The 55,000-nt window shown below is 43.1% G+C and overlaps 1 protein-coding gene across 1 annotated transcript; it reads right to left on the bottom strand.

The window, feature by feature from the left end:
- Positions 1-11,056: 11,056 nt before the first annotated feature.
- LOC137415006 (protein FAM200C-like) lies at positions 11,057-12,384 on the bottom strand. The gene has a single exon (XM_078766349.1). It carries the CDS (start codon positions 12,218-12,220, stop codon positions 11,111-11,113), a length of 1,110 nt encoding a protein of 369 aa, XP_078622475.1. The 5' UTR covers positions 12,221-12,384; the 3' UTR covers positions 11,057-11,110.
- Positions 12,385-55,000: the final 42,616 nt, after the last annotated feature.

Raw genomic sequence — 55,000 nt, 5'->3', positions numbered from 1 at the left:
GTGTGTGACAAGTCGTTTCGATTCTGGTTCAGGTCCACATCCAGCTATCAGTGGATACAAGGAGGACAGGGAGGGGGAGCAAGAGGATGGGGACAGGAGAGCAGGATGTAGCAAGGGGACAGAGAGGGGGAGAGCAGGAGGGAGTAGGAGGATTGTGAGAGGGGCAGGAACGGGGTGAGCGGGGATAAGGGTGAGGAGGGTGAGCGGGCATCAGAAGGAACAGTGAGTGGGAGGCAGGAGAGAGAGCGGGGAGCAGGCAGTGAGGGAGAGAGTAGCAGGAGGAGAGTGAGAGGGGAGAAAGAAGAGTGGTGAGTGGGGAACAGGAGGATGGGTGAGTGAGGAGCAGCAGCATGGCTGAGTTGGGAGCAGGAGGAGGTTTGAGTGGTGATATGAGGAGCGTGAGAGGGTAGCAGGAGGAGGGGTGAGCAGGGATCAAGAGGCGGGGTGAGCTGGGATCAGGAGGAGGGGTGAGCAATGGTCAGGAGGGTAGGGAGAGGGATCACAAGGAGGGGACAGGGGCATTATATTGCCAATAAGCTTGAAGAGCACTCACCAAAGAGCTTAAGCACTCAAGGTAGCATTTCACCGGAATGGTTGATAAGGAATGGCTGGCTTGACAAGCGATAGCAAGCTGATTGCATTGTTAACCTGATGTGAGTGAACACCATGGGGCTGCATATTGTAGGTCTCTCTCAAAATACCATCCGTCGCCAACAAATTCCAACTGTAGCTTTGCTGAATATGAAGATGGAAGGATTTTCTTTGTCTTCTTTTAAAGTTTTATGGCATTTTCAGAGCTGCGAAGCTCTATATATTCACTACACACACAAACATAACAACGGGGAAAGAAGGAGCCTTTATGTACTATATGGATTTCCTGCTCTCTTTTTTAAATCTCAGAACCGTCATGCAGAGTCGGGAATGTTTCTGTTTCAAATGGGCGAAAATGTTTGGCAGATCTGACCAGCCAATCCCCACTTCTTAAATACTTTCAAATAGACTAATTTTGGGCCCATCATATAGATGGCATTAAAAAAACAGATGGTTCAAATCTTTGGATTTCCTATACGTATTGCAGGTGTTACATATTTATGTGAATGTATGTGAATTACCATTCAGGTCTTTGCTTATCCATGCGTAGTAGATTAAGGGTTGTTGTGGTTGGAGGGTCAGGAGCCCTTCTGAAAAAGTGTCCGGAAACGGAAGTGACCGGAAACGGAAGACAAAAGACACGAGGAAGAAAAGGGATGAGTATTCTTCTTCCTCGCCCCGCTCCGACGAAAGGTGGGATCGACCTTGCGCTGCGTGGAAAAGCGGCGTTCCGAAGCCCGTCTGGCGAGAGGAGTTACCGGGACGTGTACCTACCCGGTGGAGACGTCAAGTTGACGTGGGGCCGTGCATCGACCCCGCGTCTGGCACCGTTCGCGGCACCGTCTAAACAGACGCGTACGGGTCGCACGTGGGGCCTAACATGCCTTGCAAGCGGCGTGGGGCTTTTGGCTTGATTTACCGTACCCGCTTCGCGTGGCCACGAGGGGCTGCAGCCGCGGTGCCTGGTACGATACCTGCCCGGTGGAAACACGTCCACCCGGGGTTCGTTCAACCGCCCGAGAGCGGCGACGCCGACCAGCATCTCGGTCAGGAGGGGCCCAGAGACATTGTGAGGGGCAGAGACCAAAAGGGGGTCGTGAGTACAGAAGTGGACACCCCTATATAAGATGGCCATCTTAAGCATATAGGGAATTGATTGTGGATTGGGGAATTGTTGATGGTTGTTTGTTGTTGATTGCTCGGGGAATATCCGTGATTGTATCATTGAAATCGTATGCTATCCTTACCCTGGAAATATATCATTGCACATCAGTTTCTCTTGGGTGGAATTCATAGGGATTGCGTTGCGAAAGAGCATATATATAATACTACTTGCTGGCGAAGGTCCTCGCACGGTCCGGGGGTCACCGAGACCAGGTAGTCACCGAGGGGACCACGTAACACAGGCCCCAGTAGAGTGAAAACCCTCCTCAAAGCATCATCCTCCCCGCTTCCTCTCCCTTCCAACTCTTACCTCCATCTCCTCCAACCTTCTTCCTCAATCTGCCCCCCACCTCCCTTCAAACAACACCTCACTGTGACTCATCCTGTCACCATCAAACCTTTGGTCCTCTTCATCCTTCCCTTTCTCCTAGCACTTCTGAAATCTCCGACCTCCTCCTCTTCCTCTTCCTCATCTATCCCTACCCCTCCCCTCCCCTGTCCTGTATCCGGTGCTCCCCCTTCCTTTTCCTTAAGAGTATGGACCTCAAACATCCGGGGCCTTCACTCAAACCTGACTGATCTCTCCATACAGGTTGCTTCTGACAAACTAGACTTGATCTGCTCAACAGAAACTTTCCTCCTTCAAGATGTCTCTAATTCCTTAATATCCAGATGTCTCTGCGCATGCGCAAGATTGGAGGTCTCGTATCTTCAAAGCTGTCCATGCGCGCTCGCTTTCGAAGTTAAGTAACTTTTCACAATTGTGTTTTTGTCGAAACTGTATCTTTCTCTCGGTGTATGTACCTATTGGGGTGTCTTTAATAGTATTCTTGGCGTTGGTTTTTCACACCTGTGTACAGAATCGTCGGTCTTTCGTATCGCGTATTCTGAGGCCTAAGTGTAGTACTAGGCTACCGTGTCCGACCTTGGCTTGAGGCTTTGTTTTTGTCTCGGCGGTTCTCCGATCGCGCTGCAATTACTTTCCGGTCTCTGTTTTTCACGGTCTTTTCATCCCATACTTCCTTGTTTTAAAATCTCCTCAAAAAAAAAAAAAATTTTTTTTCCTTCTGTTCTTATTCGTTTATTCGTTCTTATTTGTTCGCTCGTTCTTCGACCACGTTGTTTGTGATCACGTGATCACGTTGTTAAAAAATGTCTCATCTGACCCCTGAAGACCTGTATTCTGTCATATTCTATAACACCTTGGATCTGTTTTTAACACCTTGTATGTATGTAACACCTTGTCATATTCTATAACACCTTGTAGTTGCAAGGATCTGTTTTTGCACCTTTTTGTGTAAAGCGGTAATGTTTGCTGATTTCCAAGATGCTGGCAGAAGACCTTGAGCAAAAGAGAGGGTGAAAAGAACAGAGAGAGGGTGAGATAGAGCGGCAGAGCAGGATTTTAGGACCCGAGGGCTGATGCCGTCTGGTCCAGTTGCAGAATCAGAGTCGAGGTTTGACAGAAACTTCTCCACCTTGTCAGGAGAGAAGGACACAGAGTCCAGGAGCAGTTGGGTTCGACTGGGAAAGGTGGGAACAGAGAGAGATGGGTTTGGGACACAAGATTTTGAGGCAAACACAGAGTTGAGGCATTCGGCTTTGTCACGTGCGGTGTCAACTGTGTAGCCATTTGAGGTAAGGGAGGGGATGGAGGGGGAACAAACACCAGAAACGGATTTGACCAGATGCCACCACGATTTGGAGGAAGGAGACAGGTTTGGGAGTTCAATCTTGAGTGTGGAGAGATAGTGCTTCCTGGCACTCCTGAGGGTAGGCACACACTTGTTCCGAGCTTGGTGGAAGGAACTGAGATTGCCTTCAGTTGGATTTGCCTTCCAAGACGCAAAGGCAAGTTGTTTCAGGGCAACTGCCTCACCACAAGATTCAGTGTACCATGGACGGGAGGAAGGGTAAGACAACTGAAGACGAGATGGGATAAATCTGTCCATGAGAGAGAGCAGTTTGCTTTGGAAGAATTCCCAGGAAGAATTTATGTCAGAGGCAGTAGAGATGGGAGACCAGTCCAGATGATTGATGGCTGCTTGCAGACCGTGCGAGTCAGCCTGAGTGAAATGCCAGACTCGTCGGCGCTGAGGAAGCTCTCTGAGAATGGCCAGAGAGATGTCCACTTTAACAAGCACATGACCAGAAGAACCGATTGGAGCAGAAGAAGAGCAGCAGACATTTGCAGGGAAGTTAGTCATAACCAAGTCCAGAAGAGAAGATACTCCATTGACTGAGATCCGGGTCGGGAAATTGACAGATTGTGTCAGTCCCAATGAGTCGCAGAAGTCCTTTGCTGAGGTGCCATGGCTGGTGAGAGATGAACCCACACCCAGCCAGCTGGCATGATGACTGTTGAAGTCGCCAAATATGAGGAAGAGAGAGTTTGGATGAGTTGATAGAAGTTGGTCCATGTTGTCCAACAGTGAAATGTAAGTGGAGTCATCACTGTTTGGAGGACGGTACAGAACACATATGAACAAAAGGTGGGAGCGGAGAGGAAGCCATAGCTAGAGGTACTCCTGGGGGTGGGGTGGAGAGAGGGCAGTGCAAGGAGAGTGAGGAAGAGAATTTTTGATAAAGATAGCCACCCCACCACCAGGACGAGGCTCAGGCCTATCATACCGGAGGAGGGAGTAACCAGGAAGAGACACTGAAGCTTGTGGTGAGGCAGTTGCCATGAAACAACATGCTTTCACCTCATGGAAGGCTAATCCAACTGAAGGCAATCTCATTTCCTTTCACAAAGCATGGAAAAGTGTGTGTCTACCCTCAGGAGAGCCAGGAAACAATATCTCTCTGCTCTCAAGACTGAGCTCTCAAACCTGTCTCCCTCCTCCAAATCCTGGTGGCATCTGGTCAATTCTGTTTCTGGTGTTTGTGCCCCCTCCAGCCCCTCCCTTACCTCAAACGGCTACACAGTTGACACCACACATGAAAAAGCTGAATGCCTCAACTCTGTGTTTGACTCAAAATCCTGTGTCCCAAACCCATCTCTCTCTGTTCCCACCTTACCCAGTCGAACCCAGCTGCTCCTGGACTCTGTGACCTTCTCTCCTGACAAGGTGGAGAAGTGCCTGTCAAACCTCGACTCTGATTCTGCAACTGGACCAGACGGCATCAGCCCACGGGTCCGAAAATCCTGCTCTGGCACTCTTTCGCACCATCTCTCAATTCTCTTCACCCTTTCTTTTGCTCAAGGTCATCTGCCATCTGCTTGGAAATCAGTCAACATTACCGCTTTACAGAAAAAGGTGCAAAAACAGATCCTTGCAACTACAGACCAATCAGCCTGGTCCCAATTATCAGCAAAGGCATGGAATCCATCATTGCTTCGGATATCAAATCCTTCCTCTTCTCCAATGGCTTGATCTCTGATCATCAAGTTGGTTTCAGACCTGGACAAAATCACAGACCGGACAAACAAGTGGAACATGTCTTTCAATCCTGACAAATCTCACACTCTTACTATGTCTCTCAGAAAAGACCGTCTGGACAACCCTCCCATCTACTTTCTCAAAAATCCTCTCCAAGAAGTTCTGTCACTCAAGCTTTTGGGTCTCACTATCTGCCATGATCTTTCCTGAGAAAACCACATTTCCAAGCTGGCCTCCAAAGCTAGTCGCCGACTGGGCATCCTCCGTCGTGTGAAGTCCTTCCTTGGCACACCTGAGCTCCTTACCACAAACAAGGTTTTCATCTGCAGCTCGATGGAATACTGCTCTCTCTCTCCTCTGGGCAAGTGCTCCTGCCTCACACCTATCTCGGCTTCACGCTGTTGAAACCAGAATCATTGGAATCTCCCGCGATGATGCAGAGTCTGAGGTCCTTTCACTCACTCACCGCAGGCAGGTTGGTGGTCTTTCTCTTTTCTACCGACTCCTTTACGGCCTTGCTCCCCCAGCTCTGTCTGTGCTCTGTCCCCCAAATATTCCTTCAGGTCGCACAAGATCTGCCAGCAACCCTCTTCTGGTGAAACTGCCAAAATCAAGACTTTGCTCACCTCCACTCTTTCATCCCTCTTTTCTCCTGCCACTGGAACAAACTCCCTCACTCTCTTCAATCCCACTCCTCCCTCCAGGTCTTGAAAACAGCTGTTCATGACCATCTCTTATCTTCCCCCATCCAAAACCTTGATCTTTTCTACCCCTGTTAAAACACCCCAAATCCACCTCTTTAAATCTCCAACTTCTTTCCTGAAATTTCTAGCAGTGTCCATTTGTTTTTACCTCTCCCACCCCTCCCTTCCCCTGCCCCTCCCCCCAAGCCCTCTCCCTCCCACAGATCTCCCGATGTCCCTGTTCTCTTCTGTTGTACTTGTGTGCTTCCCTCTCTTTCCCCATCTTGTCAACCAAGCCCTTCATTATATGTTTTGTGTGTCAGTTTATGTTTTTTTTTGTGATTAATGTTAGCTCTTACACGAGCCTCGATCTTGTATCCAAAAAATAAAAATAAAAACCCTATCCTATTGATGTATCAATTAAGACGACAGAGCAGAAGGAGGGATGACACCTTTCTTAAGAAATAAGTACACTTAGTTATAAGAATCGCTTATTTATTAAATTGTTCAGATTTCACTCCATATTGCAGTAATTATTTAGTCCTCAAGATTCTATCCTCAAACCCAAACATAGATTTTGATTATATACTTTAATTCGTCCATGCGAGTAGCTCGTGTTTCCAAGGCAAGACATGTTTGAATAGGCTGTAACAAAATGGTGGACAAGCCCCTGTGAGGTGATATTGAGCTGACCTTTCATAAAGGTAAGCCATTATTTCTCTTCAAAAGGGGTGTTTTTATTTATCCAAACACACATTTTTCATTTGTGCACTCCTTCCGTGTACCCTTGGTATGCATGCAAAGTTTGGGACTGCAAGGTTGCATGGTTTTTGAGTTATGGAGGAGACATACACACACACAGACTTTACATATACTCCAGTTTTGCACAGTCTTTGTAGTCTAGTAGGAAGACTAGGTCCCCCTGCACCCCCCGGAGATATACTTCTAATCAGTGTTTCTAGATTGGAAAAAATGTGTAGAAAATGACTAGCTATGGCCCCAAGCTGAAAAAATGTCCCACATACCATTTTTATGCAAATTACTGCTGCCATTATCAAAAAAAGACTAGGTCCCCCTGCACCCCCCGGAGATATACTTCTAATCAGTGTTTCTAGATTGGAAAAAATGTGTAGAAAATGACTAGCTATGGCCCCAAGCTGAAAAAATGTCCCACATACCATTTTTATGCAAATTACTGCTGCCATTATCAAAAAAAGACTAGGTCCCCCTGCACCCCCCGGAGATATACTTCTAATCAGTGTTTCTAGATTGGAAAAAATGTGTAGAAAATGACTAGCTATGGCCCCAAGCTGAAAAAATGTCCCACATACCATTTTTATGCAAATTACTGCTGCCATTATCAAAAAAAGACTAGGTCCCCCTGCACCCCCCGGAGATATACTTCTAATCAGTGTTTCTAGATTGGAAAAAATGTGTAGAAAATGACTAGCTATGGCCCCAAGCTGAAAAAATGTCCCACATACCATTTTTATGCAAATTACTGCTGCCATTATCAAAAAAAGACTAGGTCCCCCTGCACCCCCCGGAGATATACTTCTAATCAGTGTTTCTAGATTGGAAAAAATGTGTAGAAAATGACTAGCTATGGCCCCAAGCTGAAAAAATGTCCCACATACCATTTTTATGCAAATTACTGCTGCCATTATCAAAAAAAGACTAGGTCCCCCTGCACCCCCCGGAGATATACTGAAACTGGCAGTGACTGGTGATTGAAATGCGGTGCCTTTTTGTGTTTCAGGTCGAGGTACGTGAACTCCCCACGATCTACAGCAACCAGGAAGAGACTGATACCAGGGTGGTTCTGTACCTCCATCATGCTGCTACCATCGGATACAAGAACGCTGTAGTCAGAACACCGGACACAGACATCCTCCTGATCCTGCTCCACCATGCCCACAACATCAAGCTGACGGTGTACCTGGATACAGGGTCAGGGAAGCATCGCCAACTTGTCAACGTCTCTGAGCTGGCAGAATCCCTGGGAGAGGACTACTGTGCCACTCTCCTGGGGTACTATGTGTTCAGCGGAGAAGACTGCACCAGTGCCTTCAAAGGGAAGGGAAAAGTCGGGCCCTTGAAAAAGCTGGAGAAGAATCCCAGGTTTCACAGGGCATTCGGTGAATTTCACAGGGTATTTAGAAAAATAAAACTTTGTGTTAACGTCTGTGTAGACGGACCTTAATATGAGTCTATTATTTCGTAAAACTGTGATTATTTTGTAAATAAAGCACTAATTAGCATACTAGTATACCATAGACACATGTAATCATGTTATGAATAGTTCTATCATGATCTATGCCCTTCAAAACATGGGTCTAGACACCTTCATTTTTCAATTATCTGCAATATTGGCTGAGATATGTCAAAAATCGTTTTTTTGATAATGGCAGCAGTAATTTGCATAAAAATGGTATGTGGGACATTTTTTCAGCTTGAGGCCATAGCTAGTCATTTTCTACACATTTTTTCCAATCTAGAAACACTGATTAGAAGTATATCTCCGGGGGGTGCAGGGGGACCTAGTCTTCCTACTAGACTATTGGTATTGTGTGTGTGTTTGAAAGAAAATGTGGGGGGAAGTCTTTGGAGGATTGTTTGGTGATGGGAATGTTGGATTGAAGAAAGGAAGGGTTTGGTATATGGAATAAGATATTTTTTGGTTTTGGTGTAGTGTGGCCTCGTTTTGCTACCTCGGAGACATGCTGAATGGAGAAGGTGGATCAGACTCGGCAACGGTTGCTCGAGTGAGATGTGCATGGAAGAAGTTTCGGGAACTGAGTGGCGTGCTGATGAGGAGGGGAGTGTCGTTGAAGCTGAAGGGAAAGGTGTGTGCTGCATGTGTGAGAAGTGTTATGATTTATGGGAGCGAGACATGGGTCATGAATATAGAGCAGCAACGAAGGTTTGAAAGGGTGGAAATAGTCAGGTTCACTATGTTTTTTCGTTCAAAATCATGGTAGATTAGCAAACCTATACATTTTTGGAAACGTTATTACATGGAAAATCTGAAAATCAATGTTTACATTTGCCAATTCCGACCAATTCGATTCGACCAATTCGACCAATCGACCAATTCCATTCGACCAATTCGACCATTCGACCATTCGACCAATCATTTCGATCGACCATTCGACCATTCGACCAATTCGATCGATTCGATTCATCGAATTCGATTCGATCGACCATTCGACCAATTCGATTTGCCAATCAATTTGACCGACCTTTGCTTGTGTGGAACGGACTGTGAAAACGATGCGGACTATATTGTCGGATACGACACACAGGACAGTGATGACGAACTCTAAATGGCATATTCTGTAATCGTGTATGTTTGATGCCATTGACTGCCTGTGTATATTTTGTCATTGACTGCCTGTGTAGATGTGAAGTTATACTGACTGCATGTGTATATATGATTTTGCTGACTGCCTGTGTATGTTTGGTGATATGAATTATTGTGACACATTTTGATGTTATTAACTGCCTGTACAAAATGATAACATGTATTTGATTATGCAACTTATCGCGAATATAAAGACAGTATTTTGCAATTCAAAACCTTTGATTCGTGTCTTACCATTCCCCATAGCACTAATTTGATACTTTCATTGGATTCCTTGTCCCTGAAAATATAGGTTTAGTATATTTTTAAAAGTTTTTAGGGTAATTAGAGGCAGAAATAGAACAAAATATGTATTTTACAGTGGCCATTTTGAAAATCCAAAATGGCCGCCATACAGGTATCTCTCCAAATGTAAACATTGATTTTTAGTTTCCTTATGCTATAACCTTTCCAAAAATGTATAGGTTTGCTAATCTACCATGATTTTGAACGAAATATAATTTATTGACATAGTGAACCTGACTAAAATGCGAATGGTTCGATGGATGTGCGGGGTATCGTTGAGAGAGAGGAAGACAAATGATAAATTGCGAAAGATGATGGGAATCGAGCCTGTGATTGATGCTGTGAAGCGGAACAGGTTGAGATGGTTTGGTCATGTGTTGAGGAAGGATGAAAGTGACTGGTTGAGAAGAGTGATGGAAATTAATGTCGAAGGAAGTAGAGGACTGGGAAGACCAAGAAAGACTTGGCTAAAGATGGTGGAAGAAGAAATGCGGGCAAGGGGGTTAACAAGGAGAGATGCAGAAAATAGGGCAAAATGGAGAAGATTGTCATGGGGACCGCAAGGGAAATTTTTGAATTCTAGGTGCTCTGTGGTGCATTCTGAGGGGTTTGTTCGTTGATATTGAAGCCAGCCAGGGCTGTCCCTGGGCCCTGGCTATTGACGTAGATTCTGTTGACAGCCAGGGCCCTAAGCATGGCAGCCAGGGCCGGGCCCTTGCGGGCCCTGGCTTATTTCAAACACTGGATCTGGTACCCCTGAACAGATAATGTTCTTTCAAAATAACAAAGGAGAGATTACAAACCTCGTTTTATTGCATCAAAACGCAAACAAGCTCAAGGCACGGATCGATGAAAGGAAAGGGTAACTACACAAAACACGTTTGTTGAAATGTCACGTCAAAGGACGCAAAATCAATGAAACAACAATTTAGTCACTAAAGAAGCAATGCCAAAAATCTCACTAAATTTTAGTGAGATGGTTGGCACTGCTTCTTAGCTATCAGATCCGGATTTCGTGGTCGCGTGCCAGAGAGAGCACAGCGCAGATCTCCTTCAACGTTCAGCTTGCTTCTGTATTTGGTCTTGACAGCGACCAGCGCGGAGAATGCAGCCTCGCAGAGATACGTGGATCCGAACATCGTCAGAATCCGAACAGCTTGAAGCGAGATCAGAGGATAAACAGGAAGATACTTGATCCAGAATGTCTCCAGGTCCAGAATTTCAAAGTCATCCTCAGCCGAGGAGTTGAACTTCAGCTCCAGAAACTCCTCCTGGACCTCGTCGGAAACATCAACTACGTCGCATTGGAATGGGTTTCTGATGAATTTCCAGGTCTTTCGCTTTTCGTCCAAGTCAGGAAAGTAGCGGATGAATTCCGCTTTGAGTTCAGTCAGATGATCGATGATTTGGTTCTTTAACTTTGAATCGAGAAGGCCGTCCGGAACGGCAGAGTCCAAGTTTGGGAAACAAGCTATGTTTCCGGCCTCCATTCGGCATTTCCAGAGGTCGAGTTTAGCCATGAAGGCTCGAATGGCGTCGTATTGCGTGATAATGTTTATGTGCTTCCCTTGCATTTTTTGGTTGATACCGTTGAGTGCTTCGAAGATGTCTACGAGGTAAGCTAGAGACAGTTGACATTCTCAGGACTGGAACATTTTGTAGAGATCCGCCTTCCGCTGCACGTCTAGGAATGTTGCGACTTCTTCCCTCAGCTCGTAGACTCGCCCCAACATGTTTCCCTTCGAAAGCCAACGCACGTTTGTGTGGAAAAGCAAGGCTTGATGATCGCAGTCCAAGTCCTTGCACAGCTGTTTGAACAGGCGACTGTTTAAGGCTCCACCTTTGATAAAGTTGACTACCTTGATAGCCAGGTTCAGGAAATCCCTCATTTCAGCGGGCAGGGTCTTAGATGCTAAGGACTCACGATGGATAACGCAGTGTGTACCAATAGCAGAGGGACTCTTTTGTTTCACCTTCGTAACGAAACCCGAACGCAAGCCAAGCATGGCCAGAGCTCCGTCTGTGCAAACACCTACCAACGCGTCCCATGAAAGTCGATTTTCTTCGAAGAACTTCGATACCACTTCAAAGACATCCGCTGCTGTCGTGTAAGTTTCCAGGGGATGACAAAATAGCATTTCCTCCTTCACGCTGTCGCCTAATATGAAACGAGCATACATGAGCAGCTGAGAACACTGAGCCACGTCTGTCGTTTCGTCGCATTGGATGGCAAAGACAGGCGAGGCCCTTATCTGGTCAGTCACTTGTTCTTTGATGTCCTGAGACATTTCATCGATCCGTCCCTTGATGGTATCGTTCGACAGGGAGATAGCCGAGAGTTTGTTCGCACTATCCTTCCCCAGGATGAGCTCTGCCGCTCGCAGTAGACTCGGTTTAATGAGAGTCTCTCCGATTGTATGGCTCTTCTTGTTCTTTGCTACTAGCAGGGCAATCTCGTAGGACGCTTCAACGATCTTTGACGTCTGTTGCCGAAATGTCCCACTGCTGTCCAACTTAGCTCGCTTCAAGGCTTCCCTTTTCGCCACAAAGAATGCCTGTGATTTGTCTGCTAGTTCAGGATGGGTTGTCCTCAAGTGGCGTTCCAAACGTGTTGGCCGCATGGCATCATTGCTCAGAGTCTTGTAACATATAACGCACTGAGGAACCTCTGCGTCACCCTTTTGAAGTGCCACAAATCCGAACTTGATGTACTCGTCTTGGTATTTCCTCTTTTTCGCACTCATTGCCATTGACTTCGATTCCAGTTAATAATCTGTCGGAAGAAAAAAAGAAGTGTTAGTTGAGACTGAAACAAACTAGGAATTATATAAGGCGCTATCTTTTCGGTTAATTAATTTTTTTCAGTAGGGGGATTATAATTTCCGTTTGGGGTTATTTAGACGTTTATACTGCCGTCCCGCGTCCCCTCTGAAAATTGCTCATGCCCCCCTTGGGAGGCACGCCCCACAGGTTAAGAACCGAGGCCATATCCTATCGATGCATGTAAAGATTGTACGAAGTGAAATGTAAATTTCTTCTAAGGAAACATTATTATTATAATTATTATTATTATTATTATTATTATTAATATTATTATTTACCACACTATGTGTGTTGCACTGTTTGTTTACATTTAGTATGTAGTTAGAGATGTATGAATCGTTAGGTTTCAGCATTTTTCTCGCCAGAGGCAAAGCGTTTCAACATCAGTGCTATTGGAAAGTTGCCACAGGGAAAAGAAAAGAAAAAACACGTTGAGGTCATGAAAGCTCACTCGTAAATGTGGAAGAGGAAGCATGGGGAGGGCGGAGTACCAATTTGCTTTCCAATGAGGTGCATGTTCATTTTGAAACTTGCTACCGGCATTTGCCAATGTTTCCCTGCTGTGACATTTTTCCTTCACGCATTTCATTGTACGACACTGTGTCGTCATTATCAAATGCAGGTTGGACTGGCCTACTTGGTGGGATTCAAGCAAGGATTCTGCCTGCTGGTAGCTTCATCTGCTCAGGCATGGCTAGGCCCCATTTGGGCAGGAACCTGGAATTTGACCATGGTGCCGATGTACCTGCATTCTCTTCATCCAAAGCCGTTGTGGGATCTTTATGGTCCACCAGCAAATGTTCTGCGGATGGGTCTCTGGATTAACGCTCCATCGGACGGAGGACGCACTACTCACTGATGAAGCACAAATCCGATGGTCTAGACTATAGAGTATAGAGTATCAAACCCAGACTAGACAGGCCAGAGGCAAGTGCGCTACCTCTGCACCTGTGTGACACAACATCGGATATTATGACCTTCAGTTACTCAACACACAATCTTGATATAAATTCAATTAGACTTCATACTTGTGTGTTGTCCAACCAGTGCTCTTCTCCATTAAAAATGGCTTCTTTGGCTTCAAGTGAGGATGCTGAATTCAGATTAAATCCAACACTTGCTATCCACTCATGGACGTTGCCCTTCTTGGAAAAAACTGATTCTTCTCAATAAAATTGTCAAATCTGTCTTCCTTCTGTCTTCTATCTTTTCTTCTGTCTTCTATCATGTTGCCCTTCTGTCTTCTACCGACTCCTCTCCGGCCTTGCTCCTCCAGCTCTCTCTGGGCTCTGTCCCCCAAATATTCCTACAGGTCGCACAAGATCTCCCTGCAACCCTCTTATGGTTAAACTGCCGAAATCTCGGCTCTCTACTCACCTTCACTCCTTCATTCCTCTTTTTCCACCTGTGGAACAAACTCCCTCACTCTCTTCAATCACAATCCTCCCTCCAGGTCTTTAAAACAGCAGTTCACCACCATCTCTTATCTTACCCCATCCAAAACCTTGATCTTTTCTACCCCTGCTAATTCACCCCGGATCCACTTTTTTGAAATACCGACTTCTTTCCTGGAAGTCCTAGCAGTGTCCACGTGTTTTTTTTTTTTTTTTTTTTTTACCTCTCCCACCCCCCTCTCCCTCCCCCTCTTCCCATGCCCCCTCCTCCCCCAAGTCCTCTCCCTCCCACAGATCTCCCGATGTCCATGCTCTCCATCTTGTTCTCCCGCTCCCTTTATCATATGTTTTATGTTGTGGCGGACACAAAAGCCCACTGGCGTGGTGACATAATTCCACGCACCAAGTGGGCGGTGGCCACGCCCGAGGGGTAGGCGTGGCCTCATGATATACCCCGGGCGACCAGCCCGGAGGAGCACAGTGTTACAGTGTAGTTTATACCTCTCCCTCCCCCCCCCCCCCCCTTCCCACGCCTCCGTCCCCCAAGCCCTCTCCCTTCCACACATCTCCCTGCTCTCAAATGTTGTGTTTGTGTCCTTCCCCCTCTCTCCCCATCTTGTCTGCCGCTCCCCTTGTTTTTTGTGTTTTGTGTGTCAGTTTGTCTTTTTTGTGATCAATGTTTAGCTCTTACACGAGCCTCGACCTTGTATACAAAAAAAAAAAAAATCACTCCAATTTTGTTGGAGACTTCGCTTAGGGTTTTTTAAAACCAGGTAGCATTCTTGAATTTTTCACTTTACCATAGGGGGATTTTTTTGTTAAAACCAGGCATCGTACAATAAAACGCAATGCCAAGTTTGGAATACACACAGCTGTGGCAGCACGCGACTCCCATGGTAAACTTTAGTGTTGATCTCGGAATTAGATAATCAGCATTTGTGCTCAAGCATTCGGTAGAGGAGGTACTTACAACATCGAGACATTCCTTGGCTAGAGAGTTCATTCCTTGTTTTAAAATCATTGGGTATAATGTTGAATGATGTGGTGATCACTTGGCTTTTGGATCCATTATGGGATCAGAAGTCCAGATGGTTTTAAGCTGGAAGCTTGAAGTTTTGCAATTAAGATGAGCCAGCTGTTAAACAAGCGTCTTCACAGTCCACCAATGCTGGTGTCTGCTCATTTGCTAGGTTGGTTACGCAACTCACTACGTGATAATGTAAGTTGACCTACGCCTGGTCGTGCTCTATATGAGCAGTTTGGATAGTGTGATGGTTTGAATGTTTGCCTCCTGATACAAACCTCACAGCTGTTGGGTATCTGTAATCCTAGATTCAAATCCCATATATACTGTTTTGATTGGTTTATCATTTCTTAATGTCTTTGTAATACTGTTAAAATGCACCGACATCTCCATATGTCCTTGTTCTGCATGTGATTTACATAATAGCTCCTCCATGAGCCATGGTCACTGTACATTTATTACCTTCGCCACCGAAGGTGGATGGAGGTTATGTTTTCACCCCTGTTTGTTTCTTTTTTTGGTCTGTTTGTGAACAAGATATCTCAAAAATTTGTAGACGGATTCGGACGGAATTTGGCAGAAAGGTAGTGTGTGTGACAAGGACGAAATGATTAGATTTTGGTGAAGATCCAGATTCGGATCCGGCTAGTAGAATTTTTAAAGTGATTCTTCACCATTGGGAGATAGGGCCAAAAACGATACATAGCAGTATATCTCAAAACGTTGTGGACGGATTTGGACGAAACTTGAGGGAGAGGTTGGGTGTGTGACAAGGCTGAACCGATTTGATTTTGGTGAAGATCTGAATATGGATTCGGATGTGAGAATTATTTAATTTCTGAAGTGATTCTTCACCATTGAGTGATTGGGCTAAAACCGATATATACACAAAGAATTAAGTTAAGCACCCCCCCCGTTTTTTTACAACCTCGCACATTACAAGTTTGTTGTCGTCAAAACAGTGTAATATACCCATGATATTGCTATATTTTCTGGAGAAGTGATATTATGGTCACATAAAAACATAACAACCATGCCGTTTTCAATATTTTATTCTGAATAATTTAAGGTGACATTTTTTGGGAATTTTAGGCATATTTTCACCTCAATTTAAGTATGGAGCTATAGGTCCATCACGGACAGTGTGGATGACGTTTATGTTTTCTAACGTACAGTCATTGTTCTGAGAAGACCTCTAGCGATCTTTGCGTCAATAACGTGTGTAGGACCCACGTGATCGGATCACTGACTCAACCCTACGTCTCATAGACCCTGTAAGCCGTCGTATGCGTTGCTGTGGCAGGTTGTTCCATTCCCGATGTAATGCACGTTCCAATTCATCCAGATTGGCTATTGGAGGGACCATCTTCGCAATTTGTCGTCCCAACATGTCCCAAACGTGCTCGAGGGGGTTCAGGTCAGGACTGTACGCAGGCCAGGGGATGGTTGTCACAGCACCTTGCTCCAGCAAGGCTCGGACGCGTCTCGCACGGTGAGGCCTGGCGTTGTCATCCATGAAGATGGGTCTGCTGGCGAGGGTGTGGTCATCGAAGTGCGGGATTACGGTGGTATTCAGGATTTCCTCGGCATATCGCTCTCCGTTGAGGTTACCTCGCACAGTTATCAGGTCCAATTTACAGTCATGGGAGAAGCATCCCCAGACCATAATCGAGCCACCACCAAAGGGTACCGTTGGTTGAATGTTTTTAGGTGCATACGCGGTGTTTTTGTGGCGCCACACCCGAACACGCCCATCTGTCACGTACAGCAAGAACCGGCTTTCATCCGACCAATGAACTCGCCTCCAAGACCGGATGTTCCATCCACGTCGCGCTAGGCACCATGCCAAACGCTCCCTCTGATGTCGTTCGAGTAGCCTTGGACGCTTGATCACTCGTCTTGACCTTAAACCGGCCGATTTCAGGCGGTTCCTCACGGTACGGTGACATAGCCTTCTGTTGGGCAGCCAGTTGTCCTTCAGGAAATGGCTCGAGGCGAAGGGATATCGTCGCACCAGTCTCAAAAGCGCTCTATCTTGGCGGACTGTTGTCACGCGAGGTCTTCCAGACCTTGGGCGGTCCTTCACCGCATCCGTTTCCTGGTGTTTCTGCACCAACCGACTGATCACCGAATGGTGGTAACCAAACGTTCGAGCTACAGCTTTTCTGGACATTCCGGACTCGATCATGCCTATTATCCGCCATCTTTCTCCGTCCGACAACCGTCTACGAGCCACCATTACGAGAAAATGACCATGTAACCCCCACACGAGCTCAGGCGTGACTTGCAATAACCCGTGATGATAGTGCATTTACAGAAAATCACGACCACGTGGATGATAACACGTGCTGCACGAGCGATGGGCGTCACAGATGCGTGCACTCATCTGCATTTCATCAATGGATAATTGCTAATGTCATACCAATCATTATTTGATCTCACATACCTTAGAATATATGCCAATGTATACATATACACAAAGAATATATATTAGGGGGTGCTTAACTTAATTATTTGTGTAGGGGTGCTTAACTTAATTCTTTGTGTATATAACACGGTATCTCAAAACAGTTATGGTGGTTTTGGACCAAATTTGGTGGACAGATTGGATGTGTGACAAGACCGAATCGATTCGATTTTGGTGAAGATCTGAATATGTATTCGGATACGAGAATTATTTAATTTTTGAAGTGATTCCTCACCATTGAGAGATTTGGCGAAAAGTTGTATATAATAAGATGATATTTTAAAAAGTTGGAGATGAGTTATGACTAAACTTGGTGGATGAGTTGGTTAGGTGACCAGAACAATCCGATTCGATTTTGGTTCAGGTCTGAATCCAGATTCGACCTATCAGTGGGATACAAAATGCAAACTGTTCCGCCTGGCGGAGGTTTGCACTCCACCGAGTGCCCTTATAGTTTCCTTTGTAACTATTTGTTCTCCATTAAAATTGATACTGGAAAGCTCAGACTATGTTTAAATACCTACCCTTTGACTGTTTCTGTGGCCAAGAATCACAGTCGATCTATTTTATTTTTTTCTGTGCTTCTTTGTTTTTTCACAAACTCCTCCTACAAGGAGGATGGCGGAGGTCTGGGCAGGTGGGCAATCACCTTTATCAATAAATATGCATGTGATTTTTGTAAACATGTGAGCATGTAAACATCAATACAAGTATTCAAACCATAACTTTGGTAATCCAATTCCCTTAGGCATACCCCGTCATCCTGCAAGAATCACAAAACATTTCGTTGGTCATTGACTCCTTCCATATTGTTCAATCTATTGCATTTGCATCACAAGTATCTTTTCAAAACAACACTTCACCATCACCAAGATACAACAATTTCACTTCACCATTTTCACGTTTTAAGGCATCTGCAACATCTGGCAAAAACGTTTGCCTCCAAACAAATGTTGATTCTTTGTTTGAAAGGAAGGGCTGATCACTTGTGTTTGAATTCAGGTATGAAACATTTTCTCCTAATGTCTTCATAGCACCTGCACTACTTCGTGTAGGGTCTTGCTGTTGTAATAACTGCACGGAGTCATAGACTGACCCTGCTCTCTATGTAGCATTCTTGCCACTTTTGCTGTAAACCATAATGATTCCTGAACAAGGCCTTCGCCCAGTTGTAGTCGACTTGCCTCTTCCCTCATTATGAGTGGGCAGCAAGTATTGGTGTGATGTTGATTGGCCAGTAAGATGTGGAACAGGGATGCCGGATGCATCCACAATGATGTTGGGACCATGGTGTTCAGGTCATCCATGGTCCATACCAGGAGCAACCAGCAGAATCGTGCACAGCTGTTGTGACAAGGGCACAGCCGTTTGTTTGCAGCTCCATGCTGGTTCCCCGGAAGTTGGTGAAGTAATAACATATGTCCCCGCATTTCACAGAGGTTGCAGGTAAAATGTCGTTGTCCTGCAACTTCTGATGTGATGAATGTTCGAAGCCTTCAAACAAGAGTAAGTGATCGCCTTTCTTTCATATGTTGCAGTGTGATCCAGGCAAATGGTCACATAAATTTCCTTGGTGAAGGTAAGCATCCATCTCCAAGTTACACGGGAGAATGTCTTCATCATTCTTTGAGAAAGAGGGTGTATGCCACGATTAACTTCATTTTTAGCCACAAATTTTCTTTTTCGAACTTCTTCCCAAATCCGTTAGCACCCCCTTCAAAATGTGATCTCGTCTTATCCTTATGCTCAGTCACATCTGAATCTGCTTTCCACACACACTGAATCAGATAGGGTACATCTTACCATGAAATCAGCATAATCATGTATATCTTCCGACAGTTTCACATTCAACAATTTGTTGTTTTTCCTTAAAACATTCAAAAAGTTATATTCATTTATAGGCGTCACACAAATAATATTCAATCAGGTATGTATTTTACTACTAAACTAAGAATAGCATCCACAATTACTTTCAGGTTAATATAGTTCAAAAATTAACTCATGCAGGTATTTTAGCACTACTCAAAGAAAATAAATTGTATATGATTACAATCATAAACAGGAATATCTAATTCCCAACAACTTTTCCCAAACCAACAAATTAAGCATAATGTATTATTACCATAATTCCTCTCCACCTTTCCTTTTCCCTTTTTTTTTTTTTTTTTTTTTACTAACAGTGTGTCACTCGTGGTGATATGAGTTCACTGAGCTTGTAATTGACACAACTCATAACATTGTCGTTATGCCATTATCTTAATTCTACTGTATTCATTTGCAACATCACTTGATTTAATCTTTTAATCTCAGTATTTATGTCGCCATAAAAGTCTTCCTCTTGTGGTTCCACATTTCTTTCCTCATTCGTCACTTCATGCATTATCATAGTGTTGTTGGTTACCTTATTCAAACACACCGTCACTAAGGCTTTCGAGCAAGCCACCACTAAAACAATTGCCAATATAACTACTAAACCCACAAACAAGTCTGCTACTCCTTGTATATGTTCATACCTATGACATAATTATATGTCGATGACATTCAACATTATATACCAAACTAACAAGCTTCCTAAAAGGTAAATAAAGAAAATCCCTTAATATGTAACATAAATCAGATTATTTGTCTTACCCTGATCCCCCTATCTCCCGGGGTTGAACTAAATCCCCTGATCATGAGTGTAGTTGTGATACATTATCACTCATGCTGTATTAATATCAGTAGGTAATTGTATGTCTTGTAAGCAAATAAATGTCACTATCCCAAGTAGGAATACATGTTGAAAATGCAACGTTTATCAATGCAAGGGGTGTTAAAATGTAATTCAAATGACTGTAAATCACGACTATCATTTATCTGCCACTGAATGTTCTGCTGGGCTGCTAGGTGCAGCCTCATTTTCTGTGGAACCGTCCTCCCTTGCCCCATGTGCTCGCTTGCAATGAGAGGCATGAATCCACCTTTCTACTTTGGGTCCATTTTTTTGTTTCATTCTTATCAATCTCCTATGGTTTATCAGTTCGTTCCAAAATACCGCAACCAAAGGTTTTAACCAAAGTTCTACCAAACTATTTCCAATGTGAACTCAAAATGCCAGTGAAACAATGATTCGAAGAATTAACTTCAAGGGGTCAATAAATTTATTCTATAACCAGATCTAATTTTTCCATCCAATAGTTTGCCTTGCCACATGTCATATTATTACACTTTAATAAACCTTCGAAAAATGTTTCCCATCTCAACAAATTTCCTTTTTTACAAACACCCATGTGTACAATAAGTATTTAACTACAATTTCCTCTCAGTTTGTTTGGCCTAACTGGCCGCAAAAATGGCTGCCAACATGCAGTACCGTTTTTTATCTACCAAGCGAGTGCTCGTCCACACAAGACCTCTACCAAAATTTTGTTAGTAAAAACAAATCTGGGATTTCTGATTACATGGATGCACCCTCTCAGGACATTTTCAGGCTGCAGTTAACAATCCACTACGATAAATTAATTCGTTTACCCTGTGTAAATTATGTATTCTGGGACGTCAGTGTAAGACCTCTCCCAAATTTGACTAATTTTGTACTCCCACATTTTTTTTTTATGAAGCTCATATCCATAAATAGCTGTTATTCTCATATAAATTCTATCAAAATGGAATCCCAAGATTACTCCCAATTTTTACTATTAATGAATAGCTGCTCATAACTCAGCAAATCAAATCTTTATTCTCCATCTCCCTTGACAAAAGTGATAATTTTCATAATCAAATTATATTTCTATTTTTATTTTATGAATTCTCTCGATATGCGATCCCATCCCCATGGAACTATCTATTTTCAGACAAGGCACACTGTCGGTGTCAACAATCTTGTAAGATTGATACACAAAAACAAAAACACTAACATTGACACACAAAATACCCACACACACATGCATTATGCGTATTTGTTTGCGTTGGAACCCTTATTTACAGATCAGGATGGGTGTCAACTTTATTTCAATTTCACAAAATTTGTCCTTCAATTTTATAAACGCTAATACACAAATGGACCAAAAAGTTTATTCTTAGAAAACCCCTATGATGTCACATTGAAATTACCCTTTCAGTTCCCACAATAATTTATCCAAATTTGACTACACACCCATTTGCCTGTCAGTCGACCACTGACCTATCGATCATGCGGAACAATAGTCCGAAATTCCCACCTGATCATCATGTGACTCTTGTCACTTGGTTTCAAAAAATTTGCAACCCAATTGTTCCAAACTTTGTAAATTTAAAATTGCTGTGCCCAAAATAGAAGATCCAATTTTTTTTTGGCATTTGATCAATTAATTATTAATTTGTTAACAAGCAAAAGAAAAAATGAATCATTCTTGCTCCGAAAACTTTTCAGACACAAGAATCATCGACAGTTAATTCATGTTTGTCCAGTAATCGAACCTGTTGAGGCCAATCATCATTTGGGATTTGCAGCAATGAAGGCCTAATCATTGTCTGAGGTACCGGTAAGCACTGGTACCCTTGATCTTGGTTTGCCCCATGAACTTGTCTTCCTGTTGACATACGGACATCTTCTTTTCCAATGTCCCATCTGTCCACACTTGAAACACCGGTTTCTGTCGTTGCCTGGTCTGTGCACCTGTGCACTTGTATTGCTGGGCTGCATCTCTACATCCCTGAGTTGCCACTGCAATCCTTCGTTATCTCCTGAAACACGAAAAAATTCTCTGTACCGTCCTTTTTGGGGAGACAAATGGGAATCAGATGGGACAACTGTCACTTTCATACCTAATTTCGAGGGCAGTTGTGCATTTGTCTCCTCCACTGTATCCTGTATCCTTTTTATTTTAAGTTCTAGATCCGTTATCCATTCTTGCTGTTCCCGTTGTCTGGATTCACCATCCCAAAGATGGAATGCAAGCCAGTCTACCATTAGATTCTGTCTCTCCCTGGCTTTCAATCTTTGTCCCAATCTTTCCAATCGACTTCGCTCAAATGTACCATCTCTTGGAAACTCCTCAGCATGTCCCTTTGTCCACAAATACCAATTCTCGACCTGCCTTATAGCTTCGGCACCATAACGGTCGTACATATGATATGTACAAGTACCTTTTTGTGGAATCTCTGGTTGTCCTTGTGTATTCTTGCAGGCTCCATTTCCCATTCTGCCTGTATGTGAATAACACTCAATATTCCCTCAATGTACCAGGTAGATTACTAGGATCTGTGCTTTGGAATACACCTGTACACACCTGTACTATATATACTATAAATAAATCTACTGGGGTCTGTTCCACCTTTTATCCAAGTGGCGTTGGATGTGTTGTAGCTTGTTCCAGGTTCCTCTAAAGCTTCACTCGTACCTCCAGGAAGGATCTCTCCACCTGTTCAAATGGTGACCTCCAGAGAATCTCTCTCACCTGTGGCTTTTGCACAACCCAATCTCACAGATCAGTAGATGAGCCAAAGGGTCAGTATGAAATGGGTGAATCCTCAGGTGTCCGCTCTGTTGAAGGGGAAATCACACAATGGTAACCGCACATATATATCTATATATAAACTCACCACCTTGCTCAATTTTCCAAGGTTGTCTTCACATTGATAATATCTCACAAAGATATCAAAGCTTCTTTCTTGAGACCGCATTTTCATCAATCAAACAATCAATATTTTCAATTGAATTTATTCAATTCAATTTATTCAGTTAAATTTATTCAATTCAATTTATTCAATTTAATCAATTCAATTATTCAATTTCAATTAATTTATCAATATTCATCAATAATTCAAATTAAACATTTTGGATGACTTCTTGCATAAGCCCTTTCCCCAATGATGTCAGGACAGGTCCATCTATTGACTGAGATCGAAGATCATCGGTCGTCACCTCTGGTTCATACCTCATGTCAATTGACGAATCACTGTTCTGTCCTAGGGTCATATCTGACATATTTTTTTTTCCCCATTTTGCCTGGTCTCCACAAATTTTCTTTGCAACCACTAAAGGCAACTCATCCTTCATTCGTGAGACAGCCAAAATGGATGGCAGATATTAAAGTTCTTTGGGAAAAATATCTCATCATTTTTCTTTTAATAGTACCCAAAATCTCTTCGCAATGTAAATTTCGTAAAACTCCTGAAATGGGACTGTAAAATTCCTTCAATCATTCTAAATTTTGAAACTCCATCGCTTGTAATACCCAATTTATCCCATAGGGCTTGAAAGTTCTTTTCCCAGTTCGTGCAATCATTCTGCATTTGAACCCTATGATATCATTCATAATAATCATCATGATTTTATAATCATGGTCATATCATAATCATATATTTGAAAAACGAACATTTCCTTTATCACCACAGCTATGTGGTATAATCAACAATATAATAAAACTGTACATAGCAAAAGGCTACCTCCTGACCACTTAGTATACCTATTGACAATAAGTCATAACAATATCGGATAATTATTAAACAATTAAAAAGAAAAATCGCTTCTACTGCTCCAGCCGCAGCATTCGTCATTTTGTCTGCTCATCCGCGTGACCAAAACGAAATAAAGGGAGCTCAACCATTACACAGCGCTTTTAATGGAGCATGCCATAGGAACTCAACGCAATTTCGACTCGGCCAGAAAAACGAGCAAATTTTGCAGGATGTTAACTGGAATTAGTCGTGAAAATATATACAAAATACACAAAAATACATACCCACAAAAATAAACAACAAACCCAAACAAAACCAAGGTCGACCATATTACACAATATTACACCATTTCAGGTGACATGAGAAAATCGTCATGATTGCTGAAATGTTCCAGGGTTTATGCACACCTTAAAAGAGGTATGCTTTGTGGTGTTGCCCACCTACCACGTTTACTTAAATTACACCATTTCAGCATCGTATTGACTGCTGAAATGTTCCAGGGTTTATACACACCTTAAAAGAGGTATGCTTTGTGGTGTTGCCCACCTACTACGTTTAATTAAATTACACCATTTCAGCATCGTATTGATTGCTGAAATGTTCCAGGGTTTATACACACCTTAAAAGAGGTATGCTTTGTGGTGTTGCCCACCTACCACGTTTAATTAAATTACACCATTTCAGCATCGTATTGATTGCTGAAATGTTCCAGGGTTTATACACACCTTAAAAGAGGTATGCTTTGTGGTGTTGCCCACCTACCACATTTAATTAAATTACACCATTTCAGCATCGTATTGATTGCTGAAATGTTCCAGGGTTTATACACACCTTAAAAGAGGTATGCTTTGTGGTGTTGCCCACCTACCACGTTTGAATTAACCATAAACATTTCTTCCGTTCAACAGAACAAACATTTCCTATATCATGACATGCATGTCTTCCAAAAAAATTGTATGACCAAGAGAACAATGAACAGAAAGAGTGAAAGGTAAAAGTAAAACTAATTAAAACTGCGGGCAGTGATGATCCGGGGACCATATCGTTCCATCCTGATTGGACGGGTGCGTGCCAGAGTCGTTAACAACGACAGTCCAGATCCGATTGTTCAAACTTTCAACTCAATCGATCGAAAAATGAACGCAGGGATGCATTTTAAAGGTTTTCAAGAAATCCACCATGGCCGCCATGTCACGTGACTTATTATGTCATAATTAATATATGCATCCAATCAAGTGACTTACTATAATTGGTCAAGGTATCGAGCTCATCTGACCAACGGTTTGGCCTGCAGGTCGACACCAAGTTCATGGCATCACAATATTATTAAATACAAGAAATGCAGACTCAGCACTTTTTTAATTGGTGCGTCGTAGACTAGTTAATCAGAAAATGAAACTTCAGAGAAAAGAGCGTTCTTCGCCTTGGGGTGTAGTATATGTGTGCCAAGTTTCAGCTCAATAGGTCAGAAATGGAAAAAAAAAGGAGATAGATTTTTCAAGATTTTCCACTAACTCCAATATGGCCGTCACAAAATATTTTTCCTTAATCAATTGGCTCATAGCACAACCAATCTGCAAGTACTTCATCCGAAGATGTATCTCTTAGGAATTTTAATTAAATAAGTCATTTATAAAATCAACGAATTAATTTATTAAATGATTAATCAATAAATCAAAATTATCCTTGATAGCCACATCACTTGGTCATTGTAATGTCCAATTATCAGCTTCCTAACTCACAAGGTGCCTGAGTTAATGGGCAGAAGAGAAAGAAATGTAATTAATTAAATAAGTACTTCATTAATCGCTAATAATTAAATAACTCGTGAATTCTCATCCGATTCACTTAACATTTGAGTGTTCCCAAAACGTTGGAGCAAAACGTTGCAACAACGAAAGTGAAACGTTGTAGCGACGTTGTGGAAACGTTTTACAACAACATTATTTCAATGTTGCAGGAAAGTAATGTGAAAAACGTTGAAACAACGTTGTGGAAACGTCAGCAAAACCCAACATTTGAATGTTCCCAAAACGTTGGAGCAAAACGTTGCAACAACGAAAGTGAAACGTTGTAGCGACGTTGTGGAAACGTTTTACAACAACATTATTTCAATGTTGCAGGAAAGTAATGTGAAAAAACGTTGAAACAACGTTGTGGAAACATCAGCAAAACCCAACATTTGAATGTTCCCAAAACGTTGGAGCAAAACGTTGCAACAACGAAAGTGAAACGTTGTAGCGACGTTGTGGAAACGTTTTACAACAACATTATTTCAATGTTGCAGGAAAGTAATGTGAAAAAACGTTGAAACAACGTTGTGGAAACGTCAGCAAAACCCAACATTTGAATGTTCCCAAAACGTTCACTTGTCATTCGAATGGGATTTATATATCAGTCAACTAGTTCAATCAACAACTATTTTATTCAACATAGCCCAAAAGTCAACAACAATTTCAAAAATCCTTAATTTTCATCCGATTCACTTGACTTTTGAATGGGATTTATATATCAGTCAACTAGTTCAATCAACAACTATTTTATTCAACATAGCCCAAAAGTCAACAACAATTTCAAAAATCCTTAATTTTCATCCGATTCACTTGACTTTTGAATGGGATTTATATATCAGTCAACTAGTTCAATCAACAACTATTTTATTCAACATAGCCCAAAAGTCAACAACAATTTCAAAAATCCTTAATTTTCATCCGATTCACTTGACTTTTGAATGGGATTTATATATCAGTCAACTAGTTCAATCAACAACTATTTTATTCAACATAGCTCAAAAGTCAACAACAATTTCAAAAATCCTTAATTTTCATCCGATTCACTTGACTTTTGAATGGGATTTATATATCAGTCAACTAGTTCAATCAACAACTATTTTATTCAACATAGCCCAAAAGTCAACAACAATTTCAAAAATCCTTAATTTTTATCCGATTCACTTGACTTTTGAATGGGATTTATATATCAGCCGACTAGTGCAATCAACAACTATTTTATTCAACTTCTGTCTGTCTCTCTCTCTGTCTGTCTCTCTCTCTCTGTCTGTCTGTGTCTCTCTCTGTCTGTCTCTCTCTCTGTCTATCTCTCTCTGTCTGTCTCTCTCTATGTCTGTCTCTCTCTCTCTCTGTCTGTCTCTCTCTGTCTGTCTGTGTCTCTCTCTGTCTGTCTCTCTCTCTGTCTATCTCTCTCTGTCTGTCTCTCTCTCTATCTGTCTCTCTCTATGTCTGTCTCTCTCTCTGTCTGCCTGTCTCTGTCTGTCTCTCTCTCTATCTGTCTCTCTCTATGTCTGTCTCTCTCTCTGTCTGTCTGTCTCTCTCTCTCTCTCTGTCTGTCTCTGTCTGTCTCTCTCTTTCTATCTCTCTCTGTCTGTCTCTCTCCAAACACCCATGTTAGTCCAATACAGGGTCTTTTAATTTTAATTTTCCACAATTTCCAATTCAAATTTATTCTCTTCCTTCCTATGAGATTTTTGGTGAGAATTTTATGGAAAGTCACATCTTTTTCCCAAATTTACTGTAAGTTTTCCAATGATCATGTCCGGCCTTGAACATTCCTAAGTTCCTTCCCAATACAAATATATCATCTTTAAGCTAATGTCCTTTACTGGGACAAGCAATCTCATAGCGATTTTATATTAAAATAATTAGTATGTCATTTCTCTTGAAGCAATCCAGCCACAAACATTATTTGGAAGTCTTTTGCTGTCAGAACACAATTTCTCTGCTGTCAAAGGCCAAGACCCGGCCTCACTGACTTCTCAGCCAATTGTCACTTTCTCTTGACAAAACAAACATCTTCTATATTTATCCCATTAGAATCCCATTACAATCCCATATCTATATACTTTTCATCTTTCAATAAAGTATATGTACCAACCAAATCTGCGAGCACAGGGAGCAGAGAAAATACACAAAAAACAACAACACTGCAACAACACCACAACAAACGCTTTGCTTCTCGCAAAGCGTCTGCCAATGGGAACTAGAGGGAGGGAGAAGGACCGGGAGCAAGAGACAGGTAGCCGGAATGGAAATGAGGGACAATGAGGGACAGTGAGGGAGTGTCGGTATGCAATTTTCATCCAATCGCCATCTTTCACAATAATTCTGGACCGGCATGAGATGGCGTTGCCTGTCATTAATTTGTATGTTGATCGAACGTTTTTTTTTTTTTTTTGGTGTTATAAAAATGGTGGGAAAAAATTGGCGAAAATGTTTTTTCTCTTCTCCTCCACCCTTGTAAGTGCAAACGTTTGTAAGTGCAAACGAGTGTACCGGCCTTACACGACTTGGAAGCAGATCGTCTCATGGTGCACTCATGGCACGATCTTGCTCCTAGTACATGGTAAGGCTTCTAATAACCAGCGTCGAACTGGCGCATTTATTTACACAGCGCAAAAATACGTTACACTCCTTGGATTATCGTTACGTTACCTATATCGCGGTATCGGTGCATAGGGAAGCCCAACACCACCTCCTCCACCATGTATGTACAAAAACTAAACACAGGTTCGTATATCATAATGGACAATCCACAGGAAGCCATGCTTACCTTGGCGATGTCCACTCGATCCACCTACGGTAGCCACCAAGTTGTTGTGGAAGTGTGTTTGGGACTCAAGACTCCAATGACCGGAAACAGGTTTACAAAAGATCCAGACTTTATTAACTCCTAGTTCACTTGTTTCAATATAATAAGGAACTACAATACTATAACGAATTTAGTATTTCAAGTCGTTGGTTCTTCTGCGGTCGGTCTTCTGTGCTGTCCTCGTTCCGTACTTGTTCGTTCCATTTGGGCAGAGATTCTGATGACAAGTGTCTCGACTCAAAGTTTGTCCTCGTTTATATCGGCACGCTCGAGTTAATCCTCCGTGTGCTAACTGTTAATCCCTTCTCCGCAGAAATGTTGCTCAGTCATCCCGCTCGCCTTACTGGCACCAACTCGCTCCCCTCCTGCTGCGAGTTCCATTTGCCTCACAATAGGAGGGTGCTCTAGCCCGGGGCTGTGACCAGGTGAACAAGAGATCACCACGTTCGCGCACAGCCGCACATTCCTGACATTCATTTACGAAATCGTCTATCTGCTTCGTTTTCCAATTCCAACGATCAATGAGTTACATTTCCACAGTGGCGAGGCCGCTTCGGCTGGGCTGGGCCCATTTGGCAATTAAAAGCTGAGCTGAATTATAGTAGTCAATCTTCTATGGCCGCGAGTAAAAGCTGAATTATATTAGTAAATTCATTCAAAAAGAACCCGGGCAACGCCGGGTGCTTTTGGCTAGTTCATAATAAATTTTTTAACCTGTGACTGAAAGTCATGACAGTATAATGCACAGCTGTAGAAATGGTAATTTGAGTATAAAAGAGGGTAAACAACATATTGGCGAAAAGTGTCAATGAAAAATCAAAATATGAAAGCCTTGTAATTCCAGCAAGGTACAAGGCCGCAGAAAAGGCAAAGTTTTAAAACAATGAAAAAATTGGCGGGGCACCCTATAATTACCCTGCACAAGTCGTGCAAAGCGTGGTTAATCAATTGGAATTCATTCTTTTTGTTTATTAGTCTTTCTTTGATCGAGTACCTACATGTTTTAAATTGAATTACATACTTTTAACACTGTAGAAGATGAATTGGAATAGTAAACTGTAGTTTAGCGGTACTTTGGCTCAGACTTTGGGAAATTGTATGATGTCTCGACCCGGGCGCACATGCGCACAGCGGGTTAAAGCAATTACACAGTCTGTCTCTGTCTGTCTGTCTGGCAGTCAGGCAAGATTGAAAATTATTGCAAACAAGAAACTCACTTTTTTGGGATGTCATAAAGGACACAAACAACAAGCACAGATAACTAATTTAACACGTTTAATAAGGTGGTGTAAAGGAGGGCGCTTCAGTGAGAGTAAACATCCGATTCTTTTATTGTTATTATATTTATTTTTTCTATTTTATTCAATGTTCTCTTTTTCTTTTCTACAGCCTTTAAAACTTTTATTCTATTTCACCTTATTTGTATGTTTGAACCATTTCAAACACAAATCACCTTGTTTGCACTTTCAAGATTTTCAGTTTATAGTACGAGAGCAAAATTGGATGCCCTCTTGACCAATCAAATTTGCCCCACGCTCTGAGGGCAGAGTAACAGGGAGATTCAGCCAAAATGACGGTGTCTTGTGATGCAACAACAGAGCTAACTTTCTGCAAAAGATTTGTTTATTTGATGCATTTTTTTTTCAAAGATCATTTCAAAATGTGGCCCTGAATGTGACCTGAATGTGATTCATGTGGCCCTGAATGGGTTTCTCTCATCTCCTCTTCCTGTTCAGGCTGGAGTTCCCCAAGGTAGTGTTCTGGGCCCTGTGCTTTTTCTGGTCTTCATCAATGATCTCTCTGACTCTCTTGAAAATCCTCTCTTTCTCTTTGCTGACGACTCTACTCTCTGTCGCTCCATTCCTCATCCCTCAGATCGGCAGTCTGCAGCCTCCTCACTCTCTGCAGACCTGGACAAAATCACAGACTGGGCAAACAAATGGAACATGTCTTTCAATCCTGATAAATCTCACACTCTTACGATGTCTCTCCGAAAAGACCGACTGGAAAACCCTCCCATCCACTTTCTGAATAATCCTCTCCAAGAAGGTCTGTCACTCAAGCTTTTGGGTCTCACTATTTGCCATGATCTTTCCTGGGAAAACCACATTTCAAATCTGGCCTCCAAAGCCAGTCGCCGACTGGGCATCCTCCATCGTGCGAAGTCCTTCGCCCGTATTCACGCTGTTGCAACCAAAGCGTTCAGAATCATTGGAATCTCCCGCGATGAAGCTAACTCCAAGGGCCTTTCACTCACTCACCGCAGGCAGGTTGGTGGTCTTTCCGTCTTCTACCGACTCCTCTCTGGCCTTGCCCCCCCCAGCCCTCTCTGGGCTCTGTCCCCCAAATATTCCTACAGGTCGCACAAGATCTGCCTGCAACCCTCTTATGGTTAAACTGCCAAAATCAAGACTTTCTGCTCACCTTCACTCCTTCATTCCTCTTTTCTCCCACCTCTGGAACACACTCCCTCACTCTCTTCAATCCCACTCCACCCTCCAGGTCTTTAAAACAGCTGTTCACCACCATCTCTTATCTTCCCCCATCCAAAACCTTGATCTTTTCTACCCCTGCTAATTTCGGTCCCCTTGTGTTTTATACCTCCCCCCCCCCTCCCCTTCCCACGCCTCCTGCCCCCAAGCCCTCTCCCTCCCACACTTCTCCCTGCTCTGAAATGTTGTGGTTGTGTGCTTCCCCTTCTCTCCCCATCTTGTCTTCCGCTCCCTCTTTTTGTATATTTTGTTTGTCTGGTTGATTTGTTTGTGAAACAAGTGAATCCTCTTGGATTGCGCTGAGGTTCGGGCATGGAATTTCGAGCCTCGATCATGGTTCGAGCCTCGATCTTGTATACAAAAATAATAATAATAATAATAAGAACCTTGGGCCGAATCTCGCGCTTCACCAGTGCGCGTGCGCGAATTTACGTCACGTCGGCAGCGAGAAGGGGTTCCCCAACACGAACCAATCAGGAACTGCCACGTCACACTTATATGATCTCAGAATTCCTGTGACAGGAATTCGCGTTACACTGGCTGGAAGTCATTCGCTAGAGGCGCTTCCTCAGCGCTAATAAATGTTAGCTCTTTCACGAGCCTCGATTCAGTATACAAAAAAAATAAAATAAATAATAAATGTCAGAGAAGAGTTGGCAGAATGCTCAGCACTGGACTGTTCCATTTGACCCATTATCTTCGTATGGTTGCCATCGCTCCTGTTATTCAGTTCACAAACAAAGCTAACATATATCATGCATGGAAATAGAGCAAGGGTTGAAAAGACCCTTCCCATGTTCTTTTCTTGAGACTGCGCAGGGTAAGGTGTTCTAAGTACTCTAATTTAAAAAAAAAAGATTTCCCTTACAAGGAACGTCATTGCAGGAGGAGTTGATGGCTCTGAGGCCCATCATGCCTGCACAATAATTGTCAACCTTTGGTTGTTTGTTTGTGTTCTATCATTTTTATATGCTGCGCATCAAGCAAGGGAGCAGCACATGCCATTTTTTAAGTCGTTGGTATGAGTCAGCAGGTGGTTGAAACACCAACCTCTCTGATTCAGAGTGAACGCTCAAACCATTACGCCACCGAGTCTGGTGAAACCGTTTTGCGAACTGCCCTCCTCCTTGTCTCATACTCCATCTCAAATGACATGCCAATGCATTTGCTCGTGCAATAATATGAAACAATATTGGTGTGGGGCCGTGCTGGCCAAACAGCCGAGATGCTCCGAGCCAGATTAAGGGCCTATTTCCTTCTACACCTATCTCAATTTGGAACGGCCATGGTCAATCCGGCAGCAGCTGGACGTCTCTCTATGCCAAGGTCCCGATTTAAATAGGAGATACGAGCAGCCATCTCACTCATTGGGAGAGTTAATGAAACGGAGTGTTACGAGCTCATTCCAGAGATCCTTTAAACTATTTATAACCAAATCGGCATGGTAATCCGAAATTAGCGATTGATGGAGGAGCAAACAAATGCACAGACACTCAGTCAATGTGCTATGAATGTATTAAACGGGGGGAAGGGAGAGGGAGAAAAGGGATGCAAACAGTTATAATACAAGAGGTGACAAGTTTTAATCAGTGTACTACTCTCCCTGGGAAATCAAACCATCTGGGACCTTAATTAATGGCCATAAGGCTTCAAACCTATGACAGAGGACAAGAGCAGAGAGGACACAGGACAAACGGAATACTTATGTGTGGCCTGTTCGTTCACCGTATTTGTGTTCCTGCAGTGGATTGATGTGAAAGCTATGGGAGGCGGGAAAGAACCCAGGGAGTGCTGAGGCAAACAGGGTGACAGTTCCTTGAGACGCGACAGCTCAACAGTGATCATGCAGGTTGATGTGGTGGAGGGTGACGTGTGGTTCGGGGCAGAAGAGGAGAGGATGGCGCAATAATTGGGACATTGTGTCCACATCTCTTGCGTTCATTCCTCTTTTCTGCTGGTCCTCTCCTGTCGTCCAAGCGCCCTCGGGGATTCTTATTAGCTATCCTTATATAACACCCTGTGACCTCAATAGGCCTTGCCTGCTCGGCGCTCATTGACTGTTCAGACATCACCCGAGCATAAACGTCACCCCTTAGCTTCTCGGCTCATAACAAATGTTCCAGGTACCGGTTTTTGAAAAGCATACTTGACTCGCATTCTCGTCCGTTCTTTTCAAAGAACATAAATAAAGGACAAATTGCAGGGGTTAAAAAAAAAGGATTTTGGATAAGCGGGTTTAGACACAAACACTGTGGGGGGATTTAACAGACCAAAATTTTACAAACAAATTTAACAAACACAAACACATGGCAATGTCAACAATTAAAAACATCACATTTTTGGTCACACAGTGGTTTTACTTCACAGTTAGTCTAAAACATAAATTAAGGATACCTAGGTTAACGGGAACCTGTTAGCCTGGTGTTGGCTTAGCGGTTAGGGTGCCGGCTTGGGATCCCAGGATCCTGGGTTCGAATCCCGGTCGATCGCTGAATTAACACCAGGGGGGTTGACTCAGCCTGTCATCCTTCCGAGGTCGCGCAAATTGAGTACCAGCTTGCTAGGATGAATGATCCCGGTGTGTACCCCGGTTTAGAATAGGTACACCGTATCCCTGCGCATCGTAAGAGGCAACTAAGGGTTGGCGTCAGGAAGGGCATCCGGCCATAAAAACATTGCCTCAAACAGGGAAGCATGATTGTCATGGGGCCCACAAGGCTAACCCCCGCTCTAGCGGGGAAAATGGCCTCAAAACGATCATTCATATTCATTTTTTTAGGTTAACGGGAACCTTAACATAAAGGAGATAACTGCTATAATCAATGCATTTTAACCCCAATAAGTCATTTCCGCAACAATATTTTGCTACAAATTGTAGGTATCAGAGGTACATAAGCTCTTTTTGTTTTTCAGGCTGAGAGTGGACAGTATAAACAGCTAGAGTAGCATGCTTTACACCAGAAATAAACCACTTCCCTGAGTTGGTTTGGCTTGTATGATTTAAATCCTTAAACCAGTCCATCTCCTACTTGCATAAATGCTCGTAATGGAGTAAAACTCGATTGATCTGGCTGAAGGTGTTAGTGTACACATGGTAAAAGTTGCACAGATGAGTGTGCCACCATAGGTTGCCCTCTACTTTCTAAGACCAGTCATAATGGATGCGGTTATTGCAATTGGTGTAACTTTGCTCCCTGGTTTCTGGGCGATATGATGCACTTTATCTTCATCCAAAGACACTGTAGAAAGAACACCCCAACAAACCCACAAAATTCCGTGTGGGCTTTGAGGAAGTGCAGAAGTGGCCATCGGCTTTGAACTCGCCAAACACCACACCCCATCATTAATCAGCAAAACCTTCGTGTTTATTCTGTGGCTTTTTAACCGTGTTCACTTTGATGCTTCTGCGTTGCTGTTTTCCCCTGTGAGACCACTGTTAACAATAACATTGCTAGAAACGAAACGTGAAATCATATTGAAGTAGAAGTTAGCGAGACTTAAGATAAACAGCAAATTTTGATAATGAAAAGTTCAATTGCATTGGGGAACAGGTAGAGGGGTCAGGTGGACCAAGCTTCCTGTGGCAGGGAAGTTGTTTTGGTGTAGTCGTGTTTGTAACTTGTCAATCACAACAAAGAGGACGAGATTAAAGAGTCCATTGGGTGCAGGGAGGGTTTGGGTTAGGGATGCTTAAGGCTAGAGATGAAAGACAAATTAGACCCAAAATCCAACATGATTCTGGAAGCAGTGTAAAAACCCACGGATGTATGGAATGAATGCCTGTCACTCCAAGATGTGTAAAATTGCATAAACATCTGGAATGTGGCCTCATCCAGGTGAATGACTCCAGTATGTCCCCTTTGACTGCAAGGCTGTGAGGAAGGAGGGAGAGAGATGAAGGAAATCTGGAGAAGGTTTCAATGCTCCTGTCAAGGTGTGGATCCTGGTACACCGTAAGTGTTTTCTGTATGAATTTTATGTTATAGACGAGTAGGTTTTATCGAACATTCCTGAATCAAACTAAGGGGTCATCTATTTACTACATTCACAAAATGATGGAATTATTGACCCCCATGTCCCTTTATGCTTTATGCGTGAACAAGGCCCACCCGATACTCCCGCCCATGTTCCCCTAACACTGAAATCGAACACTGGACATGCTCCACCAACCAACCATAACAAGGCAGTGTCTTTAGCCCAGTGTTTTCCTTATTTCTGAAAACACTCTCTTCCTTTTTGCAGACGACTCCACATTCTGACGTACCGTACCCCATCCCCCGGACAGGCAGACAGCAGCTGCATCATTCTCTGCTGATCTGGAATTGGTTAGATGTCGCTCTGATAAATATAACTTGTCCTTCAATATTGGCAAAAGTTATACTCTCATCCTGTTCTGAAAAGATCATCAAACGAACTGACCTATCTGTTTGCATGGTGAGCCACTGGAACAAATTTAGTATTTTCAGCTTCTACACTTCACCATCAGCTGTGACCTGACTTGGGTCGACAACATTGCAATGCTGGCCACCAAAGCCAGCCGCAGATTATAGACATCTTCCATTGTGTTCCAAATCATTAATGGCAATCAAAATGACTCACAGCCTTGCAAGGCCTATGTCCAGAACTCAATGCGGTATACTGCTCTCCCTTATGGACTTTGGCTACAGAACTACATTTGTCTCTCCTGGAAGTTGTGGAATCTAAAGTGCTTAACACTATTGGAATTTCCTGCGATGAAAATGCAGCACAAGGCCTGCTGCTCTCACGTCGCAGACAGGTCAGGGGCCTTTCTGGTTTTTAACTTCCCATCAGCCAGTTTAGCTCCCTCTGCTCTCGAAGCCCTTTGACCGGTTGATCTCCGTCTCCTCTCGGACACTCCCAAATCTACCACTGACTCCCTTCAAGTTAAACTCCAAAAATTCAAACTTACTGCACTCCCTCAAATCCTATGTTTATTTTTTTCTCCCATACGTTGAACCGCCTTCCTGAGACGGTTCAATCTCACCCTTCCCTCCAGGGCTTCCTGCAGGTGGTGTATTACCATCTCATGTAATCCACCACTGGGGATCTTTTTCTATTCCCATTTACCTGATCTAACCCAACTCTCTTATACTTGCAGGTTACTATGTTTCCTCTCCTCCTCTCTCACCCTTCTTTTCCTGCGCTTTCATTCCTTTGTTTATTGTGTAAAAACTGTTGCCCCAGTGACAATTCCTTGCCTTTTAAACCTTTGTCACCTTTGCTATTTCATAAGCGCTGATATTGTAAAATACAAACAAACTCAAACAAACCCTAAGCATTCCCTTTCTCTCAAACTCCTCTCCCCTTCCTACTCTCTCTGATTATCCTTAATTATCTTCCTTTTCTCACTTTGAATTTTCTCCATGGAATAAATTAATCAATGTGTACGTACATAATATAGAGACAGATATAATATGGCACAATGCCGGATAAAATTTATACAACAATATGATGTCATCACCAACAAACTATCTTTTGCATCGATGCTTCATTGGCATTTAATTATTATTCTCGCACCGAAGGGTTGCGAGACTATTGTAATGTCCATATGTCCATATCTATACATTTTCACTTTAAATTATTTTTCTCTGCTACTGCTTGTCTGATTGATGCAAAACTAAACATAGGACTTCCCATGAAGAATATGTTATTGATAACTCTGATGTCATAGGTCACATGGTATAGCATCCGTATTGGATGAAAGGGAAAAAATTTAAATCTTCTTCTCCAAAACCGCCTGAGAAAAGAAATTGAAACTTGGTATATCTCATTAACTCCCCATGGGGTGTATAGGGTGATAACAATGACGTCATCGGTGAAGTGGAATTCCAGCCATAATTGGTTTAATCAAAATCCTTATCCGAAAAATCTGAAACTTTATATATCTGATCTACGATCCAATGTGAGTGAAGATTTAAATGTATGATGTCATCAGTCACGTGATCTGGTGGCCATATTGGATATAAAATAAAAGCTTTAAAAAACCTTACCCAGAACTGCTTAACAGATCAATGCAAAACTGAATTAGTATGATTGAATATTCATGGGCAATATAGCTTAATTGTTTTTCATATTCATGTTGATTTCTTTTTTTGCTTACTTAGTCGAGGCTCATAGAAGAGCTAATATATATGCGTATATATATATATATATATATATATATATATATATCTATATTATAATAGCCGTAGATGATTCTGTCTGTCTGTCTGTCTATCTGTTGGGTGTCTGTCCGGGGTGTGGCTTACTCGGTTTGCAGAGTAGCTCCACCCATAGCTCCACCCATTCTGGGAGTGGCTATAAACAAATATCCACCATTTTATTAACTCGCATAGCTTTGAGTCCTGTTTTGTAGGCCCGTGGTGTCTTGCTCTCCCCCAGTTTTATTTCAAATCAAATTCGATAAACCATTTCATTTTTCACAGTCGCTAACATAGTTTTAGACTCGGTTGAAAAAAAACGGGAAGAAAATCCGATGAAAGTTGCCGTTTATAGAACGAAATGAATTCTCAAAGGCCTGTAACTTCAAGGCCATTGAGTCTCTCTCACGCCTTTATCTCCAATCTAACTCACCATATGATTTCATTTTTATCGATGGTTTTACTTTTAGACTCGGTGTCAGCAATAATTGAGAACAATCCACACACGCGGGAAAATGCAGAGATATATTTTTTAAAATCGCGTCATGGTGTATCATACACCGCCCAACATGACACCGCCGGCAATGTGTCGATATATATTAAAAATTCGCTTTTGCTTTTCCGTTATGATATATTACTATTTCGTTTGATGATAGTCGTCACAAAAACGTCAACAATGATGCCGACATATATTTCTTCGTTTTTATTTCATTCAACATATTAGCCGGAAGTAAAATATGTTTCAGGAAATTACCGAGAGATATTTCTTCGTTTTTTTTATTAGTTATGTGCGCATACACTTTAAATAGGTTTATTTGAAATCTTTAATTTTCCACAAACATTCCACACACGCGGGAAAATGCAGAGATATATTTTTTAAAATCGCGTCATGGTGTATCATACACCGCCCAACATGACACCGACGGCAATGTGTCGATATCTATTTTAAATTCGATATATCATTTCATTTTTCACAGTCGCTAACATAGTTTTAGACTCGGTTGAAAAAAAACGAGAAGAAAATCCGATGAAAGTTGCCGTTTATAGAACGAAATGAATTCTCAAATGCCTGTAACTTCAAGGCCATTGAGTCTCTCTCACGCCTTTATCTCCAATCTAACTCACCATATGATTTCATTTTTATCGATGGTTTTAGAGTCGGTGTCAGCAATAATTGAGAACATTCCACACACGCGGGAAAATGCAGATATATTTTTTAAAATCGCGTCATGGTGTATCATACACCGCCTAACATGACACCGACGGCAACGTGTCGATACATATTAAAAATTCGATATATCATTTCATTTTTCACAGTCGCTAACATAGTTTTCGACTCGGTTGAAAAAAAACGGGAAGGAAATCCAATGAAAGTTGCCGTTTATAGAACGAAATGAATTCTCAAACGCCTGTAACTTCAACTTCAAGGCCATTGAGTCTCTCTCACGCCTTTATCTCCAATCTAACTCACCATATGATTTCATTTTTATCGATGGTTTTGGACTCGGTGTCAGCAATAATTGAGAACATTCCACACACGCGGGAAAATGCAGAGATATATTTTTAAAAATCGCGTCATGGTGTATCATACACCGCCCAACATGACACCGACGGCAACGTGTCGATATATATTAAAAATTCGCTTTTGCTTTTCCGTTAAGATATATTACTTTTTCGTTTGATGACAGTCGTCACAAAAACGTCAACAATGATGCCGACATATATTTCTTCGTTTTTATTTAATTCAACATTATTAGCCGGAAGTAAAATATGTTTCAGGAAATTACCGAGAGATATTTCTTCGTTTTTTAAAATTAGTTATGTGCGAATACACTTTAAATAGGTTTATTTGAAATCTTTAATTTTCCACAATATAATTTACTTGCCATTTATCATTTGATGATTACGAGACAAATTCCTCTTGAGGATCGTGACAATTCATGCGCTGCGTGGAAACTTCTATTTCCAAAATGAATGAGACGATCGATGAAGAACGCAGACTTGAACAGGATGCAGCAAGAAAACGAATGAGACGGGCGAACGAGTCCATCGACGAACGTCAATGCAAACTTGCGGGGTCACCCGTGGGAATCCCACGGGCATGGATGTGTGTGACATTTCGACATATTGAGTTAGATGCTGCACATTCATTTTTACAAAATGGTTACTGGCAAGTCATCAGATCCAGAAATGGTGTAAAAACCACCGTTTAGAGGCCATTTTTCCCCGCAAAGCGGGGGTTGGCCTTTTCGGGGACCGTGGTAGTTGTTGTTTTTTTGTCCCCTTTTTGAAGCAATGTTTTACGGCCGGATGCCCTTCCTAACGCCAACCCTTTTTGCCGCCTTCAACGACAAACAGGGAATTACCAGTGAACTGGTACTCAATTAGCCGACCTCGGAAGGATGACAGGCTGAGTCAACCCCCCTGGCATTAATTCGGCGATCGACCGAGATTCGAACCCAGGATCCTAAGCCGGCACCCTAGCCGCTAGCCCAACACCAGAAATGGTGTCATGAACACAATTTATTTACGCACAAGCACAAAAGCAAGACGGGCCGATTTCCGATTCCGACGGGCCGACGGGCGAGACGGGCCGATTTCCGATTCCGACGGGCCGATTTGGAGCAAGAAAAAGAACGAGACGGGAGAAAAAGGAGAGAAACGAGACGGGGAAAGCCGATTGGAGAGGCGAGTGAGGCGCGATTGGAGAGGAGTGTGAGGCGCGATTGGAGAGGAGTGTGAGGCACGATTGGAGAGGAGTGTGAGGCGTGATTGGAGAGGAGTGTGAGGCACGATTGGAGAGGAGTGATTGGAGGGGAGTGTGAGGCACGATTGGAGAGGAGTGTGAGGCACGATTGGAGAGGAGTGTGAGGCGCGATTGGAGAGGAGTGTGAGGCGCGATTGGAGAGGAGTGTGAGGCGCGATTGGAGAGGCGTGTGAAGGATTGCAGAGGAGAGGAGTGTGAGGGATTGGAGAGGTGAGGGATTGGAAAGGAGAGGGATGTGAGGGTTTGGAGAGGAGAGGAGTGCTAGGTGGAGAGAGGAGAGTGTCAGGTGGAGACAGGAGAGTGTCAGGTGGAGACAGGAGAGTGTCAGGTGGAGAGGAGTGAGGGGTCACATATTATGTGAAATAACTAAATTCACACCATTTCTGGATCTGATGACTTGCCAGTAACCATTTTGTAAAAATGAATGTGCAGCATATAACTCAATATGTCGAAATGTCACACACATCCATGCCCGTGGGATTCCCACGGGTGACCCCGCTAGTATATTATAATAGTCGTAGATGATTCTGTTGGGTGTCTGTCCGGGGTGTGGCTTACTCGGTTTGCAGAGTAGCTCCACCCATAGCTCCACCCATTCTGGGAGTGGCTTCATATAATTATAAACAAATATCCACCATTTTATTAACTCGCATAGCTTTGAGGCCTGTTTTGTAGGCCCGTGGTGTCTTGCTCTCTCCCAGTTTTATTTCAAATCAAATTCGATATATCATTTCATTTTTCACAGTCGCTAACATTGTTTTCGACTCGGTTGAAAAAAAACGGGAAGAAAATACAATGAAAGTTGCCGTTTATAGAACGGAATGAATTCTCAAACGCCTGTAACTTCAAGGCACGGAGGTATATAATATGGAGAGCCAATTGGCCACCTCGCAGCATTAGCCGCCGTGAAGCCACCGGAAATAGTCTGGCGGCCATATTGGGAAGCCGATTGTTTTGTAAACAAAGCCTGTCAAAGCAAAGGCGTGGCGCACTGATGATGCAGCTGGAGCGAATTTTAGGACCGCCGACTATTTAATTAATATAGAATACTAATATTTGAACTGATATTCGGGCTCAGAATCCCGTTCTTTAAGGAAATGGTGTTCATTAAGTTTGAAGTTGGTTCTAGACGCATTTTTCCTGGGGAATCCAATGGTTTAGAGCTTGTTTGAAAAAAAAGTGCCCAAAATTACCGCTCGGTGTTCTTTATCGTTCTTCTCATGACCCAATCACCCACTAGTAGGAATAAGAATCCTGACATGTTACACCCCTGTTTAACTCCTGTCTTCACCTTGAACCATTCTGTTGTTTCACCTTGCTCGACGACCGCACATTGAAAGTCTTGGTAAAGGGCTTTTACAAGGTTCACTAATTTTCCAGGTATGCTGTATTTCTTCATTATGACCCAGACTTTCTCTGGGCAAGGAGTCGAAAGCTTTCTAGAAATCTATAAAATTGAGGTACATCGTCGTTTGCCATTCTTTGGCTTGTTCTATAATATTCCTCAATATAAAGATCTGATTTGTTGTCATGTTATATGATGTTAGTTAATTCAGTCATTATATTGTAACTAAGATGTGTATGTTTCTATTACCGAGATGTTAGAAACCACGCAGATATAATGATAACCAGAGTTTATTCTACACTGACATGGGTCAGCAACACATCAACAGTGAGTCAGTCACATAAATGACATGAAACGCTGTCATGTAGTTAACCCACACAATTCACAGTTAACCCACAAAACACACCCACACCATGTAGAGATGAGGTCGCTCTTATATTTCAGCTTGCTCTGGTGTTGCCTCACTGGTGAGCAAACAGGACCAGTTTGCAATATTTTTTCCTGATGCGCTCTTCCTTCATGTCATCATCGAGTGTTCTCACAACATGATGGAAACGTATCTTGCTGTATGATTGTGATACAGAATGTATTAAAGCAAACACATGGTTGCTGTCTGCCTCACAGTCAAACATGTGCCGATCCAAGGAAGCAAATGTAGACCGACCGACCTCAGAAAGGACAGAAGTGGAAATTGCCACTCTTATCCCACTTTCACGAGGCATTTTGCCATTGCTTACAGCCAGGAGCCTCTTGACACAGCGTTCAGTCGCCTCACAGACACGAACAACACTGTGCGAGGGAACTATGAGGCCACCCCTGTTCTTGGTAACAATCAGGCTGTACATTGGTGTGGTTTGCCATTCTTCGTTGTTACTGGTCAATGCAGAAAGACATTGGCTACACTTCAGAGTCTTCCTCACCATCCTCACCACATAGCCGGCAATATAGCCAACACATGACTCTGTAAAGATGGAAAGTTGCTCAAAATTTGGAATATCCGCATAGTCGTGGTCCTCTTTTGCCGGCGATCTCAACTCCAGGTCGTATCGTCTGGCCACCAACATGTCGTGACTCTCGTCAGGCACAGCCTGCTTTGCAACGCACTTGAAGGAAGCCGCATTCAGGATTCTGGTTGAGTCCTGTGCAGAACAGTTCCCACTTGCAGACTTGATGTCATGTCGCATCAAGAGGCGCTTATATGCGGCAACAAACTGCCGGGCCGTTGGGTTATTCCCACTTCCACATGCAATGCGGACCGCTCCAAAGAAAAGTTCAATGTGGTCTTGGCTCATTTTGTACGTGAGCAGGTATCGCAGGGGAGATGAGGCAGGTTTGACATATGTGAAATACAAAATTTTGACACTCTCTATGCAGATCATGAAACCAATGAAGGGGGTTTTCAAACGCGTATTGGTCATAACTTGACCATTCATGTTTTTGATGTTGGACAAGTAACTGTAGGCAGTATCCAGGAATGGCAGGAAAAGTCCTTCTCGTGATGTCATGAGTGGTGCCTTGTAGTTTCGTGCCAATGGATTGCGAGAATTTAGAATGTCAAACAGTTTGTCCAATGTTTCAATGTATTGGCAGGTAGCCTCACTGCCCTGAAATTCTGATAGTTGCAAAGTGTCCCTGCAAAACCGAATTGCATCTGCCACACTAGTGCTCAATGTCTGAGCGGCTGTGTCCACCTTCATGACATTGCTCTTCCACTCGATGTGTTTCCGGGAGAGCTTATTTCCCAGACGCAAGCCTTCCCTCTTCTGCAGATCAAAGAGTGCCTGGATGTATTTCCACGCGATGACTTTTTTGTTGCCATCCTCCATCATTTTCATGGATCCAAGACAGTTTCTTGCAAGTTTAAGCATGTGACATGCATCGAGTACAACACAAATTTTCTTTTCGGGATTTGCTGGGTGGGGAAATGTTGGTTTCACATTCTGCGGCGTGATGTCGGCACCTAGCTCACGTAACATTGTCAAATGAGCGGACGGTCCATCGCAAGTTAAGGAAACCACCTCTGCACCGATATCATGCAATTTTAGTAGACATTGTGTCACCAAATTCGCCTGTTCCTTCCCCGACAATCCATTTATCATAAAGTATGCTACAGGCACTTTCCAACTGTCATTCAGTGCAACCAGCATGAAAACCAGTGCGTTGCTGGCCTGGGGAGCACTGTCATCTTGGACTCCGTTTCCGATGTCGACGTACCCCAATACCTTGTCCCCTAAAAAGTCAATTGCCTTCATGATGGCCATCTCGTCTAACATCAGGCTACACAGTGTTCTCTTGCCAGTCTCCTTCTCTGCTTTAAACCGGCTCTCTAGTGCTTGGAATACAACTGCACTAAAACCAGGTGAACCATCAATTGTGCTGTACCATTTCCGGATTGTGGATGGACTTGGCAGTGCCAAGTCGAATGTCTCTCGAACATAGTCGTATCCTTTAGCAGAATAAAATTGAAGAGTGAGTGCGAAAGTCGGTAAGCATCCAAAATGAATCAGAAATTGTGAGATCAGCTGATTGTGAGATCAAACACGGACGCAGACACAATCGGCTTCCCAATATGGCCGCCAAGCAACTTCCGCTAGCTTCAGCCGACAGCCGTCATTGGCTCTCCAGTTTATTATATACCTCCGTGCTTCAAGGTCATTGAGTCTCTCTCACGCCTTTATCTCCAATCTAATCTAAATCACCATATGATTTCATTTTTATCGATGGTTTTACTTTTGGACTCGGTGTCAGCAATAATTGAGAACATTCCACACACGCGGGAAAATGCAGAGATATATTTTTAAAAATCGCGTCATGGTGTATCATACACCGCCCAACATGACACCGACGGCAACGTGTCGATATATATTAAAAATTCGCTTTTGCTTTTCCGTTAAGATATATTACTTTTTCGTTTGATGACAGTCGTCACAAAAACGTCAACAATGATGCCGACATATATTTCTTCGTTTTTATTTCATTCAACATTATTAGCTGGAAGTAAAATATGTTTCAGGACATTTCAGGATGGGGAATTTCTTCGTTTTTTTTATTAGTTATGTGCGCATACACTTTAAATAGGTTTATTTGAAATCTTTAATTTTCCACAATATAATTTACTTGCCATTTATCATTTGATGATTACGAGACACTTCCTCTTGAGGATCGCGACAATTCATGCGCTGCGTGGAAACTTCTATTTCCAAAATGAATGAGACGGTCGATGAAGAACGCAGACTTGAACAGGATGCAGCAAGAAAGCGAAGATGAGACGGGCGAACGAGTCCGTCGACGAACGTCAATGCAAACTTGCGGGGTCACCCCACCCGTGGGAATCCCACGGGCATGGATGTGTGTGACATTTCGACATATTGAGTTAGATGCTGCACATTCATTTTTACAAAATGGTTACTGGCAAGTCATCAGATCCAGAAATGGTGTAATGAACACAATTGATTTACGCGCAAGCAAGAAAGCAAGACGGCCCGATTTCCGATTCCGACGGGCCGACGGGCGAGACGGGCCGACGGGCGAGACGGGCCGATTTGGAGCAAGAAAAAGAACGAGACGGGAGAAAAACGAGAGAAACGAGACGGGGAAAGCCGATTGGAGAGGCGAGTGAGGAGCGATTGGAGAGGCGAGTGAGGAGCGATTGGAGAGGCGAGTGAGGAGCGATTGGAGAGGCGAGTGAGGAGCGATTGGAGAGGCGAGTGAGGAGCGATTGGAGAGGCGAGTGAGGAGCGATTGGAGAGCCGAGTGAGGAGCGATTGGAGAGGCGAGTGAGGAGCGATTGGAGAGGCGAGTGAGGAGCGATTGGAGAGGCGAGTGAGGAGCGATTGGAGGGGCGAGTGAGGAGCGATTGGAGAGGCGAGTGAGGAGCGATTGGAGAGGCGAGTGAGGAGCGATTGGAGAGGCGAGTGAGGAGCGATTGGAGAGGCGAGTGACGAGCGATTGGAGAGGCGAGTGAGGAGCGATTGGAGAGGAGAGTGAGGAGCGATTGGAGAGGCGAGTGAGGAGCGATTGGAGAGGCGAGTGAGGAGCGATTGGAGAGGCGAGTGAGGAGCGATTGGAGAGGCGAGTGAGGAGCGATTGGAGAGGAGAGTGAGGGATTGGAGAGGAGAGGAGTGTGAGGGATTGGAGAGGTGAGGGATTGGAGAGGAGAGGAATGTGAGGGATTGGAGAGGAGAGGAGTGCTAGGTGGAGAGAGGAGAGTGTCAGGTGGAGAGAGGAGAGTGTCAGGTGGAGAGAGGAGAGTGTCAGGTGGAGAGGAGTGAGGGGTCACATATTATGTGAAATAAATAAATTGTGTTCATTACACCATTTCTGGATCTGCTGAATTGCCAGTAACCATTTTGAATGTGCAGCATCTAACTCAATATGTCGAAATGTCCCACGGGTGACCCCACTATATTTCTTCGTTTTTATTTCATTCAACATTATTATCCGGAAGTAAAGGTTCACATGTTCATTTCACGTGTGCATGGACATGAAACACAGACGGGAAATTGCTAAGAGATATTTCGTTCGAAGCAATTATACACCGCCCAAATAAAATATTTCACCGATACACCGAGCGAATTTCAGCGAATTTCAGCGAATTTCACCGAGTTTCAGGAAATTACCCAGAGATATTTCTTCGTTTTTATTTCATTAGTTTTTTTTTTTTTTTTTTTTGTATACAAGATCGAGGCTCGTGAAAGAGCGAACATTAATCACACAGAAAGACAAACAGACACATAAAACAAATAACATCGGGAGCGGTAGACAAGATGGGGAGAGAGGGGGAAGGACACAAACACAACATTTGAGAGCAGGGACCGAGAGACATGGAGACATCGAGAGATCTGTGGGAGGGAGAGGGCTTTGGGGGGGAGGCATGTGAAGGGGGGGAGGCATGTGAATGGGGGGGAGGCATGTGAAGGGGGGGGGTGGGAGAGGTATAAACATATGGACACTGCCAGGATTTCCAGGAAATAAGTTGGAATTTCAAACAAGGTGGATCTGGGGTGAATTAGTGGGGGTAGAAAAGATCAAGGTTATGGATGGGGGAAGATAAGAGATGGTGGTGAACAGCTGTTTTAAAGACCTGGAGGGAGGAGAGGGATTGAAGGGAGTGTGGGAGTTTGTTCCACAGGCGGGAGAAAAGAGGAATGAAAGAGTGAAGGTGAGCAGAGAGCCGAGATTTCGGCAGTTTAACCATCAGAGGGTTGCTGGCAGATCTTGTGCGACCTGTAGGAATATTTGGGGGACAGAGCACAGAGAGAGCTGGGGGAGCAAGGCCGGAGAGGAGTCGGTAGAAGACAGAAAGACCACCTACCTGCCTGCGGTGAGTGAGTGAAAGGCCCTCAGAGATAGCTTCATCGCGGGAGATTCCAATGATTTTGACAGCTTTGGATTCAACAGCGTGAAGCCGAGTCAGGTGTGAGGCAGGAGCACCAGCCCATAGGGGAGAACAGTATTCCATTGAGCTGCGGATGAAAGCCTTGTAAGTGGTGAGGAGCTCAGGTGTGCCGAGGAAGGACTTCGCACGACGGAGGATGCCCAGTCGGCGACTGGCTTTGGAGGCCAGCTTGGAAATGTGGTTTTCCCAAGAAAGATCATGGCAGATAGTGAGACCCAAAAGCTTGAGTGACAGAACTTCTTGGAGAGGATTGTTGAGAAAGTAGATGGGAGGGTTGTCCAGTCGATCTTTTCGGAGAGACATAGTAAGAGAGTGAGATTTGGCAGGATTGAAAGACATGTTCCACTTGTTTGACCAGTCTGTGATTTTGTCCAGGTCTTCAGAGAGTGAGGAGGCTGTAGACTGCCGATCTGAGGGAAGAGGAATGGAGTGGCAGAGAGTGGAGTCATCAGCAAAGAGATAGAGAGGATTTTCCAGAGAGTCAGAGAGATCATTGATAAAGACCAGAAAAAGCACAGGGCCCAGCACACTTCCTTGGGGAACTCCAGCCTGAACAGGAAGGGGAGATGAGAGAAATCCATTCAGGGCCACACGTTGACTACGACCAGAGAGGAAGTCCGCAAGCCATGCATGGAGACATGGAGACATTATTATCCGGAATAATGTCTTTTCATTTCTAATTGTAACTAATTTCTAACTAATTTCATGTAACTAATGTAACTGTAACTAATAATGTAACTAATTTCATTAGTTACTAGCAGAAGTACTCAGCGTTGCCGGGCGGGGGAGGGTGGGAGGGCACGTATGTGGGATGTGGGATATATACATGTGGGACGTGTGTGTGTGTGTGTGTGTGTGTGTGTGTGTGTGTGTGTGTGTGTGTGTGTGTGTGCGCGCGCGCGTGCATATATATGTGTGTGTGTGTGCGTGCGTGCGTGCGTGCATATATGTGTATGTGTATATATATGTCTGTGTGTGCGTGTGTGTCTGTATGTGTATATGTGTGTGTGTGTTTGTGTGTGTATGTGTGTGTGGGTGTACATGTGTGTATGTGTATATATATGTGTGTGTATATGTGTATGTGCATATGCGTATGTGTGTGCATGTGTGTCGGTGTACATGTGTGTGTACACATGTGTATGTGTGTATATATGTGTGTATGTGTGTATATGTGTGTGTCTGTATGTGTATATATGTGTGTCTGTATGTGTATATATATATGTGTGTGCATGTGTGTGGGTGTACATGTGTGTGTACGTGTGTGTGTATGTATGTATATGTGTGTATGTGTATGCATGTGTGTGTGTGTGTGTGTCTGTGTCTGTGTGTGTGTATGTGTGTATGTGTATGTGTGTGTATATGTGTATGTGTGTGCATGTGTGTGTATCCATATGTGTATGTGTATATGTGTGTATGTGTATATGTGTGTTTGTGTATATGCATGTGTCGGTGTACATGTGTGTGTACGTGTGCGTGCATGTGTGTGTGTGTATGCGTGTGTGTGTGTGTGTGTGTGTGTGTGTGTGTGTGTGTGTGTGTGTGTTTGTGTGGGTGTGTGAATAAGAGAGAGACCGAATTGTGAGGTACAGAAATGAAAAAACGAGGTGTGTGTGTGTGTGTGTGTGTGTGTGTGTGTGTGTGTGTGTGTGTGTGTGTGTGTTATTGTGAAACAGGTGAAGCATCTAACTCAATATGTCGAAATGTCACACACGTCCATGCCCGTGGGATTCCCACGGGTGACCCCACTAGTATATATATATTACTAGTAAAAAGCCCGTCAAAAATGACAGGTTGGAACAGTTTATTCGACAATGCACCCTCGTGAGCGGGCCTTTGTCTGAAGCCTCGGCCTACTGTCAGGTGTGCTTATGCCTTCTTGAATTATTAATAATAATAATAATAATAAAGGAGTCTTATATAGCCCCATCAAGCAGAGTAAACTACCCTCATGGCGCTTTACATTATCATGCGAATGCACACACACCGCACACACACACACAGACACACCTTCACTCTTGCCCTATTCCTCTCCCTCCCCATTCAAAACCCACAGATGTGTACTCCCCCTCCTCCTCCCCTCCCTCCCCCACACATGTACACAGACATACTCTCGATCTCTGTCCCACCTCAAACCAAAGGGAAAACAGGACTTAGACTTTGAAAGACTTGTGAAACAGATAGGTTTTGAGGGAGGTTTTGAGGGAGGTTTGTCGAACAGAGGAAGGCAAGTCATTCCAGAGCAGAGGTGCGGCAAAGAAAAAGGATTTCTCGCCAAACGACTTGGTGCTGGTGCGCGGCGGCTCTAAGGTCATAGAGTCGTCGCTTGAACGAAGCCATCATATTAGACATCATATGGATGTAAATTAACACTCCCTTTACTCTGTGCACATTGCACATCATGTGCAGTGAAATTCACCTCCCTGAGTCTTGTATTTATTGTTATTAAAAAAAAAAAAAAGGTTCTCTACACCACCCTTGAGGCTTGGTTTGCAAGCCACCATCTGCATTTCCAACAGAAGAGATAGAATTACTCTTTTATGGAAAATGTTTTTCGACTTTGGTTTATCCTCAAAAATAGAACTAGGGAACACACATTGGTCTTAAAGGATTGGTCTTTGAAACCTACCCTTTTGAAGGGAACAGACATCTGTACAAACACACAAACTGACGTGTTTTATATGAATGAATGAATGATCGTTTTAAGGCCATTTTTCCCGCTAGAGCAGGGGTTAGCCTTGTGGGCCCCATGACAATCATGGTTCCCTGTTTGAGGCAATGTTTTTATGGCCGGATGCCCATTGCCCTTCGTGACGCCAACCCTTAGTCACCTCTTACGATGCGCAGGGATACGGTGTACCTATTCCAAATCGGGGTACACCCCGGGATCATTCATCCCAGCAAGCTGGTACTCAATTTGCCGACCTCGGAAGGATGACAGGCTGAGTTAACCCCCCTGGTGTTAATTTAGCGATTGACCGGGATTCGAACCCAGCATCCTAGGATCCTAAGCCTGCACCCTAACCGCTAAGCCAACACCAGGTTTTATATGTAGGTACTTACTTTTTCCACATGCGAAATTTGCATTTATGTTTATTTAAATTATACAATGGACTACAAAATGTAAATGTTTCATGATATTTGTTATATTATATCACCTTTATCTATCAATATTGTTGAAATGAAGATCAAATAGTTGTATGTTGAAATATGTTGAAAAAGTCAAAACTTTACATGGGGTGTACTTACTTTTTCACGTGACTATATATATATATATATACAGTATATATATATATATCTATATATATATATATATATATATATATATATATATATATATATATATATATATATGTACACACACATATACATATACACAGTGCGTATCAAAAAAAAGGTTATCCGATTTCAAGGGGTTAATATGAAAAGGTTATTTCTTTTGACAATTTACTTGTGGTTCACTAATTAAGAGGAGATTCTCAGCTTTCTATTGATACCTTTCATGCATCATTGCTGTCACACATGACCAAGTACATGTTCATTGAAAATGACAAGTTCAAATCGCATTTTTACAAGTTTGGCTAATCGATGTGTCAGGATAATTGGTGCAAAATGAACGTCAGATGTGAACTTTTCTCAGGAATGATTGGCCTTTATGCACCCACACCTTCAACATGTCCACCTCCCCTTTCAACACAAAGCTCACAGCGGCGGAGCATGCCCTGAACTGCTCGTCTCACCATAGCCGGGTCATTGCGCAAAGCATCCACTTCATGTCGAATACGGTTCTGCAATTCGTCAAGATCACGGGGAGGAGTTACGAACACCTTGTTCTTTAAATGTCCCCAAAGGAAATAATCACATGGTGTGAGGTCAGGTGATCTTGGCGGCCATTCCACTGCATGGTTGAGGGCAATGACTCGGTCTCCAAACCAAAGAGTTCCCTCAGTCGATCTCGGACAGCGATAAGACGATGTGCTTGGGCGCCGTCTTGGGCCCACCAGAGATATCTGAAGACACCACGAACCTGTCGCTCAAAGTTCTCCTCCAGCTGCGGTAAAACTTCATCATTGATCATCTGCAGATACCTGTTACCATTGACATTCCTTTGAAAGAAAAATGGTCCGATCACCTGACCACTTCTACAAAGTCCCAACCAAACAGTCCACTTTTGTCGATTCATGTTGGTGTCAAAATTAAATTCCGGGGGTTGTCCTGTCGGTGCATATTCAAGAACATTATGGGTATTGACCTTGCCATCCATGGCGAAAGCAGCTTCGTCGCCGATAACGAGATACCGCAAGAAATTGACATCTGCTACGCAACGTGCTATCAACCATCTGGCAAGCACCAGCCTCCTGGCAAAATCCCCTGGCGTAAGTTGATGCCGGATGTGAATCCGATACGGATATTGGTGGAGGTCCAGTCTTGTGATTCGGTTGAATGTTGCCGAAGGCAATCCCGTCCCATTTCGTCTTGTGCTGGTATCCCTCGGATGCTCCAAAACTTGCTGCCTTACTGCTGCAATGTTCATTTCCGATCGCCCAGTGCACCTCCTACCAGAATTCTCCTTGTTGCGGTTGAGGCTTGTGCCATGCTCTTGGTATTTTCTAACATTCGCCCAGATGGTTTTGGCTGCTGGAGGCTCCCGTTCTGGGAAACGTCCCCTGAATGCATCACGAGATCGCTGCAAACTTCCAGTTTGATGAAAGGTAACCACGAAGGTCCGCTGTTCAGTCGTAAGTTGAACCATGTTTTCAATGACTCAGACTGTCTCTAAACCCATACACTGTAGGCCCATCTTAAATACCCATCTTAAACAAAGGATGACGCAACCGACGATTACCAGACCAGCTTCACAATTTTACATAATCAACTTGGCAGTCAACAAATAATGCGTCCATTTAAAACTGTCTTGCATCGATTAGCCAAACTTGTAAAAATGCGATTTGAACTTGTCATTTTCAATGAACATGTACTCGGTCATGTGTGACAGCAATGATGCATGAAAGGCATCAATGGAAAGCTGAGGATCTCATCATAATTGGTAAACCACATGCAAATTGTCAAACTAAATAACCTTTGCATATTAACCCTTTGAATTCGGATTACCTTTTTTTTGATATGCACTGTATATATATATATATACAGTGCATTCAGAAAGTATACAGACCCCTTCACTTTTTTCACATTTTGTTATGTTGCAGCCTTGTGCTGAAGCCGTTTAAATTCATTTTTTCGCTCATCAATGTACACTATAATACCCCATAATGACAAAGAGAAAACAGGATTTTAGAAAGTTTTGCAAATTTATAAAAAAACAAAAACTGAAATATCACATTTACGTAAGTATTCAGACCCTTTGCTATGACACTTGAAATTTATCTCAGGTGCCTCCCATTTCTCTTGATCATCTTTGAGATGTTTATACACCTTGATTGGAGTCCACCTGTGGTAAATTCAATTAATTGGACAGGATTTGGAAAGGTACCCACCTGTCTTTATAAGGTCTCACAACTGACAATTCATATCAGAGCAAAAACCAAGCCATGAGGTCGAAGGAACTGCCTGCAGAGCTCAGAGACAGGATTGTGTCGAGGCACAGATCTGGGGAAGCCTACAAAAAAAATTCTGCTGCATTGAAGGTTCCCAAGAGCACAGTGGCCTCCATAATTCTTAAATGGAAGAAGTTTGGAACAACCAGGACTCTTCCTAGAGCTGGCCGCCCGGCCAAACTGAGCAATCGGTAGAGAAGGGCCTTGGTAAGAGAGGTGACCAAGAACCCGATGGTCACTCTGGCTGAGCTCCAGAGATCCTGTGTGGAGATGGGAGAAACTACCAGAAGGACAACCATGAATGCAACACTCCACCGATCTGGGCTTTATGGCAGAGTGGCAAGACGGAAGCTTCTCCTCAGTGAAAGGTATATATATATATACACACTACCGATCAAAAGTTTTAGAACACCTCAATTTTCCCACTTTTTATTGAATTTTAAGCAAATCAAGTCCAGTGAATAACCTGAAATGGTACAAAGGTAAGCAGTAAACTACTCGAGGTTAAAAAAAAGTTAAGGTTAGCAAAAACGGGAAAATAATGTAAATTGCACAGTCATATTGTAAAAAAAAAGGCCTTCTTCAGGGAACAAGCAATGGGTTAACAACTTACAGCTGTTATGCAGCAATGTAAGTAAATTAATCCTTGAAAGTTGATGCAAACAATTCCTACAGATTCAAGATTCAAGAGCTTTGTTATTACATGCCCCATACAAATATAAGGCAGTAAAATTCTTAAGTATTGGCTCCTCGACTTTGCAGTAACAATAAATAAAATAAATAAAACATCACCCACAGGGTGAACCGTATCTTGCCAGGGTTTCGTTGACCTCCATGATTGACCGCAAAGTGACCTTGACCTTTGACCTTGACCTTAATAATTTCGTATGGTGAATAGTATGTCTTCATGACCAACGCACATGAAATATTGAAAGATTTTGATGAGAACTGAGGAAATAATTTTTTCATGAAAATTCCGTTTTTTCGTCATGACGTCATCAAATGACGTCATAGCGTCAAACTGTTTACAGATCTGGGAAGCACTCATCAAGGGCATTCATATGAGGTATTACTCGATATGGTAACTGAAACTTGAAAATTTTACCTTTTGGTCAAAATTGAATGACCTTCAAAATGACCTTGAAGGTCAAGGCCGATCGACACCAAAAACTAATCAACTGAGCGCCATACCACACCCTATATACCCACCAAGTTTGGAGATCATAAGATCAAAGTTACTCAAAAAATAAGGGTTTCGTAATTTGACCCTGGGGTCAATAATTTTCGACCTCCAGCGCTAACCATGAAGGTCAAGGCCGATCGCCACCAAAAACTAATCAGCTGAGCGCCGGACCATATACTAGATTCCCATGAAGTTTGGAGACGATCCGATGAAAGTTACTCAAAAAATAAGGGTTTCGTCGACCTCAATGATTGACCACAAAGTGACCTTGACCTTTGACCTTGACCTTCAAAATTTTGTGTGCTGAAGGGTATCTCTATAGGACTCTGATATGCGAAGTTACATGCGAAGATATGCGAAGATATGGTACCTACGATTTCAACATTTGACCTTGGGGTCAATAATTTTCGACCTCCAGCGCTAACCATGAAGGTCAAGGTCGATCGCCACCAAAAACTAATCAGCTGAGCGCCGGACCATATACTAGATTCCCATGAAGTTTGGAGACGATTCGATCAAAGTTACTCAAAAAATAAGGGTTTCAACATTTGACCTTGGGGTCAATAATTTTCGACCTCCAGCGCTAACCATGAAGGTCAAGGCCGATCGCCACCAAAAACTAATCAGCTGAGCGCCGGACCATATACTAGATTCCCATGAAGTTTGGAGACGATCCGATCAAAGTTACTCAAAAAATAAGGGTTTCGTCGACCTCCATGATTGACCACAAAGTGACCTTGACCTTTGACCTTGACCTTCAAAATTTTGTGTGCTGAAGGGTATCTCTATAGGACTCTGATATGCGAAGTTACAGGAGTTTCCAATAATAACTGTGGTCTACAGAGTGATCTAAACGTGGAAAAAAAATGATTAACCACAAACAAAAAAACAAAAAAACAAACAAAAAAACAAACAAAAAAACAAACATACAAGCTGACTAATACATCTTGCAAAAACTTCGTTTTGGCAAGATAATAACAATATAGAATAAGAAATAACAGCAATAATAACAATATATAATAAGAATAAAAAGTAAGTCGCAGCTCTAATAATAATAAGTATCAGCTTTCCATTAATTAAGTGATAACAGCGGCAATAACATAAGAATAACAATAGTAAGTAGAGAATAATAATGGTAAATAGCAGCTATAATAATAATAAGTAGCAGCAATAATAAAATGATGAACAGTGATAATAAAGTGATAACAGCGGCCGTAATAAAAATATAAGTAGTGTGTGGCAGTCAAACAGGCAACAGGTCACCGGCAATCAGTGTTCATTGTTCATGAGCCTGGTTGCCTGATGAAAAAAACTGTTTCTTAACCTGTTGGTTCGGGCCTTGAGGCTGCGATACCACTTGCCAGACGGTAGCAGCGGAAACAGTCCGTGGTTGGGGTGGTTGGGGTCTTTAATAATCCTACGGGCTTTTCTGACACACTGACCATTGTATATATCCTGGATGGAGGGAAGCTCACATCCACTGATGCGCTGGGCTGACCGTATGACCCTCCTCAGCACTTTGCGGTTGAGGGCAGTGCAGTTCCTATACCAGGCAGTGATGCACCCAGTCAGGATGCTCTCTATTGTGCCTCTGTGGAAGGCCCGTAGGATATTCGGCCCAATGCCGAACTTCTTCAGCCGTCTGAGGTGGAAGACGCATTGCTGAGCCTTTTTTTACGACTTGACTGGTGTGCTCGTTCCAAGTGAGGTCCTCGGTGATGTGGACGCCAAATAACTTGAAGCTGCTGACTCTCTCAACAGCAGACCTGTTGATAGCGATGGGGTCCAGCCTCTCTCCTCTCTTCCTGAAGTCCACGATCAGCTCTTTTGTTTTCTCGACGTTGAGAGAGAGGTTGTTTTCCTGGCAACACTGTCTCAGGTTGTTGACCTCTCTCCTGT

Source organism: Myxine glutinosa, chromosome 12 (assembly GCF_964187855.1).
Source record: "Myxine glutinosa chromosome 12, kmMyxGlut1.1, whole genome shotgun sequence".
NCBI classification, from domain to species: Eukaryota; Metazoa; Chordata; class Myxini; order Myxiniformes; family Myxinidae; genus Myxine; species Myxine glutinosa.
The sequence above is the reverse complement of the archived record's forward strand: the minus strand, read 5'-3'. Positions and strand labels throughout refer to the sequence as shown.

Coding starts and splice junctions, on each gene's coding strand:
- LOC137415006 (XM_078766349.1), bottom strand. CDS start 12,220: ATGGCAATGAGTGCGAAAAAGAGGAAATACCAAGACGAGTACATCAAG.